The sequence below is a fragment of the Anguilla rostrata genome, chromosome 4 (genome assembly GCF_018555375.3).
Source record: "Anguilla rostrata isolate EN2019 chromosome 4, ASM1855537v3, whole genome shotgun sequence".
Taxonomy (NCBI): Eukaryota; Metazoa; Chordata; class Actinopteri; order Anguilliformes; family Anguillidae; genus Anguilla; species Anguilla rostrata.
The window spans coordinates 25,775,346-25,827,705 of NC_057936.1; the positions used below are offsets into that span (position 1 = coordinate 25,775,346).

General features: G+C 43.8%; 2 protein-coding genes across 6 annotated transcripts; both read right to left on the reverse strand.

Annotated features, from left to right (window-relative positions):
* Positions 1-14,294: 14,294 nt before the first annotated feature.
* On the reverse strand, positions 14,295-21,747 carry LOC135253028 (cold-inducible RNA-binding protein B-like). Of its 3 annotated transcripts, none has more exons than XM_064331787.1 (7): positions 21,592-21,747; positions 19,573-19,687; positions 19,174-19,280; positions 18,666-18,771; positions 17,555-17,630; positions 17,306-17,340; positions 14,295-15,219 (listed from the first exon to the last, which is right to left on the reverse strand). In XM_064331787.1, the coding sequence occupies exons 1-7, from the start codon at positions 21,700-21,702 to the stop codon at positions 15,200-15,202; spliced, it is 570 nt and encodes a 189-aa protein (XP_064187857.1). In that variant the 5' UTR covers positions 21,703-21,747; the 3' UTR covers positions 14,295-15,199. The 3 variants fall into 3 exon arrangements, with proteins under 3 accessions (XP_064187857.1, XP_064187856.1, XP_064187855.1); XM_064331786.1 differs by having other exon boundaries at positions 18,627-18,771; XM_064331785.1 differs by having other exon boundaries at positions 18,606-18,771.
* A 989-nt stretch (positions 21,748-22,736) lies between these two features.
* LOC135253027 (cold-inducible RNA-binding protein B-like) lies at positions 22,737-28,838 on the reverse strand. Of its 3 annotated transcripts, XR_010329519.1 has the most exons (8): positions 28,681-28,838; positions 27,569-27,678; positions 27,349-27,455; positions 27,089-27,212; positions 26,765-26,993; positions 26,619-26,680; positions 23,975-24,061; positions 22,737-23,594 (listed from the first exon to the last, which is right to left on the reverse strand). XR_010329519.1 is itself a non-coding variant. In XM_064331782.1 (7 exons), exons 2-7 carry the CDS (start codon positions 27,666-27,668, stop codon positions 26,162-26,164), a joined length of 636 nt encoding a protein of 211 aa, XP_064187852.1. In that variant the 5' UTR covers positions 27,669-27,678; positions 28,681-28,838; the 3' UTR covers positions 25,188-26,161. The 3 variants fall into 3 exon arrangements, 2 of the variants coding, with proteins under 2 accessions (XP_064187852.1, XP_064187853.1); XM_064331782.1 differs by lacking the exons at positions 22,737-23,594; positions 23,975-24,061 and adding an exon at positions 25,188-26,175; XM_064331783.1 differs by lacking the exons at positions 22,737-23,594; positions 23,975-24,061 and adding an exon at positions 25,188-26,175 and having other exon boundaries at positions 27,104-27,212; positions 28,681-28,837.
* Positions 28,839-52,360: the final 23,522 nt, after the last annotated feature.

A 52,360-nucleotide genomic window follows, 5' to 3' on the forward strand; every position in this document is an offset into this window, starting at 1 on the left:
AATTATTTTCAGTGTGTCGAATGCATATCCTTTTGCATTCCTCGTTGAACACGTGGAAATATAGCCTCTGTTACTTAAACAAGGACAAAAGGTTCAGTGAAACTGTGGTTGAAGTTCTAGTCATTGCCTTCGAAACGCTATGTTCTACCACTGCCTTCCTCTCTGGGAGAAGGCCAGGTCTGTCTGGGTCTTTGTTGATGAGGTCTTTGTTGATTTATCCCTCCAGACTCCAGCAGGACCTTGGGTTGCCTGGACAGTAAAATTCTGGCCAATGTTAGTTGAGGCTTTGCTCTCTTGACCCCTTCTGTTGTTTAACTTTCTTCTGTATTAAAAAAAAAAAGTTTTTCTAAATGAACATTATGAAGAACAATGGGATATCTTTATAGCTTTTCTGTTCTACCTGAATGTATTTTTGTCCTATTTTCAAAGAGCACCAGCATGAATTAATGCAATTGTTATAACCACAATGTGCTCTAGTATATTTTTTCCTGTCTGAACAGTTACTTTGACACTCTCTCTCTCTCTCTCTCGCTCTCTCTCTCTCTCTCTGTCTGTTTGGTGTTTGGAGGAAACTATTGAAAAAGAGAATAAAAATGCATTTTTAAATCATGTTGCGGCTTTAAATAATATAGACTTGTATAGTCCATGTCTATGACTCTCTGGCAGGTAAAGACTGTAAATGATTTCAGATGATACAAATCCGATTCCTAGAAAAACGGATACGTGAACAGTATATTGAGCCTGTGTCTTAAACCATTGCAGCGTATGGAATACTGGTATTCCAAAATTGTTCAATCATTAACCTAAATCATTACTTTGTCATTTGTTGTTTTCTCATGTCAGTGCGACTCAAAGAGTAGCTTCTAGCAAAATAAACAATGCATATGATACATAGTAGTACTCCAATGAGCAAAAGGCAAAAACTAGACGTCTAGAGGTGTGGAAATCTGGGTTGAGAAATGTTTTGGCTTAAACAGACTTGGCAAATCTCAATATAGCTCAGGTTTTACCCAGATGTAGCCTGGCTACATCCTGTTGACTATAAAACTTTCTCTTTTCAACCAAATTAAGCCAAGTTTTCACCTGAATGCCTAGACAGTGCTTTGCTGCCTTTCTTGCACAAAAAAATTCACTGCGACATGGACACATTTCAGTTAGCTTGAATTCTGTTTGTTAGATTTTTGCTGTAAAAGGCCCAAAATGCTGTGTCTGAGTTTTTAAATTAGTCAGCCTTTGTAAACTCAAACTACTGTGGAAGAAATGGAGAGGTGATTCAGGAAACGATGGAATGTGGCCTTGCAGTGTCTGCTCGCTGAATGTGGCTTTCTCATTGCTATCATGGAGGCATGTATTAAGTTCTACATACCACCTTCATTTTGTGTGTTTGGCACAGGTCCAGCCACTCTCCCAGGTGCCTGCTTCAACGTTCCATCATTCGGCATTTGGGCTGTCGCCAGGGGCATCACCGGCATGCCGTTACAGAATGGAAACCTCCCCTTTCCCTGCTGCCATTTGACAGGCATCCTCGCCAGACGCTATCCCTCTTTTCTAACAGGTGGCCAGCCCATTGGATTTGACCACTTCACTTTTCTGTAGGTGTGCAGTTGCACTTTTTTCCTTCCTCTGGTTTGGTGCCTCTTGCAGTTGTTTCATAATGACTCCCCTATTATTACTGAACCCCAACAGCCCCTGCTCCTGAGCCCTTGAATGGTTTAATATAAAATTGCAGGTCTTAGTGTTTCTTTTTTTTTTTTAAATTACACCCCCCCTTTCGTTTTTTTTCCAAATTTGGCCTGCCTAACTATATATATATATATATATATATCGTTCAAGGTGTACCATGTTTAAGGACGTTCCAACCTGTTAAATGCTTCTTAAAGGAGCTAGGAAGCTATCGAAGAATTCTTGAGCAAGGAAATGTGAGTACATCCTTTGTGGAAGTATTTTTTCGGAACACGTGTCGTATAATGATTGACCTGTGGATCCACCTCTCCCCACCTCTCACATCTGTAGTTGACGTGGCTTCAAACTTCAAATACACATTTCCTTGATTCCTCGATTTGCGCGTCCTTTCCTAGCGTCCTCCAATGGGTGGAGGCATGTGCAAGGAAGGGAAGTACTGCAATAAAGCAAGTGAATGTTCACAACGCGTGATTCTAGATGTCCGTTTCACATTTTTTTGACCCATTTGTCCTTCCATACTAGGAAAGCAAGCAAGGAAAGAAAGCAAGGAGGTAAAAAAATAAGCGGTGGAAACGTACCCACAATTTTCAGCTTGACAAGGGGACTAGCAGGCAACTAATCAACCAACAGGAGTTGCTCGTGAGGCATGAGAGGCAGTTATCCCAGCCAACTGAAACTCTCCCCTTGGGTGACACTAGAGCCAGTCTAGCCTTGCCCTGTGAGATTGACGGCTACAGTCGGCACTGGTATGGTCCAGATTTGATACCTGACCTTTGGGGCCATCCATTCACTTAACAGAGGACCTCAGTGGGTTTTTAAAAGGAAAGACTCAGACATGAATCACCTCAGAAGAATAACACATACCAGAAAGATACACAAAGCAACCCTGATGAACATTACCAAGAATAACATGCAACCCTTCTCATTCTCGCAACATAGTCTCCTTGGGCCTTTTTGCAATGGGTTTACCAAAGTAGAGACTGCATTTCTCTTTTAATGATCATATAAAATAATCGATTCTCCACTTTCCCTTGAACCGACTTTGAAGGAGAGTTATGGTTTTGGTCTCGAGTTCAGGGTTCTTTGGAAACAATCCCACAAATGAGGACCCTCCTGTAGAAACAGAATATGAAAGTACTTACACATGGTGACAGTGAGTCGGACCAAGGATTAGCCACAACCTTACGTCAATGAATCCAGTTTCATTAAAACCATACCTGATCCCTGGGCTCACTTCCTCTATTCATAGTCAGTTATGCATTAATAATAGTTAATTTGTTAATCGGTTGACGTAGCAGAGTGAGGACAGAAATCTCCACTGGCTACTGTATAAACTTTGAGGTTTATTGTGCTCCACAGAATGACTTAATTGCAGCTTTGAATAAACAAAGCTTCATTCACTCCATTTACTGGTGGATTGATTCTTTGGCTTGCCATTGCGGAGAACCCATGATATGAGGCGTAACGGACATTTTTTTTTATCAATTAGACTTCTTGAAAATTCACCCAGCGAGATCTGAACTCTGTAATCTCTCTGTGATTTTTATTGTGGCACAGCCAGTCAGATGGAGAAACTGAAGACACTTTCTGAGGAATGAGTACCACACCTTCTGGGGAGAAGGCAAATCAATGCAGCGTAACAGAAACCTTCAGAAACGGAGCTTGTGCCGCATTCCTTGGTAGCATCCCCTGTTCCTTTGACACAATGTGATCCGTCCTCCGGTGTCAGGACTCCGTGTACGTGTGCGTCAGTTCTGCCACTGGTTATTATAAATTTTGCCAGCCCCAACACACATGGAACTGCCCCGCTGGCAGCCTGCCATCAACACCTCTATTAGTCTGCGAGCGTTTAGCCAGTCGCCACCACAGCGGGTCGCCAGAGAACAGGCGAGGGCGAAGCATTCGAGAGAAAGATCAGCAGTTAAAAGAATGAAAAACAACAAATGGCTCGACTTCTGGTGGACCGCTGCTCGGCCAACAGCTGGTGCTAATTGTGGAGCCAATAGGAGCTTGCTTTCTCTGTGTGGAAGGTACTGAGCAAGTGTCCTTTTGCCAGAGGAGAAAAACCTGAAATAGACTGGGAAATAATCTTTCTTCATTATCTGGTGGGACAGCTCTAGTTGTGATGTCATAAACGGGCCCCTCTCCAGCCCACAGTTCACGTGCGCTCACAATCAGAAGCAGTTAGGCCATCAACAGATGGAATCTTGACAGGCAGAAATGATTGGGAATGTATTTCTCTTGTCACGTTTGCGAGATTGAGCGAGATTAGGCCTCAAGAACTCAATATGAGCGTAAGGTATGTAACAGTACCAAAGCAGCAAACAAATGAGATTTCCTGGAAGTACACGTGTAGTTACCACTAATTGTACCAGTAAAGTACAATGTTAATGTTGGGGGGGGGGGATATCATGTGTGTATGTTTATGTGAGAGAGACACAGAGGGGGTAATGGGAAACTCCCGCACACAGTGTTCTGTGCCCCCCCCCCCCTCCCCCCACCACCACCTTGTTTTTAGAGGAACCTCAGCTGAAGACCTGTGTCTGTTTTGTCCATCCCCACTGGCCCCTCTAATGGCCAATACAGACTGTCTGCTTCTGTGGGTGCCCCGGCCAACAAGACCCTTCTGAAGATACATTCCCCCTCACTTTGTTTTTCCTGCCCTTTATTTCGTTTTCACGAAAATATCTGCCTCCCCCTTTGGCCACAGCCAAATACTCCGAATACCAGCACAGTGCGCTGGTTCCACTGCCTTCCTATGCAATCAGATCACCGTTTCCGTGGCTGCCAGGAAGGGAAGCCCTGGGGAATATGTTTCTGAGAAATGTGGTCATATTGATGACTATTTATTTATTTGTTTATTCATTCATCATCATCACAACACTTCCACTATGTGTGAAAGCCTGTAAAACTTAAATATGTATGTGTATACATATACATACATGTACGTATGTATGTATGTATGTATATACTGTATATCTGTGTGTGTGTGTGTGCGTGTGCGTGTGCGTGTGCATGTGCGCATGCGGATGTCTACAAACTCAACTTTTTTTACTAAGTTGGGTGAATTTTTCTAAACAAATTACTTGGGGCACACATTGGTACATTGTGTAATTCAGGTGGTAAAAACAATGTTCTGTGAAAAAAAAAATTCCAGAAAATCTAGTGCAGAAAATCTGCTGTGGGGTGTGAGTTTAGCAAGAAGATACTAACACCAGGAATTTAGGCTCAAATTTTATCTTACCATCTACAAAATCACCAGGCCTCTGGAGGTTCACTTCTGTTTGGATTTATTTCTAATGTCATTGTATATATAATCAATGTTGAAGTGTACACACAGAGACTCTATGGTTTCTGACAGGCTGTTGCAGGGCATCATTTCAGCCCCTGAAACGATAAAAACGCCTTGCTACAGCACATTGCCTGTCATACCCAATTGAGACTCAAACAAAAACCTGGTGTTTTACCTTTTGTCCCACTGCGCCCTGTGAGGCATGAGCAGCCTTATTCTGTATTGTGTTTGGTCTCTCCCCAAAAATGTCAGAAATCAATCCCTAATTGTGTCCTCTCATTGTAATGCGTGTGCCCCCGTAAAGAACCACAGTCCTACGTTCTCTGGATATGAGATCATCCCAGCACATCCTAACAGTTATGTGTGTGAACATGGATATTGCCTTACAACTCTGGGTCCTTTCAAGTGACCCATTTTTTAACAGAAAGTTTTATTTTTAATGTATTCATCCTTTACTTACCGAAGAGAGAGCCCCCATTGAGATTGTCAACTTTTTTTTTGAGGGGGAACAGGCCAAGAAATAACAGAAATGGGACATTTGAGACTCTTGTTAGCAGGTTTAAACATATACAGTGTACTGTAGGAAGAGTGAACCTCTTAACATCCCTGAATATATACAGGACCCCCACACCATAATGCATTCTTTTCCACACCAGCTGACAGTCATATCCCTGTATCAAGACACTGTCTGCAGAGCGTTCAGTGGAAAGGTCTGCTGGAGCCTGTGCTTCTCAGCCAGACCGATTTACAGGGCATTCTACCTCTGGCACTTATTTTTTCGGTCTGACTAATGAGTCTGGAGTTACAGGGGCCTTCTGGGGCCATCAGTGTCTTGTGGCTAATGATGAATCTCTTTAAACGAAGGACGTTCGTTCTATCATGTTAATCCAAAACATCAGTGGGGAGCTTGACTGCTTGGTAGCTGAAGCCCTTATCTCATCCATGTTCTTTTTTCATCTTCTTCCAAAACCTTCTTATTTCTTAAACCTCTTGCTACAGTGCATTTGCAAATTTACCAAATTTACCTGTTTTCAAATTAGTTGTTTTTTCCATTTTGGCTTCTGAGCGGATTATTGAAAAAAATTATTATTAAAAGAAAAGAAATAAAAGACATGCTAAGGTCATTCTCATTTAGCCAAATAAGCATTTTAATTAGACCTAACATAATGTCTTTTTCCTGATTTTCTCCTTTACTTTTTTCGGCTGTACACTTGATACATTTAAATACATATCCCACATTTAGAGTCAATGGCCACCACATGTTTCGTGGACGAAAATGATTCAAGCAGAAGGCCAAAGCATGCAGAAGAGCGACTTAATTTATGTCCTTCCTGACTCACAAGTCAGTGACCTCTCTGTCCTCTCGAAACCTCATTATGAGACTTCCAAATAAATGAATTGTGTCATACAGTCCTTGTAATCAGAGGTGGGTAACCCGGCTTCAAAGAGTAAAAAGACTGACCATGTATTTGCGCCACCAACATGCACTAAACCAGCTGGTTACAATAATTAGTTCTCCTTCCATGGTGAAGAGTTATGCTAATTAGAATCAGCTGGTTTAGTGCATGGTGGTGGAGCAAATACATTTTGTCAGTCTTTTTACTCTTTGAAGCCGGGTTACCCACCTCTGCTTGTAATGCTTTTAATATTACATTGATCACACTGATAATTCACTGTTTGATCATAGTTTGACTGTAAAATTCTATCAGGAACGGCGTAGTGAAGACCCAGAGGAAACAGTGCTTCTATCATTGGCAACACAAAATTCTGTTCACACTTGCATGGTATAGATACACAGTGGTAGGGTACACAGTGGTGTGTACTTTAAGTTGTATACTAGCTTTTTAAAATATTAAAATTCATGCAAAAGAAATCGAACCCTGTCAATGTATGGGGAAAGTCTACTAAAGAATGTAAGGTACTGAGAAACTTTGCTTGGCTTGTGCAAAAAGAAAAAAAAAAGAGTTCCACACATTTTCCCACACAATTTTCTCCATCGGCGACCATGAGCCACTTGAAAGACAATTACACAAAACCATCTGCCAGAGGTCTGGAGTAATATAGCAAAAATAACTGATCTCCAATCACAGTTAACAGTCTTGTCCAGAAAATAGCAAGTATGGCAGACCCATTGGAAGAAATGCCAAGACTGACATCAGAAGTCCATTAAAGTGAGATGAGGTCTTTGGACCAGTCTGGGATGCTGTAGCGTTGTGCGTTCTGACTGATACACAAACATTTTTTTTTAAATTCTGTTTTCCTTCATCTGAAACAGGGACATGTTTTTGGCAAATAACAGGAAATAAAGACTGGAAAAGAGCTTTCTCTTGACCGAAACTCAAGACAGTGATCTGTGCGTGCTTTGTTTTTTTGGCGTGGTTGGGACATTCATCCAGTGAAATACAACATTTGAGCCCGTGTGGACTCTAGCTCTATCTGGAAACACTCTGGTCACATGACAGGTAAACCCTCATGAATTTCTTCATACAAACAACAACATAAAGGAAGCCTTAAGGCTGAATACATTTAAAAGGGGGCTAAATGACTCGCCAGCACATTAAAAACTTCCTAATGAGGAAAAATGGCAATAAATAATGGCTCTCTATGTGGATCCCAAGACACAGAATAGATAAATGGCGGTTTGTGCTTTTACACAAACTCAAAGTCTTCATTACATTGTATCAGTTGTTCCTAAACCTCTTCTCAGGTACCCCCAGCCAGATGCAGGTATTTGATGTGTTCTATCTCAAGCGCACCTGACGCGACTAATCAAGGGCTTGAGTAGTGCTATCAGGTGTGCTTGAGGTGGAACACATCAAATACCTGAATCCAGCTGAGGGTACCTGAGGAGAGGTTTGGAAACCGCTGCATTACCCTTAGGAAATTTCACAGATGCTCTCATGCAGAAAGATTTACATTAACTTAAATTAAACTCACACAGCTGAACATGAACTGAAGAAATTCAGGTTAAGTACCTTGCATGACAGTACAATGGGAGAGCCCTGCCAGGGAACTGGCCCTGCAACTTCTGTGTTACACTCTCACGTTCTCATACTATCGGTGCATGTAGGTGCACTTGCTATCCGTTTTGATTTCTTGAACTGTCAATCACAACTATGGCAAACATGGACAGGCAGGAAAAATTATGATTGAATGAACAATTTACTGAAAGGAAGAAAGTCATATATGCTTTCCATGAAATATTAAATATATATATATATACATAATGGAATGTAGCATAAATGCAATGTTACATTACATCATTATATTCAGAATGTAATATTTTTGGTTATGGACTATTCTCCACTGGCATGAAGGAGGCTTTCTTGGATTAGCCATACTCTTCTGATCCACTGATAAGTTTTCTATGGGTGGCACAAGCTATTTTATTTACTGAAAAGGTCAGGGTGTTTCCCATGACCCTGAGGGTCATTAATTCCATTCTTGGTTGGGATTAAGTAGTTGCACCTTGCTGCTCTAGCTTTAGGAGAGCTTGCCTTACCTGGATTACCATAGCATGCGTAAGCTCAGTGTATAGAAGTCCAATGTTTGTGTGTAGCCCACCTTTAGTTGCTTGGCCAGTCTGAATGAAACAGAAAGACAAGAATGTTAGCATTAACAGTGTATTGCTTGCCTAGACTTAAAATATATTGAATATAGGGTTAGGGTTATAAATAGAAAATATTGAATATAATGGATATAGATGTGTAAGGAATTTAAATAAAGGGTGCTACCAAATTGTACTGTTGTTGTTCTTGCTGTTATTGTTGTAACACTATAATGATAATCTATAAAAACATTCAATTTAATGTCATTTTATTCAGTATATTAAAAGGTAATTGACAGAAGACAGCCCTGTTGTCAATAAACAAGAGCACGAGAAATGACTGTACAATTAATGAACTTAACGCCCCAGTGATTTCCATAAAGCCAATTATGTAAAGGGGTGGCGCTTCTCCACCTATCTTTCAATGATGAGCATATTTGCCTGAATCTCAGAATGTACTTCCTACTCAACCAAGCACATGCAGGCTACAATTCCTGGGATTGGAGACCTGGTTCTCTGGGATGTTTCCTCCCTTTCCAACACCTCTCATTTCTCTACCGTTTTCCTTCCCTTTGTCTTCACCTTGTGTTGGCCTACAGCGCTCCTGTTTGGCAGTTGCAGGTGCCAAAACTCAACAGAATACCAGCAATGTGCCGCATTCCGGTCCAGCACTTAGAAAGGAAGAGGGAATGCAGGTGCGGGCCCTGAATTTATCTTCCTAAGCAAACACACACATGCACACACACACACACACGCATAAACATACACACATAAACATACACATACACATACACATACACACACACACACACACACACACACACACACACACACACATACACACACGCATAAACATACACACATAAACATACACATACACACACACACACACACATATACATGCACATACGCACACGCACGCACGCACACACACACATACATTTATGCACATGCACACATACGGGCACACACATACACATAAACACACTTTCCAATGATGAACAAACTACAAATGTGATTATGAAATCAGTAAATTATTACACAGCAAACTGGAGAAGGTATTTGTGAGTATAATTATTTGAAATTCACTCTGGCCTCCTTGTCTAACAGGCAGTTTTATCAAAAGCATCGGAGCTGTTATGGAGAGATGGACATCTTGGATACATGACTTATAAACCGGAAAAGTTTGCGTTTTATGGCCTGTTTCAAATTAAGGAATACTGTTCCCATAAACCATCCCTTTCCTGTCTATCGCTGGCCATTCAGACCGATCTTCTAGGGAACATAGTGTGAGGCACACTTGATTGGGTTTTACTTTAGCCAAGAGGTAATTGCATTTGCTTGAAGGATTGGATTCTATTAGAGGCTGAGGGCTTAAAAACCTGCAGTTTTCATAGAAGCCACTCAAAATGGCGGCGTTGCCTTTTTGGAATGTGTGAATAGATCAGGAATGTGTGGATGCGGTGTGCTATGACACACATCACACCAGGACATATCCTTCCTCAGGCCCTGCCAGTCCACGAACCCCAGGCACATGCTAAACCAATTGAGGATAGTTGGATGGTCCGTGGAAAGCATCAGGTTGCTATAAGACTGTCCAGTTTTTCGCTCTCATATCTGTCATTTTTCTTTTCTTAATAAATGTCATTTGCACCGTGATTGACGGACCATCATCATACCTCGACCCCCCACCTTGCTTCTGATACAATGCCCAATAATAGAGCTTGTCTCTGCTCAAGTCTCCTTCCCCCGGTCCCTGTGTAACTATATTGCTCCTCTCTTTCCATTTTCCCTAAACCACCTCCTGCAATTTCTATTACCGTATTAGCTCCAGTTTTCCCCTCAAACTTTCCCATTCAGGTCTCTTTTCTTTGCTAAAACCCACTGTTACTTTCAACCCAATAATAATTATAATACAAGCTTGTGGCTCAGGTATGAAAAGAACATATTTTAGTCTAGACTCTGAAAGGTATTAAATGCCTGTAGTTCTTGGTCAGTTTATAAGAGTAGTACTCTGAGCCAAAAGAAATATATTAGAGCATGGCTATTTTTAATCCTTTTGTGGTTGTAGAACTTTTTTTAAAGATATCTTGTAAAGACATCTTGAACAAAAAAAATTGGGGCACATTACATATTAATGGTTGTTCAAGAACATTTGGATTTAAATTGGATTAACTGTACACCTCTGCCAAATTAGCCATCTTTTGCCAGCACAACTCGCTCAACACAAAGACCAAATCTGTAAAGTATTCATATAGTTTCAGGATTTTTTTCCCCCCACTAATGAACTCCCAAACAATTTGAGCGGGCATCTTTGTGCATGAATGGGGTAGCCTCCAAATAATCTGAAATTTCCCTGAGCAGTCAGAAATGCAATCGCTGAAAATCAAGTGAGCGCAGACTGTTAGGCTCATGCCTCTGCATCAGCATCTTTGTGAGAGGGCTCTCCAGGTAATTTAAGGACACCACCAGCAAAAAAGGAGACATTGATTAAACACATTGCTTTTCACAGAAAAAAACACAAGTTTGTATATATTAGCAACATCAAGGAATGGATTAACTGAAACTGTACCTTTAAAACAAGTCACAGAAAGTGGTTTCCATGTGTACGTAGGTACCAAAGAATACATGGAGAGGGCAAAGGCATCACAAAGAAGAGGAACATTCCCAAAAAGTTAGAAAGAAGAAATGCTTCGAAAATGCTGGGATGTGTAGGTAAATCCTGGAAATATACAATATAATACATAAGTTGTGCTCAAGTGCAAAAGTGCAAGATGAGAAAATAAAAGGGTAAAAAAGATCTAAATATGAATAACAGAAATATTAATTGAAAATATATACCCGCATGTATATGTGTTCTGCATGGTCGTTTGGTGGTTCTTAACATTTTGGCGTGATCATGTGACTCTTGCTCTCCAACCAAACACTAATCGTAGGCTTCAGTTCCAACTTCAGATTCAAAAACCTTTCCAAGTGTAGACGATGTATTATTCTATTTGAAGATAATAAAGAGGTAAAGCACTGACATTTTTCATTTAAAAAAATACAGCACCTTGTAACTTTTTCCTTTCTCTTTGCCAAACCTAAATTACCCCAAAGAAATGCCACAAGCTACCTAAATACATACTCTGTCTCAAATTTTTCATTGCAACAGCATAATTACATTTAGTCATAATATCACTTCATTTTCAAGTGGGCAATAAATGATATAAACTGCCGTTGGCTGCTGTCTGTACTAGGTTCAAAAGACCCCCCCCCCCGTTAGAATTTAAGCGGAAATGCTGCTTCCATTATTCTTCCAACATATTTCACTCGACTAATGAGCACCATGCACTCTGCCATTTAAAACAAAGACTGTTTATGTACGTTTCTCTCGACTAGCTTGCGTGAAGCACTCTTACCTTTGGGGCCAGCTGAGTGTACCTTTCTTGAATAATTTCCACAAATTTCTGACCGCAGGAGCCAGGAGTCCTGGGAAAGTCGGTTCACCTGACCGTCTTGCTGGGGAACACACGGCTTTACTTACCTAATCTGCATACATCTATTAACAGACAGATTGGTGTATTTTTGTAATACTCAGGGTGATATTTCAGCTTTTTTTTAACGGTCTCCCTACCCTTTCCAGAGACGCCGGCAGACCCTTAGTGTGTGACTGTTTGGCTGATGAAGTGATGTACAGCAGGCTTACCCACAATAAGCACATATATATGCACACACATCGACTATCATGGTTGGATCAATGCACACAAATAAACAGAGGCAATGGAAAGCAATGCATTTAACATTCCAGTCCCATCTGCAGGGGGCCAGGGGCTGCACCTGAGGCTTGATGTAGGCACGTAGGCAGGACAGCCGCCGTGGGCTATGCGTGGCAAATTGCGGTCACTCACGTTTAGTCAGACGCATGCGCAGATGGTGCTTCGTTTAGTAGGACGCATGCGCAGGTGGTGCCTCGTTTAGTAGGACGCATGCGCAGGTGGACGGTTCCGTGCTTGTTTACAGTTTATCCATCAAATTTATTTAAACAAAGAAAGCTTTAAATGCATTTCCTACATGACTGTCGACTAAAAAAAAAGACACGCTTGAAGTCTATTTCCAGTTGGTCTTTTCATTTTGTGTGGGTATATATTTATACAAACAACATCCCGCTCCTAATAGAATTATACACTGCACCTTTTCTTGCAACAGGATAGCAATGCCCCCTGGTGGACAACGGTCACAGCCAAGGAAAATAAATTAACACACACCCTAAAACCCAAGTGATGCAAATGACATTACTCAACAATACAAGGGTGAAGCAGTCCCATCCTTAACAATATGGTGCCAAAACTGCAGTGAACAGGGTTAGTGGTCTAAACAAACCAGCCACCCGAATGACACTTAAATAGGGCTATAGCGCCCTCTACAGGAGAGAAAATCTCTACAAGGAAATTCTGCTCATTTATGCTGTACCACTACTAATTTAAATTTTCATGCAAGTCCGAGTTTTCGTTCTGTTCTTGTCATTTTGCGATTAGCCTATATGGAATTGACGATGAGAAAGTAATCAAACAGCAAATTGTTTACGTGTGCATGTTTTCTGCTGTTGTTGCCAGTTATATTGGAAATGTGAATGCATTCTGTCGCTTCGGATGTCAAGACATGAAAGCGAATGTTCGCATAAAAACATGTGTATGAGAGGATATATAAAACAGTTACAATCTGACTATTGGCCTGTTATATACTATTTGTTGCATAACAACGGTCCAAGTTCAACTACCAAAAGACATTTTTGCTTGACAACGGTAAAATATTCCCAAACGCCTGCAGAAGAATATTTCAATTCCAGGTGATTAAATCGATAAAAATCAATAAATACAAATGTAACCATATACAGTCATTGTTGGTAGCCCGTTGTATAGAAGTAGAATAAACCCCTCCGGGCTGTCCCGGTTATTAGAAAATAATGTAGACTACTTCGGTGGTAGTATGGGGTTACAGAAGAAATCATAGGACAGATGGACCGACGACAACGTCGCTTTTTCATACGTCAGTGGGCTAATTCGCCTAATCTTCGCGGGACTTTAGACCGCGGTGGAAACGCAGACAACCATGGGCTGAAGGAACCTTTTAGTTCCTTGAAAAGTAGTTCCTGGGACTAAAAGTTCCGGGTAATTTTGGTGGAAACGCGGCTATAGTATGCCTTCACCACCGCAGCCAACTAACATTAATGTACCACCCATTTAATGGTCACTTTGGTGCTTTAGAAAAAGACTTAAAGGGAACCAGCAACCAGACAGAAAACGCATTGCCAACCGCCAATTATAACCCTTCGAAGAGGCTGGTTTTTTGGGAATGCTTCATCAAAATTCTAAATCAGTGTTCTAGAACTCCATGGCTTTCCAGTATCAGTAGTGATTGTTACTATCAGCATTAGAATGTTAAGTTTAAAACACTAACTAATCCCATTAAAGGGTAAAACAGACAAGGGCGGAATGTATTCCCGGCATTATAAGACCTACATGCTCATGTCAATTGTACCCATTGCCTTATGGGAGCATTGCGCATAAAGCGATGCTGGCGAAGACTGCATCTGATTAAAAGCAGGCAAGCAAACAGGTATGAATCATGGACATCGCGTGAAGTCACTGCTTCCAAAAAATTTGACCCCTCATTGAAATCAATCCTGAAAGGATTCTTTTTTTTTTTTTTTTAAATTCCCTTTATAAAACATACCTTCCCAACATCTCAAATTAAAGGGAAAAAGATGACAATTCAGGACAATTCACAACATATTGGTAGTTTTACATTTATTTAAGAAAAGATACAACCATGATGGTACAGAACATTAAAAAAAACAAATATAAAACAAATCTGACAAACTGGTCGAATCGGTTTCCACACAATACCACTGATAAAGTTTTGAAACACTTTGTTTTGAACAGATCTGCCTTGCAAAAAAAACCGTTGCACTTGCAATTGCATGTTGTACAAGTTTACCCTTTAAACTAGAATAAAATTAAAACACCAACATACAACTGGCCAGTCAATCCTAACAGGTGGAGACTGTACTTGTAAGCAGACTCTCAAAAGAACTCCTGACCTCACCGAGTTACTTCCCTTCTTTAACAGTTCGATTTAACAGGGTAATGTTTCATTTGTGTTCGAAATGAACAGCTGTGAAACTTTGACCCCTACATACTGAGTGTCATTCACAGGGTCGCTATAAAAAGAGGATGAAGCTTTGCTTTAACATGTCATTACGAAGTGAAAAGAGCCGCAAGGAAGCATTACCCATCTCACCCCCGGCTGTGCTTCTTTTGAGATCAGCACAACTTTAACGATAGCCATCATCAAACTGACAACTACAGCTAGTGGCCCCAACCTGTAAAGAAACTTTTGAGGAAGAGAAAGAAAAAACCAAAAAAAAAAAAAAACCAAAACAAAAAAAACAAAAACTTTCAAATAACAAAACTTGGAAGAGACCGGTCTGGGCGGCTCAACGTACGAGCCAGCCTTCCCGCACTTATCCAGGACTGCTCGTATCTACATAGTCCGTTTCAGAAGAAAATATTAAAGTGTTGGGTGAGAGCAAGCTGTGGGCCGGGACCGGGCCCGGCTGTGGGGTTCAGGACCGGGTCGGCAGGGTCGGGGTGGGTGGGGCTGGGCCCAGACAGCAAGCATCCACTTCTGCCTCTCTACCAGCCTCCCTCGTCACCTGCGGAGGAAGAAGCGCCGGTTATCGCGCGAGCAAGACGCAGGAGCAACAGGCAGCTTTCCCGCTGGTGAAAGCGAGCCGCGCGCGTTCCAATGCGAGTCAGGAGACATGCCGCTAGCATCGCAACACTCCCGGACAGAGGCTCAGAGAATAAAGCCCGAGGCGGAGTCGGTCAACTTTAAAGACCCTATGCAATAACATTCAGCGTTCATTAAGCCACAAGATGCATACTTTTATATCAACATTATAAACCGGAAAATCCTTTTTTATTCACAGAATGTCATTTTGAAACATGAAAGCAGAAGGTCTGACACCATGTCTTCTGTATGGATATGGACTGTTTTTGGACTGGCAGCTCACCAAGTCAAACTTGATTGGTTAAAATGTAGATGCTATGCAACTAGAGTAACAAACACAGTTCCAAAATGACCAATACTAAATCCAGCTGCAGTGGCAAATAACTTGCATCCAGGATGAAAAAGAAATCCTTAATTAAAAAATGGAATAAAATTACCTAAATATCATTCTATTAGTTCTCTATGGTTCTTCATGCATGGGTACAAAAACTATATTGCACAGGGTCTTTAATACTACATTAAGGCAGGTCATTCCTAAAAGTATTAAACTGCTGACAAAAGCCATAAAGATCCTGAACAGGCAAAGCTCCATTTTGTAGCAGGAAGCTCAACTAAAGAATGAAGCTTTTATGAAAGATAACTGACAACTTCCTCAAAAGAGACTAGCCAAACCGACAGAAAACTGATTCAGGCAGCAGGACAAAGGGACAGGAGGAAGTCATATTTATATACATTTCCTCCCAAGGAGCGAGAAAAGGAAAAAAAGAATCTCACTTCCAGTTCAAATTATAAAGACGCGACACCCTCTACTTCCAGGCTACAGCAACTAAATGTAAAAAAGAGCTGGTTGAAAGGTTCCTAAAAGCCAGTGGTGTTCATGACTAGAAAGCCAGAAGAATTTAGCAAGCCTAAAACAAGGCCCCGTCGACAGCTAGCTCTCGTGCAGACTGTGGTCCAGCCTACCTTTCCAACAGTTCTGCAGTGCTAAACTGGACCTTATTTTCTTCAACACAATTAAACTACAGAAGGAAGAACTCAGGGGCCACCACCTCCTGTTCATAAGGAGAAAAGTCCAGCAGATTAGGGGTCAGAGTTAAAATAATTATGGTTGGGGCAGGGGAATGAGGGGGGTAAGACTGATCGCTAGGACCGTTGCCACCATACTGTGGTGTCTTCATAAAAAATTTTCTATTTCAATCCAAAGTGATGTCAGAAAGCAATTTGCTAATGTTTGAGCAAATAAAGTAAAATCACTTCGATACTTCTAGAACTTCTCATGCAGTTAGTGGACAACTGAGGCCATTATAGTTTCAACTGGACAGGAACATTTGTTTTCATTTGCTTTGGGCTAGCAGATGCATGGTGGTTGAAAAACACACTGGCTAGTGGAGTTGCACCAATATTCATACATTTGTATGGTTATACCACTGAAAGAGGCTATAGAAAAAATTGTCAGGGTTGTCAGAGGCCAATTGTGCAACTGGCTTTCCTCAGCTCTGGCCAATAACTACCAGTTGTCATTGTGGAAATGCATCTCCCTGACCACTAGGGAACAGTGTTCCCCAGAATTGCATTTTACCTCTTTTCATTGACTAAGCACAATTTGCTTCCAATCTTACCAAATATATATATTTTTAAAATTTCACCATACTCTGCCTTGGAACAAAAAGGAACCACCACTATCTGAAGAATGAATCTGAAACACAGAACATGCTTCCAATAACATGCGTGCAGCTCTACCAAGGGTGGCAAACCTGGTCAAAGAGCCACACGGCATTCTGAATGTGCACTGACCGTGCGACGGACTATCTGAACGATTCCCTCGAGTGCTCATCATATCTGAGCAGGGCGGTACCTTGACGAGCAGTTGATCGACACCTCCAAATCCACATCCACAGATCACTGCAGTGGAGTGGCTGTCCTGGTGCCAGATTGGCCACCCCTGCTCCAACTTTTTAGAGACCTGGCATAAGAAACCTCACCATAACCATCATAGTCTCTGTACGAACCTCCTGAACGATCTCCGTATCCGCCTCCTTGTGCTCTGCAGACAGGGAGAAGGGGAAAGGTTCCAATTAGTCAATCGTCATTATCCTAATGCATGGCAATTTAAAATAGTACACGTTCTGACCATTAGCAATGCCTTTGCCTACGTACACGCCCACCGAAAATGATTGTATGGAACACAGAAACCAAAGTAGCAGACAGGGTTCATAACCTGCCTCAAAACCTAAAATGGCAGCAGACCAACAACTCACCGGTCTCTGTTGTAGTATCCACCACCACCACCACTTCTGTCATAACGGCCGGCACCATATCCACGCTCACCTCCACCTGCAATTGAGAATTCTGTGAACAGACATTCTTCAGCTTGCTGTAGAACCCGACCTCAGGGTCACCATATCAGGAGAGCAAAATCCATGAACTCCAGACTAAAATCAGACTTTTGTAGGATCCCTGGGATAATGGCATACAACGCACTTATAATATTCAAACACACTGTATAGTGTACCCTACCACCAATTCTCAAGGTATTAAAATGAAGAGTTCACACCACCCCTAGTCAGGAACGGTTGACTACCATGACAGAACTGATTTACACCATGAGCCCAGCTGAATGTTATTCATTGAGCTTCAAGTAGGTGTTGTGTGGCTGAATGTTAAAGGTTCCCTTATGAAAGTCACTTTATTCTGAGGTACAAATAGCTGAGGGTACAATGCTGGTAAACGGGGGTGTTCGGGTTTGGCACTACCTCAAACCCCTATACCAGAGACTTGTAGTAAAACACGAATGCATTGTGTCATGCTATGCAGTCCAACCATGAGCACGCACAACTCAAACGCCACACTCATGTCTCTACAACAGTGGTGCTCAAGTGCCACAGAGGCCAGAATAGACAGGTTTTGATGGCAACCAATCTCTTCACCTACTGAATTCACAAACTAGTTTCCCTCTCTGGTTGAAGGAGTGTCACTTTCTGAAATTAGTGTGTAGAGACTGGTTGGAATGAAAACCTGCACCCCCCGGGACCCTCCATGGCTTATGATTGGGCACCACCGCTCTATAACTACAAGAGCACTTGCTTGCACTTTTTGCAAAAGATGCAAGAGAATGGGGTAAGGATTTAAGTGACAGACGAGTAGGGTGAGAGGTCACAGGCTCACACCGTCAGCTTCCATTAGTTCTGCATTCACAGAATTCCAGGCAGGCGGGGATGTGAAGGTGAGGTCTTGGGAGTAGGGATGGGGAATCCCAGTCAATCCAGGGCAAACAAGGAGACCCAGACACAAGAAAAACAACAAACTTGCCTCGTGAGAAGCCACGCCCACCTCTGCCACCACCCCCTCTGCCACCACGGAAGTATCCACCTCCTCCTCTACCACCTGAGGAACCACCTCTGTATCCACCCCCGGGCCTGCTCCCACCACCAGACTTCCCGGCCTGGTCAACGCGGATCTGTCTTCCATCAAGTGACTAAGGGATCAATGACAACATCAGTGAGCAGAGAATTCCCTTTGGGTCTACAACATTTTTATTTAAGCAGAAGCAAAAACTGGTTTCAATAAAATAAAAAATGCACCAACAGAATTTGTATACATCCAACACTAAAGCAGAAGTATACAAGTCAATTGGGGAGGAACTACCAATCAGAGTCTTCAATTTAAAGTAGGCACCAGAGTTCTCATGGCAGCAAATCCAAAACATGTAAAAGCAGCTGCCATGCATCACCACCTGAGGAATGTGTACTACCGCACTAAAAATATTCTACACCATTTCAAGCCTCCTGGCCTGGATGACAGACATTAAACTTTCAATTCTTTAAGTCTGGGGAAATCACACATTTTCACTAGAAAACCTTAGTCAAAGAAATCTCACCTTGCCATTCATGGCCAACATGGCATCCTTGGCATCATCTGGATTCTCAAAGGTGATGAAGCCAAAGCCTCTGGACTTCTGACTTTCTCTGTCCTTGATTACAACAACTACAAGAGAAAGTACAAGCAAAAATAAATTTAAGTTCATTTGAAATCAGTTACCCTGGAAATGTAGCAGATTTTTGGTCATTTCACAAAAGTATTAAACTTTGCACATAATATACAAGCAGTGTTCAGACTTCTCATTTCCGTGAGACTAAGTACAGAACTTTTGGTCTTACTTGGTGTCAAATTTCAATTTTGCTTTGCTTTTGATAAACATTTCTCAATGAAGTGACTTGGATAATATAAAAGTTTTACACCTGGAACCGTATTGGAATGAAAATATCCCAAGCCTAACCTTCAGTGATTTGTCCATACTTTGAAAAGACATCTTCCAGAGACTGTTCATTGGTGTCAAAGCTCAGGCCACCAACAAAAAGCTTCCCTTCGTCTGACATTCTTGCGTTGCAGGACTACAAAAAAAAAAAAGGGGGAAAAAAAAAACCACGTTAGGTTGGGCTTGCATTGTGTTTCCACAATAAATTCATATATCAAATAAGAAACTACCATTTGCATACCACAATTAGCCAAATTAATTAATGTCTAAGTTGTAGGCAGACTGCAGCATGTTGGTCGGTCGTAGAGTCTGTTATGCCATTTATTTGAAAATCGTCTTAAAGTTGTCTTTGTTCTGTTGTTCTCAGAAGCTGAACTATGCGACAATCAGGCCATCTGTCCACAGTAGCCAATCCCCTCCAAGTGATCACGCAAGCTACCATCCCCCCTTCTCCCGCACCTCATAAAAGACAGCCATCTACAGAATGGTTCACATACGAACCAGTGACGTTGACAAATGACTAGGCAGTCAACCAACTAGAGTAAGCGACCTAAAATAACCCAGCATGCAACTTGCGGAACTGCCGAGCGCCTTCCCGGTCTTCCTCCAGTGCACAACGTGCTGTCGTAAAATTAACGCAATGGCGGCTTTGTGGAAGCATGTATTTTATATAAGAACTCGTTACATCCGTATCAATCGAGCTAAACGGGTGTTACCAGATATTACCAAATCACGTTATCATTTGGCGCGGTCCAAATTGAGCGTTCACACATCTGAAACTAAACGGAACGTTTGAACAGCGCCACGTTGGGGGAAACAAATCTGCATCGTAGTACATCAAAAGTGAGGGATGATCTTACGTTCCGATGTACAACTCGAGTGAAACGATTTTTCCGCCACATTTAGAACGAGCAAAGCCTGACCTGGATTGTCTATGCGACGGACTTCCAAGTAACTGTGGCAGACGCTCAAAAGCAAACTGGTTTCACTAAACTCTTTTGTTCACGTACTCGTTCCCGTGTAGCTAGCTCGAGGTACCATGGCGTTAATACGATCCAGTAAACTACAATATTGGAGACAGTGAATGGGTCACCGATTGAGACATTTTGGGCAGTGTTCGGTTATTTCCATAAAAAAAAAAAAAACATTTAAACGACATTTGCTATGAACATTCACCACCGTACATTATTTCAGACGTTTCAAATTAGGCCAGTTGGATCGGAGCCACGTTCATTTACGCAGTGGCCTACAGGCCAGTGGTGGAAAAAGAGCATTTATCCATAACAAGCCTACGTTAGCTGGGAAATTTCAAATGGTTAAACTGCCAACTAGAGACGTTAAAGGGGATTCAAAAAAGGTGTCCATGCACCTGCTAATGTTAGCAAGCTAGAGTCACAAACGAGGAGCAATGCGTTACCCGTTTCAGCTAGCTAGCTTAGCTAGCTAAAGCCATTCTTTTTACTCCAACCCACCATTTTAAAGCTTACAGCAAGCAAGTCTCTTCTACTATGTAAATATCAGCGAGCATTAAAATGCACGTTTAAAATTTCACCTAAGCCACCACATCGTCGCTACTCTCATTTTCCTCCACCCTCACACGTGCAACCGGAATGCGGTTCTTCGCTTTGTTCCTTTCCTCCCAACTCCACACGAAACGGCGCCATTTTTGACATGCAAGTTACCGTTACATCCAGAACCTCGAGCACTGCGTCATGAAAAAGCGAGCTAGCTAGCTAGTTAGCCAGCCAGCTACAAAACGGTTTTATCCAAGCGATCGTGGATTAATGTAATCGGCTTTTTATCGCGTTATAACCCATTTATCATTTTAAATAACGTTAACGTTAAATTAATTCCACAAAAATTAATTGGAGGGAACATATCTGGGTCGTGTTTTTAAAGCTGTGAAAGGACTTAGCCTAGCCTAACCCATATAGTCTAACGACATCTAGTCTACTCGACAACGCAACTTAGTGTACAAGTATAGCAACCTTGTATAAAATGTTACATAAGACATTCATAATTGATTTATTTTACACTTACATTAAGCCTCTCGTACACTTCTCGATTTACCGGCAGTAGATGTGAGGAAGGTGATGGCGAAAAACTTGGCTTATATACGCTCGCCCCATCTGTAACGCCCCTTTTATACATATTCAAAAGGTAGGATTGTCCTTCATTACTTCCTCCCTGAGGGAAATATTTTTAATAATGCACAGGCCTAACATTTTCCACAAACTGCTTATATTAAGATTTACATATTTTCTTTAAAAAAATAAAATAAAAAGAATACTCGGGTATTATTGTAAGTTGATTAGTCCAGCTGTCAGCATTTGTACGCTGTTACTAAGCAAATATCCTGTCCCTTATCTTCCTCAAACATTCTTACACCAATCAACTGCCGTGAAACTGAGGAGTAAGGAAAAATAAACTCCCATCCAAAATATACTTGTGTATAGGCTACCTCTGTATGGCATTGCCTCAGGGAAACCCAAGTCTCCAGAGTATAAATAAAAATGAATATTTAAATCCACCAGATGGACCTTACACATGCAAGCTACTTCATTGTAATTGAGAATTTGTAGTTCTTGTCCCATGAGCAACCATTCACCTCCTCAGCCACTGTGAAAGAATCCTCTTCAACTGCCACATCTTGGCACTGCTCTATTCAGATTCAGCTGTCCAACTGACCACAAAACTAGAAACCAATGTGTAATTGTTAAGACCGTTTGTGTACTGCATAAAATAAATTATATTATTACCTTAGTCTGCATTACATACACCTTCACCTTAGCTTATCATGGGATTCTCATTTTATTAACCTAACTTCCTAATATCCTGTAGTATAAACTAAGATGGAAATGGTATGCATTGAAGCATTATAATCTTAAGGAAATAAGGAAACATACAAAGCCTCAATATATCTTGGGAGTTGTTTCCATAAAGGCAAAAAGAGGTAGTCTGTTTATCACTAGTGTTTCCCTTTGAAAACATTGGGATGCAAAAATGCATTTTGTACAGTAACTGAAATGAAACCTAAGTAACATTAAAGCCATGTTCACGTGGCTTAGGGAAGGTGTCAAGAAAGAGTCATTTTAGCCCTAAAAGGTTAAAAGGCAAATACATACATTCGGTAACTATTAAAGATTAACAAATGCAATTTTCAGTTAAGATGAGGCAAAAGACCGTTTGAATGTCTGGACAAGCTGCCTTTATTAATCGGACATGGTGCACTGCAGATGGAAATCTTTCATACCAACTGTCACCACAGGAGTACACTTTAGAGGATTTTCTGACTGGAACCTCCATGTTGAGGTTGGCTCACAGGAACTTAACTTAAGGCATCAGACCAAATAATAAAATGCATTTTAAGTAGAAATGGATTATGCATATACAGTCTTAATATAGTCAATTTCTATTTAAAATGCAATAAAAAATTTTGGATTAGCAAAAAATAAAATAAAAAAATACTCCAAAACATGCACAAACAAAGGTTGTTCCAAGGTGTTGCACATTTGCATTCCTCTACATAGACAAACATGCCCTTCATTCTTTATCTTCGTAATAAACTTACCACCATGAGATTATTTCATGGTATTTAATTTGCTGGACATGTTGGCATTTGTACTAGCATCAACTGAAGTGCTTAAAAAATATTTAACAAGGTCAACTTGGACACCATTGGATATTTACACTGTTTTTCCATGACATTTATAGAAAATTAATGTACAAAATAATATGGGTGAAATATTTGGCTCAGAAAACCCAAGTTTGCAAGCTTGTTTTAGACAAATTGTGCAAATAAAAGTAGTATGACAAAATATACATTTGAAGGAGTCACAATTTAATATTTGCCATTATTTTTTGATCTCCAATACAAGTTTGATATATAAATTACGACTTCTAAAATTCCAGTTCAGCCGTTCAGCTCGAGGCCCACGGGGAGGAGCTGTCAACATTTTGTTCTCCAGTTATGTTGCGTCAATCCAAAGAGCAGCTTCTCAGCACAGACGCAATGTGCAAGGGAAAGCCTCCAAATGATAGACCTGCAATCAAAATTATTCAGTGAAATTACACACAATTAATAATATAATAATCATAAAAAAAGACAGTCAAACCCTTTTCGATAACAACTATTCCATTTTCTCCAACATATAACAATCACCCACATCCCATGACTCAGTGATTTTTAATCATAGACAAAATAATTTCAAATTTTAAAAATGAACCATAATAGATTTCAATAAAATTAGGCGGATATTAGTCTTCATGTGTAACTCATAATTTTCACTGACAAATCTGATGCAAATTAAAATGAGTAAGTACTGTTCCTGTAGCTAGATTTAGAAGTAAAACTACCACCATCTCACAATACCCCAATGCAATTCACTAAAACAGCCAAAAGACTGCTTTTTGAAAAACTAACCTCAAGACAGACTTGAAATACTACAGCACCATGGAAAAACTCCAGGTAACATCCAACTCACAGGAAAACTTGCAGGATAATTTCAACCTAGAAAAATAGGGGAAAAAGCATTCAAATCAGTCTAAAGCATAAGCTTCACCTACACAATACCAATAGCATGCACTCCCAGTACAACAAGCAAATACAAGCCTAATTCAGACGACTTTCGGAAAGTTATTTCTGAGAAATTAAAATTTACATTAGCCATGGTCACAAGTATACACCCACTCAAGAAAATGTATCCCAGTATGTAAACCAGGTTCATAGTCTGAGATCTAAAATAAGCTTCCAGTTTTCATTGAGTTACTCCACACCCATATTTGAAAAGGAACAAGAATGCACTAGTCTTAAAAAATAGACCATGGAGAATGGCGAACAACCATTCACTTTCCTGAGCAGTGAGAGAATGGACCAAACGGAAGGAGAAGTTCCTACTTAGACTACAGACAGTAGTTTTATAGGCATCATTTTAAAAAAAATTTTTATATCAAGGCCTGGAGCTTGCATTGGCCAGAGCCATTGCACCATGTTTTGTGGACAGTGAAATATCTCCAAGGATAAGGATGGGGCACTTGACATCATGCAGCTTTAATAGCACCCACTTTTCTGGGAGAGTCACATCTGCTAGGACATTTGCAGAAGGGCAAGTCTGATGAGCAAATGTTAAGATGGTCTGAAGGATATGAACAGGAGAGCAAAAGTAGTTACCTCACATTACAGGCCTATCTCCACATTTGAACTAGCCAAGAGAGCAGCTTTCATCCCTGATGATTCACTTGTCGGTAGGCACAACACTTCATTCTCCACGGACATTGATGATTTTCCCACCAAAGCTAGCAGAGAACTCTTGGACGCAATGAACATTAAACAGAACCAGGGCCAGCTGATGTTTCTAGTGCTACATTTCAGTCTGCTGTACAGTAAATGAGTCATCTTTAAAGTAGTGCATGAGACCCAGGTGAAGCGCTCACACCATAATTCTATGTAGAATTTGCCCACAATCAATAGCCCAACTAATTTAACACTTTCATTACCCACCCAAAAGGATTCCTGTTCTATAAAAATGTTGCCCTCCCAACACCCTTTCCAAATACCCAATACTTCTTTTCAAACAATCAGCTGGCTTTGCCCAGAGTAATGACCAATTCTTTGGAGGCACAAGAAATTCAGAGCATTTTCATCCAAGTGTTTTAATAGGCTTCATGAAGCCGAAGTTTACAAAAACAAAAAAAAGTTTCTTCAAAGTTGATACACAGAACAAAAAAAGCACAATTCTTTCCCAAGAGGAACATCACTGGTAGTAACATTTAGATTGATCATGAATATTTCAGTCCACAGAGCACATTAAAAACACAGGTTGCAAAGAGCAAAATACCTCCAGTAAACAGGAGCAGGTTGCAATTAGCACCTCGTGTGAACAGCTGGCCAACTTCAGGTTAAGTTACCAGTCTGAAAGTAATTCACTCTTTGAATACTGAATATTTACAGATCTTTAGCTAGATCAAGGAGGTCTGCTGGGAACACAAGATTCCAGGTAGCATCCCTGCCTTGCTAAACTGAAGGAATGCATTACACAGTTCAAGGCACACAAAGCCTTGAACATCACAGCTCATCAAGCTTCTGGGGAGGAGACTTCAATTGGAAACTTTGGTTGTGGAAGTTTAAAAGAAAATTGGAATTTTAAAATTTCTCCAGTATCACTCGTTTAATAATTGGAATCATTTTTAGAAGCTATCAGGCTGTGCTGAACAGGATCAACGACTTGAGACTAAAACAGGACAATGAGCTTTCTTTATAAATACAGCCATAAAATGAACGACTTTCCCTACAATATTCTCAGTGCACCAGGAATGTGAACAATTTTTTTTTTTTTTTTTTAATGCAGGAACCACTGAGCAGTTTCCAATTTAATCAAATTATAAATGTTTCAGATTGACATCTCATTGAGGAAGAAATCCTACACTGAAATGCTTAAATTGACCAAGATAAAAAAAAAAAAAGCTTTATATAAAAAGATGCTGTCAGGCTGCTTTAAAGAGGCTACAACCACTTTACATCAACATTTGGGGGCAAAAACAAAAGAAGTCTTCATAGCACATCTTTATAAACGCAGCCAGCGAAGTGATGATCTTGAAATCAGGAAGATTTTTACTCGTGCGCAGCTGAGGACAAGAAGTGGCAAAAATGTAAAGACACCGCAGCATTCTACAAGATTTCACATTAACTAGCCATGGCTACCCCAAATACATTAACGCAATGAACAGGGTCTCAGATGTAGCGCACTTACTTTGTACATTTAATGAAGGATGGCAAATTAACTGCCAGGCAACAAAACTGAAAGGCTGAATGCCTCGTTCAAGCAGCAGCTGACAGTGCCTCAAAGTTGGCACGACTGCAATTGTGTCCAAACAGGATCAGCAGTGTCAAAACTGAGACGCCTCACTAGTGTGGCTCCGCTTAATCAGAAAGCTTGTCAGTAGAGCATTAAGCCTTATCTACTGTACACGAGTTCTTTATGGCCATTCCACGAATCTCAGGTAACTGTACTTCACCAATTTCTACTACCCCAAGCTGCACAAGCCCCTACAAGTTGCTCAATACTTACCATAACTGTCGTATCCGTCTCTGTAGGAACTCCCAGAGCGGTCACCATAACCTCCCTGACTCCTACAATACAAAACAGTAACAGTGAGACAATTCTTTTGCAGAATTGATAAATAGTCATGACAACATGCCTGGTGCCATCATTACCTGTTGTCTCTGTTGTAATATCCTCCACCACCACCTCCAGAGGAATATCCTCCACCCCCACTCCTGCTGGAGTAACCGCCACCGCCTCCGCCTCCGCTTCCATAGCTCCTATCGCTGCTTCCATAGCTTCGGTCCCCACCATAGCTCCTATCGCTGCTTCCATAGCTTCGATCTCCTCCATAGCTGCGGTCACCTCCATAGCTGCGGTCACCTCCATAGCCTCCACCACCTGCAAAAACATTAGTTAGTGAACCATTGCTTACTTTTGTACTTGGAAGATGATACTAAAATTACGGCAAGGAGGGCGTGACTCGTCACACCCACCCCTTCCTCGGCCACCTCTGAAGAAACCGCCTCCTCTTCCAGATGACCCGCCTCTGAAACCGCCACCAGATCTTCCTCCAGATTTGCCGGCTTCATCTACACGAATCATCCTCCCATCAACAGACTGCGCAAAAAAAAAATTAAAAAAAAGAAGAGTTGAGTTAAACCACAACTTGCAACATCACCTGCAGGTTGCATCCACAGTATTGACCCACACAGAAATCTAGAGGTCCAGGTCGATTAGTGAAGAAATCACAAACCTTGCCATTCATTGCAGTCATGGCATCCTTTGCATCCTCAGGGTTTTCGAATGTAACAAAACCAAAACCACGGGACTTGTTGGTCTCTCGGTCTCTGATAACATCCACTGAAAATGATAAAATGATAATATAATAAACCATTTCCCCCAAGCGCTTTAAATATGGCAAAGGATGGAGGCATTATTGACCATGTGTAGAATTTATAATAAAACAAACATACCCTTTGTGATGCTCCCATACTTGGAAAACGCCTGCTCCAGTGAATCTTCGTTGGTATCGAAGTTGAGGCCTCCAACAAAAAGCTTTCCTTCATCAGACATCTTGAAATATCTATAAAAAAATAATAATTTAAAAAAAAAAAGAAGTTTTAAGTAGGCCAAAGGCCACAACATATCCGCATGGGAGAAAACCATATCCAGAAAAACTACAATGTACGAAGCGATCACTATACAGAAAAAAAAGAGCATTGTGAATGGAATGGTGAGAGGAGGCAGCATAAGATTCAGGCTGCATGAGCAAGGAAGATTCGCTGAACAAACCATGTGCGCCATTTTCTCCCGCTCAGACAATTCAGGGTGCGTGGAGCGGCCATCTTTGAACCCACCGAATTCGGTTTTTAAAGGAATTAACGACAGATACAAAGCGACTATTCTATTCGCCTAGTACGCCGCTATAACGTTAGTACAGCAGAGCACGTTTCGTTGTATAGCGGTCTTTCAGCTCATACAAGTTACGACATTTCCATTCAACGCGAACACGCCACTCCTGGTTACCATAGCGGGCCAGTGCATAGACTACACGCGGTCCTTAATTTTCTTGCAACGATATCCAGAAAATAAACTGATAAAGTAACGGCTACGGCTTAAAGTAAAGTCAGCTAAACTCGAATGTCGACTTAAATCTGAATCTCAACGGTAATTTAACAACGATAAACTATTATTTCAATGATCGTTAACGTGCCGGCCATTTTGATTAGCTTACGAACATCGCTTTGTTCGCAATTCGCCATTAGTGCTGACCAGCTAACAATCACGTGGAAGCCAAATAACAGAACCGAATGTTATGCATGTACAATAGATTCATTTTCATTGATCGGGAAAATAAACTGAATGCACTGAGGCAAACAAGCAATGCTAGTGTAACTTAGTTGGCTAAATAAATAACCCACCTAACGACTTAAAATGTAAATGTTGCGTCTTTTTTTAAGTAACAGGACAAGGTAAATCTGTTATCCCTTAATTATGATCAACGCAAAGTATTCTAGCAAGCAGGTAGCTGCTTAAACTAGTAGTTAGCCAAGTAACAGATACCTTCTACGATAAAGTTACTCACCTTAGGTGACAGACCAGCACAGTATACAACCCCTCTACCGGATGCTCGACGGCGAGTGAAGAAGAACTAAAATGGAGTCTAATTTATGAAACATTCGCATGCGCCAGTTCATGAATAAGCAAGTGAGGGACTAGAGACCCTCCCACTCTGTGTAACAAAATCTATGGAGAGGCGCGCCAAGCGAAGATGACGTCAGAGAATGTGATTTTGGAGGGTTTTTTGTAGGGGTGGGAACGTTTAGTTTTGTTGCCAAAGAGAGTAGAAATCCAGACTACCTAATTTTCAATATACTCAAATCCGATATTCATCTCCTATCGTCTACTGTAGAGAAGATATGGCAAGTAACGTTTTAACAAGAGAATGTGTCAAATATAATGTTTGAGTAAATTAACTCTACATTATGTAGGCTACCCCGTAGGCCTGCTTGAATAATATTGGTTTATGCCTTAACTCGTCGATTCACAACGAGAATAGATCTGATTCGTTTCATGTTTTCATCCCCATATGTACGCTTATATTTCATTTGCTCATTTTCATGCGGGCTGAAATGCATTACAATCACTTAGCTGACGCTATTATCCAGAACGACTAACAAAACTGGGGGAAACTAATGTCAATCTTCGCAATATAAAAGTGCGATATCACCAATAAGGCACGGAAGGTAAATGTTGCTTTAAAAGAACCAAGAGAAACATTTTTTTTGTGAAAATTTTTGATGAATACATGGACTCTTCTGCCATGCAGTGATTTCCTTAAAAAATGAAATCAGTAAAAATTATGTCGTGGTTTCTCTGCAGGAGCCACTTCATACAGTATACAAAATCAGACAAACACTTTTACAGGTAGTGGCCAAAATCCCAGGTATAGCAGGACATATTCTTTGCATCATCAGCAAGCCTGGGTCCTAATTTCCACGTATTTTATAGTTTATTTTATAGGGGGTGCAAATGTCCAATAGTGAACAGTGCAGCTGCTGCATGTAATGTTCAGGTTCCAATTTCTTAGGTGAGTTTCAGTAAATGTAAATCACTTTGAATATTTGTGCTGGTTGCTTGTTGCATCTGAAATTCCCCAGGAAGTAGGGAATTTCAACCCCCAACGATGGCCTAATGCTGAACAAAGGCATACGACCACCCTCACCCCCCTCCCTTAAGGCAGAAATTCTAAAGACCAGAATGGGGCACATGGTTTGCTTTTCACTGCCGTGCTACCCCCCACTATGTGAGAGTAGAAGACAAAGGTTGGGTGAGGTGTGGCGGAAGATCATGTTCCTCTAGATATGCAGTGAGAGTCCAATTTCAATGGAAATCAGGAACAGAAGCAGCGAGCAATATATGCATCAATATAATCTGTTGTATAATATGGTATCCTGAAAATGTCATGACATTAAGACCCTCTTACTTAGGCCTATAGTAGTTGGATATTTGCTGAAACTCTTATATTTAATAATCTCACCTATCATTTAAATCTTCTCACATTCCCTGGCCAATATACTGTTTCCCCAGAGCCTGAATTAACTTGTGTTTAATAACTTGAATGTATATGATAGCTTTCAGTATTTCTGCTTTTTCTGACTTCAGTGTGGAAAATATATTTGCTACCAGTACTTAAAAATCAGCATATATCAGTCTTCTACCTGATATATTGCTGCAGCACATAGTGCCTATTTTACATGCAACTGAGTAACTGACTGAAGAACCCAAATAATACAGTTCAGAGGCAGACCTTATTTAAAGAACGTTTAAACAGGACTGATATTAAGACCATGTGTACCTAAAGAGGCTCATCACTGCCATCTCCTGGTAGGAAACCTACCCCACACCTGTCAGGAAAAGTTTCCCTCCTATGTAGCTACATTTAAATAGCTTTGTATTTCCATTCATTTACAATACCAGTGATGAACATTTAAAGTTTTCCAAAATAAAAAGTTTGAATGTGCTGAAAAAAATCAATTACTTACTTCACACTGAAAATATATGATTTATCTTCCATTTGACATTGAATTTGCTGCAACATGATGATTTTCAAATCTGGGTTATCAGGACCAATTACACTTGCCACTTACATTTGTACAGAAATGGTCCCAGTGCAAAATGAAGTAAACCAAGATAGCAATCACTAAAATGAATCCCCTACATAATTTTAAAATGAAAGCCACTACAGAAGAAAAATCACAAACTATTTTTATAAACTATTTTTAAATGTTCATCATGGTTATGTTAATTGCATGACATCAAAAGCCTTTTTCATGTGTTTTTGAGGCCGGTTTCTAAAAAATAAAATAAAAAACACGTTTGAAAAATGGCTAAATTTGATGTTATTAAAATACCATACCATGATGAGCATTAATATGCAAAGGAAGTTTAGGTGTAATGACAATGTGGTTGTAGTTTTGATGGTGATTAACCTTTTGCCAAGCATTAAATAAACAACAAAATCATAATTCCATTATCAAAAAAGTAATGAAATGACAGTAACACAATGCCAAGATGATATTTTAATATGTCTGAGACAATGTTGAATGTCAGCAATCTTGTTTGGAAAAATAATTTTCAATGAGGTTTTAGACATTACATTACATTACATTTATTTGGCAGACGCTTTTATCCAAAGCGACGTACAAAAAGTGCATTTCATGGTCATAGACAACTGCTAAACACAGGTTCAGTAAGGTACAATACTTATTTTGTACAGCTATTTCTAGCCAAGAACACAGTTTAGTTCGCACAGTGAACACTAGAACACAGTGAACACATTATATTTATTCTCTATTCTGGAGCACAGCATAATGTGTCAGAAAACATTTTTTAAAATGTATATTTTACAGTGGAAATGCAGAGTCCATTGTGGGTTTCTGCAAACCAGTGTGCAGTTACCAATTACCAAAAACTGTCCCTTTAACCCTAGTGTGTGTTTCAGGCCTTTGGTATCCAGTGAAATGTTGAGCAGGGGTACTAATGAACACACCTCTTTTTCCTATCTCTGTTTAGATTTCAGTGGGGCGCAACACCCTGTTTTTGGTGACGCAATTCATATTTCCCATGCATATTTCATATGTTGATTTGAGAAAAAAAAGGAAAGACTGAGTTTGTAGCACTGGGTTTAAAAACAACACTTTGGTAAACATTTATGGGCGAGAGGTATGATGCATATTGGCTATAGCTGCAGTCCTATCACTGTACTCTAGAATAGAGTAGTTGAATATTAGACATGGGCACACACTGGAAAACAAAAGCCAATCTCAACAAGTATTTTGGCCTTATATTTAGACTTAAAATATTATTTTTATTGCATTTTTTCTAAATAAGACAAACATTTGACAAATTTCAAGATTTGCCAGTGGCAAAGAGTGTCAAGCAAAGAGTAACTTCAAACAAGGAAATATTTCTACTTCAGAGAAAAGAAGTAGGATTTAAAATCTCAATGCAAGACACTTTTTTGCAGTGCAGTGTTCAATGTTAAGTATGTGATTAAAACTGGTTTTATATTGGCATGGCTGTGTATGATTGTTTAGGAAGAGGATGCAAAGAGACGCGCGACGCAGGCTGGCCTTGCAAGCCCTCTCTTTGCAGGCCCCAGAAATAAAAGATATTTTCTGCAGCGGTCGAGCCCGAAAAGGCTCAGTGGACCGCAGCTAGGCTGTAAATATGTAGGCCGCTGGGCCAGCGTGAACACTGTCCTCCCCCCCAAACACCTACGCACGCGTTCTGCGGCTTCCTGTGACTCGCTTCCTTTTTCCATTCAGACTTGGCTGCCTGACAGGCACGTCACGCTCACTCTCTGTGGGCTGCAGGCTAATATAGGTCACTTGAGCCCCCTGGCCTCCTTCTCTCTCTGCAGCCCGTGCACTTTCCTTTATGTAAATTGTACATACAGCGAAAAAGGCCAGAATTGGCATTGGCAAATCAATTTTTTGCATGTCACTTCTTCAAAAAAGTATCAGATAAAATCAACCCTTGTAAGAGACAAATAAGGGGATGCAAATCTGAGATTTCACTATGACCTAACTGTTCAATCGAATTTATGTCACCAATGTTTGCTGTTTGCATATATGGAAAAAAAAGTAATCAGGTGCCGCACAAGCATCAGTTTTCTATGGCTTTTAAATACATGCTCTACACATAACAGACACAAGATGGCAGTGTTAGCACACTTCCTGCTCTGAAGCTTTGCCGGTGCTACTGTACCCAGCTGTTTCACCACATGGTTAAAGCTAAACTCCCACAGTGTCTTTGACAGCAAAGAATTACTCTGTTTACAGGAAGTTGATTTCCAGCAAGATGTTGATTGTTATTGCTCTGTTGTTATTGCTTTATTCTCTAATGTCTATTGCTACTATTTTTGTGCCTCAGAATCATCTAACTGTTCAGTTACCAATCTCTCTTTTTCCATGCAACCATATCCAACCAGAGTGGTGTGGGTAAGCAGACCATCAGCGACAGAATGCTAAATCCCCAATCAGGACAGAACAAATATAATAAACACAATATGCCCAAAAAAGGGGTATGTAACCTCAAATATAAAAAAATTTCTTTTTCCCCCCACCTATTCTACAATCCACAGACATTCTGAAAAAGCCAGACACGTCATTTTAGATGTGAGACACACAAGCATAACACTGGCACCAGTGTCCCAACAAATTCTTGTCATTCTTCTCACACTACCTCCCAAGCAGTGTTCCATTGAGGGAGCTAAATGCACCCCTGTCTTCATCCCCTCCTTTTGATTCAACATGCCGGCTGCCTCGGGCCTGCACCTGTGTCTTTAAGAGGTAAAATAAGCGTACATTGTTATTCTGGGCTTGTCGACAGGGTGACTGTAGGGGTGGGTGGATATGGGGGGGGGTCGTGGCGCTGATGAGTAAGAGTCTCAAAACACGTGTCCCAGGGGCCAGTTTGGATGCAGGATGCAGTTGGAGCAGGGGGAGAGAGAGAAAGGCATGAGGGGAGGAGGAGGGGGAGGAAGAGAGTACATACACGTTTCTCTGGCCTCCTTTTCGACATCCATCCGCAGCAGCAACTGAAATCAGGGTCATTATTTATCCGGGGCTGGCTCTTCAGCGCGCACGTCAGCCTGCACTCCGTCGGCATGCGAATGCGTTCGGTGTGCGTGTGAGCCGCGGCTGACGTTACCGCCACGAGCCCGCTCACATGTCCGCTACAGGCGAGCGAGCTGAGGGGGGGGTGGGGTTTATGTCTCCTCAGAGGGGACACCTGGAGCGGTGGTGATGCGGGCTTGCACACAGACCCAGCTGCCCCGCTCCCCTCTTTCGCGTTTCGCGAGCGTCCGCTTGCTCGTGAGACGGCGGGGAAATCAAAGCAACCTCTCCTCTCGACACGACGCTGAAACCTGCCGTGACATCCTGCATTTTCCAGGCCCTTCAGATGCAGTGTGGCGGCATCTGTGCCATGAACGAGATGGAGCGCATTCAGTGCCCAGGCCCATTAAGCACCAAAAATGATTATTACCCCTTTAAAGTGTGAGATCATAAATATGTGATCAGAATGTTCTTAACTGATGATGTAACAATCACTACTGGTAACTGAAAGCAATTACGTTCTTGAACGGTGACTTAAAATTTTGAGAAAACATTCCAAAAATTCTACTCTTCAAAGGGTTATACCACAAATTTAAGGGAACATCATATAGTTGGCAGCATCTGTATAAAAAGAGGCTGTGAGACAAAGCTTGATAGTCCAATCCTATTGTTGCACCATGAAGGTTAATACAATGTCTTTCTCATCCAAGGTCATTTTGGTGGCATGCAGCTTATTTTTGTCAATGAAGTCAAAAATATCCATGAAGCTAACATTTCTGGCTGTAGAAATCACGCAGTGGATGTCCGACAATTGTATGTAATGCTGCAAAAAAAATGCATTGATTTGTGGACCTGCATTTAAAAATATCTTTACAGAACGTATAAATAAAAACTAGTAACTAGGCAGCAGGGTCCCCAACATTCTGTTTTCCGAATACAGTGCACATTGCAATCACACACGCTAAGGTGACCAGGTTCAATATTGCTGATGGTGGGGGTGGGTGATATATTTTCTAGTATTCATTTAACGCGACCAGATACTGGTTGAGAAGTAACTACACATGAAAAACAGTTCACTACAGGCGTAAGATAGAGATGTCTAACTGAAGTCCTGGAGGTCCATTGCTTCTGCTGGTTTTTGATGTGTTTCAGCACTAAGGTGCTTAATTTAAGTCAATGATAAACTGAACTGGCTGCCACTTGAAAGGAAATCACAAAAGCAAACAGAGACTGTGGCCCTCCAGGACTGAGGTTTGAGACCCCTGTGGTAAGGCATCTTAGTTTACATCGCAAGGGAATCTGAACTGACATTTGGTCACACAGGAAGAGCCTTTGTCAATTTTTGACAAAGAAGAACTTAAAGAAAATATTGACATTCAACAAAAGATTGATTGACCTACCTTGTCGCGTTGAGGCGTCAATTTGTAACTTTGCTGAAGAAAAGGAGAGATTTACAAGCTTTCATCTTTTCCTCCTTTTCGCCATTTGAATGGGAATCACTATTGATGTTTTTAGTTTTTTTTTTTTCTAAATCAGTGTGGCTGCCTGTCAACGCCCAGCCCAGTCTGTCCGTAATTATCACTATACATGTACCTCCAAGCAAGAGCCAGCCATTGTCTCGCACAACCCCCCCCCCCCCCAGTCACAACCTGGGCGGCCTGTGCCTCACTAACACTCACACAAAGATATGTGTTCTCCACTAATCTGGATCCTCAAATAAACTCTACCAGTCTGGCTGTCTGGGCGACCTTTCCCAAAACACAGAGAACAGAGAAGGAGAGGTGGGTGCTGGAGTTTCTGTCCCTCTCTGCAAAAGAGCTGTGGGACTGAACTTTACACAAAACACAACACACAGTCCCTAAAAACAGTGGAGTAATCTTTGTCAAACAGAGACCTGTATACTGTACCCAGGGGTGTAGCCCCACCCCCCCGCCGTGGGACCTTCGGTAGTCAGTTTCAATATTCAGCCCACCGTAATGCCCCTGACTGTACCTATGAAGAGTCAGGTACACACCAACCTGTCTGTGGGCACATGCTCAGCACGTGATTCATCACTGTGTCTCTCCACTGCCATATGAACACATCAAGGATTTCACAGTGGGAGGGGAAAAAAGAGAAATGAGTAAGATTTGTTTCCCCTGAAGGAAAATTGAAACTAATTAGCATTATTCAAATAATCCATCCCCGGTGCTGGAATGAATTAAAGGGTTTGCACAGTACAGAGGGATGAAAAAAAGAGAGGACTGGAAGCACTCCAGGTGGAGAGGTGGTGAGTCACTCCCCCAACATAAAAAAATCACATGGGAGGAGGGTGAGGGGTGGGGTGCGGTGTCTGGGGGTTTGCCTCACATCAAACACACCAACTGGGAGTACTCCCTCCTCACTCTTCAGTGGGAAAACACCCGGTGCTTATTAGAGAGGCGCGCGGCGGCCTGGATCACACTCAGCGCTGTTCTGTGAGGCCCAGGTGTGTCTCTGACCTCCCACGGTCTTCATCTGCACCTGCGTGCAGCTGCACAACTTGTGGGAGCATGCAGCTCCTGCGGAACTCCTGAGCAGTGCTTCTGACCTTCATGTTCTGTTCACAGAGGAGCGGGGTTGGAGCGCTGTGTTCATGTGCTTACTTGTGAGTGTCTGTGTGGGTGGGTGAGGGGGGGAGGGGGGAGGGGGGGGGGGGTGCTGGGGCAGTAGCAGCAGTGTTGTCTGAATTCTCAAGTGAGCATTTAGGAGAAGATAAAGAGAAAAACCTGGGGACAAATCACAATCCCTACAATCCTACTTTACCCAACTTTCACCATTCTACCAGTAATTCTATAGCTTGTGGCAAATCTATGCAGAGGTGCCGCTAAAATGCTTTCAGTTGGTTGGTCCCTTAGCATGTTTCTTTGTGACAATGTGTTTTTAATCTAGTACTGTCAATATGTGTAGCACAAAAATCATAAGCATGAAAGAGAATTGTAAAGCATACAAAAGGGCATTGTGGGAAATTTAGTGACGATATTTAGAGTTCAGGAAGGGGGAATGGATGGGCTTTGACCTAGGAAACTCATGGCATGGACTCATGGACTCTCATACATATACTGTAGGCCCCTGTTCCTTTCCTTTGTCTCAATGATCCCAGTATTCCTCATCAAGTCTGCGCCTTCAGCACTGTTCAGCCCTGTATAACACCGACCCAGCTTTCTGACATGCAGACAGTGTACCGGTAACACAATGAAGGACCGAGAGAAGACAGCGGAAGAAAGCTGCAGGAAAGAGATACGGAGCAGACTGCTGCTGGGAGTTTGCATTATTTGTGTGCATGTTGGTGAGTGCTGAACACACAGTTCCCCTGTTCGGAGTGTGTCTCTCCAGAATTAACACAGTTTTCTCTCCGCGCGCGGTTCCCTTTGCATGATTTCATGCGCATGGCGGTGAGCGCCGTGTCGACCAGTTCCCCCTGTTTGGAGTGTGCCTTTACGGGATTAACACCGTTTGCTCTCCGCGGGCGTTTCCTTCGGCATCGGCGCTGGAGCGCGAGCTTTGGTGAGATTCGGGCTAATGGCTGGGCTGTGTACAGAGAGGACATTCTGTTCCAGACAAAGGCAGCCTGCTTCCACCCCCGCCTGCCCACCCCAGCCCACCAGCCTGTCTCTCAGCCTAATAACACCGCCAGACCCTCTCCTCCACCAACGCCATTTAGGAAGCACAAATAAAAAGCCGTTGTCATGGAAACCCACCATGTCCTCCTCCCCCTATCCCTCTTCTCTCTACTTAAGAGGATGGAGGACATGTAGAGAAAGCACAGGGAAGAGAAAGAGCATTTTCTCAGATTGATAGGTGCACACGCACACACACACACACACATAAACCCACATGCAATCACGCACACCCACACACACACTAGGCAAGCATATAAGTCTGCTGTCAATCATTACTGAAAGCAACAATAAGTACAAGCATGTGGGTCTGTGCATGACCTTTTAGAAGTGAAGCCAAAATCATATTAGCACCATGCAGTGGAAACACACTCAGATTTATAAGCGGGATAACAGGATTCCTTGGCAGAGCAGAGGCTGAGTATCTGATTCCTTGCCAGCTAAGGGTGAGCGGCTTTAGGTCAGGGAGGAGTTTTGCTTCGGGGTGTTTTTTTTTTTTTTTGAGTCTCTTGAGTAAAAGACAGCTGACCCGCCCTGTGTCTCCGTATCCTGGGATCCGAGACACAAACAGCTGCTGTTGCCGTGGGTGTGCCCCCCGCCCCTGGGCCTATGACGCACTTCCGAGGCCCTTCCACTCAGCCTGCTGCGGCCCATGGGGAGGGCATGTGTCATACAGGTCTCCATTCAAGCAAGGTGAGCTGCGGACTGACGTGCCAAGAGGCTGCCATGGCAACCGATGGGCGCGGCAACGTGTGTGTACGCGAGTGTCTGTGTGCAAATGAAGTCGCCGCTCCCCTCTCACCTACTTCCACTGCAAGTTTATTTCACCGTCCCCGTGTTTTGATTTCGTTTCGCGCCGTTCCCGCTTTTTGCAGCCCCTTATCCGCTGAGATTCTGATTCGGTTCTCGTTTATTTTTGGCCTGACCCATTGTTGATTCCGCACTGAGGTATGAGAAGGCTGCGTTGAGCTGGCACTGGCAAGCTGCTGGTTGATGATTTCATTCCTCTCAGGTTTTTCAATGCTCTTTAAGCAGCGCTATTTGAATTAGTGCGGCTGTGCCGGTGCTGCTGTCAAGGCTGTGGTCGGTAAAAAAAAAGGATAAATCAAGAGTGAAGACTCAAATGTTGACTTGCATGTAAAATTCTTTTTAACTGAAGTTTGTTTGGGTGGATGAGGGCTGCAATTCTGCACTTCCTCCCAATGCACAAAAAACGAGTGTCACTCAAATAAGAAGAACAAAATGTTTGTGCAATTAGATGATCGTCTTCCTTGTGGCAAGTGCATTTGATATGATAAGTAATGCTTTTGTGTTAGTTTGTTTTCCTGAAACGCGTTACACTAATTACATGTTTAAAAGCCAATTATACAAAAGTTTGCGGTGATGAAACATTACTACCAAAGTCTTTTGAATTAAGGAAATAAAGCTGGAATGCCATACACTTGACTGACAATCCTCGTAATACAATGCTTTGCCAAAAAAATTACATTAATACTTTGGGCTTCCTGATAGGTGAAATGGCTCTGACTGGTAATCTCTTTTATCTCTTTTTTTTGGGGTTAAACCAACAGGATGTCCTATGTAACTTCCTGGGCTTCCCCAGGGTTTCCCAAATAAACAGCGCTTGCATCCTGTTGCATAGAGGGATAAACGCAAATATGCAAAAAAAAGAGAGAGAAATGGTAACAGCCATTAAAACCGCTGTTGTGAGATTTTATATTGATATTGCTAGTTATATGTCTTTATCCACTGGCACTGGATAGGCCAGGGAACCTCAAAAAAAATATTACAGGTTATGCTTAATTTTTCATAACTGAATCATGTTTTACAATAGGCATTTTATGCTTTGAATAACAGTAATTGTATTAACCATTGGTTAATGTTCAACTTGTATTAAGTGGAACTTACTCTTGGTTCTTTACATTTCTTTATATATTTCTCAATGGCTTGACAGACTGTTAAATTATGCGGTACACTGCCCGCATCCTGCACAGTGCAAGATCGTTCAGTACACTGTGCGAATTGTCGATAAATGCGCTGCTAATGTGCAAATGTTCTTTCGTTTATAGGGTACAGCTTCATTCCGTCTGGACCGTCCAGTGCAGTCGCCATAATTCCCGCTGCTTTAGGGGGCTTTGGAATAGAACAGATGGGCATCATTGCACATGATCTGATGCGCCGCGGCACGATCAGACTGCAGCTCCGCTCCGCGATTTGACACGCGGCAACTCGCGGTCACGCTCCTCTCCCGGCTCACTGCTGTCCCAGTCTGCGTTCTATAAATACGTATCCTGCTGACACACCGCGTGCGCCGTGGCCATTCTTCCTATCTATCTGTCCTATTAATCACATCGTTTTATATTCCACCTGACGCGACTGATGCTTTTGTAACATAACAACTGTGTTTCTTTCAGTGAACACTTTGATGGAACTTCCCATTTAAAGCCTCGCATAATTACAAAAGAAAAAAGAAAAAGAAAACTGCAGACAAGCAAATGGAAATGTTATCTTTTCTTGACCCCACTGAGCAGCAGGTATTAAGTGAAATGGAACACCAATGAATTGAGGATATCTTTCATTTCCCTGCACATGCTAGTAGGTTACAGTTATAATTTAAATGCATAGAAATGATCGATTTTATAAATTCTCGAGAAACTGTGAAACACCCCAAAGATTGAAGGAAGATGGATGTCAACCATTCTGAAATGTGGTCGTTCAGTTTTTCAGTGGCACTGAAGAGTTTGTGCTTTCTGAAATACAACTGGGCAACAAAATCCTGGAGGTCAACATGCTGGTTTTGGTTCAGATTGGAAGAGCAAACCTCCCTGTGTAATGACATGCTAATTTGTCTCCAATCAGCACTGACCATTTTGCCACAGATTTTCCTCTGTAAGACTGCATTGTGTGTACACGTTACCTGTTTATTCAAAGTATGTGCTAATCAATCTAAGCAGTCCTCAATATGATCAGCTCTATGGACAGTGCTTTAAAGAGAATGCCCATTTGCTGGATTGATTGATTGACTAATAGAAAGAGACAATCACACTGGAGTCCTAAATGCTGGAAGTGCGAACACCTGGTTCCCGTAAAAGTGCCACCTGCCTGAGGACAATTAAGACAATGGAAATGCTAATGAGCCAAACCTGCACTCAGCTGAAATCCATTTAAAAGACAAAGTCGTGGAGGAATTTAAATGCATGTTTTCAATCACCTTGATTAACAGAGAAATTGGCTGAAACAAAAGCCAGCGCAGAACAGAATCTCCAGGACCGAGCTCGGCCAGCCCAGCTTCACAGAAACACTCTCGGCAGCGTGCTTTGTGGTACTGTAGTTTACTACAGACATAAATCAGGTGGCGCCATTAAGCAAGCTTCCACTATTAATTTGTGCGGTCCGCATGATAACAATAGAGGCTCTGAAGATGCCTGAGGTAGCAGGCATCAGAGAAAAGACTCAGGGTGGTTTAGTGTTGGTAAGACAGCACGGTTAACAGCATGCTAAAGAACATAGCTAGTGCTTGTTAAAAAAAATCTTCCATTCATATGAAAGGGAGGCGTGCAGAGACAGCTCTCTGATGGTGGGGTGGAGTTGAAACACGTCAAAGAGACATTGAGGGTGGTGAGGTTCCCCTTTGACGGTACAACACCATTAAAAGCACTATACAAATGCAATCCATCCATCAAATCAATAACAATAAATAGTGCAAAACCCCCTAAAGAGTCATAATTTTGAGCTTTGGTCACTGGAGTTTTTTTGTTTTTTCATTTATTTTTTAAATGCTGGCATAATCTGTCACATTTTCTCACTTCACAGGATGTATAAAAAAAGTTTCAAATGCGAGTGAAGTGTTAAATCTCTTTAGTTCTTCTCTCACCACCAGTAGTTTTTTTATGTATGCAGCCCTCTCTGTGCTCCGGGGTTGATGTGAAGGGAGATGTGTTTTCTTTGACTGATGGTTGTATCGTTCTCAAAGCGCTGAAAGCAGTTTCCTTTCCACGGAGTAGTTTCTTGATCCTGGTAGCGTTCTTTTAAAGCCACCCTTGATGCGCAGCGGTGGCAAATTCAATTGCTCTAGAGCGTGCTTCACAGCGGTGGCTGGAGTGCTCTTCATTGCCTTCTGACCATTAATCCTCTGACATATTAGAACTCTTGCACAAAGTTATCATAAGATGCTAAAACGAAAATAGATTTTAACAAATCTGTTTGCGGTAAGACAGTCGCCTGTGTAGCACTCATGCACTCCTTGTAAGATGTGCCCTTCTATTCGGACAACTTTCCCCCCTTTATGTTACAGATGCTCTTATCCAGAGAAACTTGCGCATCGTACCCATTGATATAGCTGAATGTATACTGAAGCAGTGCCGGTTAAGTACATTGCTTAAGGGGAGAACAGCAGTGTCTGACCTATAAGGTCACAAGGCCAGTTCCTTAGCCATGCTCCCATTTATGTAATACTTCTACAGAATTCTAATCTAATGATTCATACAGTTGTATTTAATTGCCCTTATCTTTGCTAAGAAATGCAAGTTAGCTTCAGTCTGTTTAACAGTGGTTGTGTTTTTGTCACCTCACAGCCAGTGTGAGTTTGAAATGGAAAAAAGGCATGCATAGCTTTTTCTGACAAAATACCCCCTTTGCTTATGATGTAATACAGTTGATTGAATTCCCTGATACTCTGCTTTTAAACTAAGTTTATTATAATTTCAGTGACACTCATTCCTGGTCTTCAGCTTTCTGATTGACAGGTTTAATAAAGCATGAGACACATCTTGTCTCGGTTAGTCTTTCAGCATATTGCACCATATAATACCTACCTTTCTTTTGTCTCTCTCTCTCTCTCTCTCTCTCTCTCTCTCTCTCCCCTCCCCCTCCCTCCCTCCCCCTCCTTCTCTCCCTCCCTCCTTCTATGGCATCCATGGTATGTCAGAAAGTAATCAATCAAAATCACCCATCTTTATTTATATAGCACGTTTTATACATAGGCCAGTAATGCACTTCACAATAAAATAAAAGAAAATAAAAAGAAATAAGGAAAAGTAGAAGTAAAATAAATGGAGAAGGAGAATTGGTCTACAGTCGGACAGGACTGCTACATATGGCTAATAATGGAAGTAAGAGCCATTCCTACTTCTGATGGGGATGTACCAAAGCAATCAATACCAGAAACTAATATCATCTGGAAAAAAGAGGAAAGGCTTCACCAGGCTTCTGCTGTGCTGTGCTGTGAACGGACGGGAGACAGATCCTGTGCACCCCCTGCCCCTGCAGGTCATGTACAATATTCACAGCTCAAATGCAAGTGATTAACAGAAATGGTCGTGCAGGAAAACAATCAAGTTTCTTACACTTCAAAAAATAAAAAAGAAAGAAAAAGAAAAATTGAAAGCAACTTCTGCCCCCCTGGTGCGAGTATCTTGTGAGGCTCATAATTATAATGAGTGCATTCTGGGATTTATAAATAACCAAAATGATGGTTAAATGAAACACCTTTCCCTGTGCTGTATAATTGGACTGTGTGATTAACAGTGACACAGTGCCTTGGAGGAGGGCTGCGGTGCAAGAGCGTGTGTCATGCGTGTGATCGCTGGGACTTTGCGTGTAGGCTGTGCTTAAGCGTGTGAAAGGAGAGAGAGCGGGAGAGTGAGCCACACTTCTCATCCCACATTTGTTCACACTCCTGACAGCAATCAGTGAGGCAATCAGACAGCCCAGAAGAGAAAACTTTATGCACAAGACGTCAAAACAACGCTGCAGAAAATAGCACCATGACTGGGGATAATTTAATGCACTCTGCAAAGCAAGGGTTAAATGCGTTGGATTCGCTGTGATGTGAAAAGGGTCAGGTGCAGGAATAGCCAGCAGTCTGTGGAAGAGTGTGTGTGTGTGTGTTTGTGTATTCATGCATCTAACTGTCTCCAAGGTAGAAGGTTTGTTGTGTTGTTTCTCAGTCCAAGCAGAGAGAGAGAGAGAGAGAGAGAGAGAGAGAGAGAGTTAGTACGTGTGTGTGTGTGTGTGTGTGCGCGCGTGTGCGGTGTATGAGTACACGTGGGCGTATGGTGGGCTAGTCTGAGCTCCTTTAATAATTCGAGGGCAGGGAGCGGAGCGGCAGGAAGAGGAAATGCAGTCAGTTGGCCGCCCACTGCTTCCTGTCTCTCCACCCCACGCAGTCCACCGCTTGGCATTGCTTCTACAACCAGTTAGACAAGCAGAGATACTGCAAGAAAGAGAGAGAGAGAGAGAGAGAGAGAGAAAACACAGAGAGAAAGGGACGAAAATGATAGGGAGCACTTCCAAGAAGGCGAGCGTAAATGGACGCCGCTCGCTGCATTGACGGCAAACAGTGCGTCGGGGAAACAAGCTAAAGATCGGTTGCCAAAATGGAGCTGTCGCTCCAGCTTTCATGGTCCTCAGGAAGAACGTGAAATCAACCAGGCAGAAATGCTCAAAAAGAAAAGGCCTGTGTAGAATAGCACAGTCTGAGATGTGCAAAAAGCCATGAGACCACGAGGCATGGACCTGAGTGAATGTATGGGGGCCAAAGATTTGCACCGCAATGTACAACCATAGTGCTTTATTGACCCTCCATTAAAATAGTAAAATCAAAGAGATCTATGCAGTTACTCCTGCCCGAACACACAATTCATATTGAGACAAAACACTTTGAGACAGAGTGTCAATGAATCCATTGATTATGTGCGACCAGTGAGATCAATTTGTGGCGTGCATTTGTTCACACAACACAATAGCTGAATTTCCATTAGAAGGTCGGAGTGAATTTAGCTTGGAGGGCAAAAAAAAAAAAAAACAATCACTTTTTGTGTCATGTGCATAACAGTCACCAAGGCAAATATTCCCTAATAGCTTTGTCTGGAGATAAAGTGGACTTATGATCTGAGTGAGTCACACATCTTACAGTTAACGATGGCTTGAACCCATTATTCTTATGAAACAACAGCAGATTTTCTTTATGTGGTCAAAGCATGGGGTAACTTGTGTACAAATTTAAACAGTTTCCATTAGCCTTAACACAATCATTACAGTTGTTTCACATTTTTACAAATAGTTAAGTTGATCATACTACAGAATGGAATTGGAGAATATAGGTGTGAGTGTGGGTTTCCTCTGGGTATTCCAGTTTACTCCCACAGTCCAAAGACATGCAGGTAGGCTAATTGGAGACTTTAAATTGCCAATAGGCATGAGTGTGTGTGTGCCCTGCGATAGATTTGCGGCCTGTCATGGGTGTATTCCTGCTTCTTGCCCAATGCACGCTAGGATAGGCTCCAGCACCCCCTGCGACCCTGCCCAGGATAAGCGGGTATAGATAATGGATGGATGGATGGATGTCTGTCTAGAGCAGGTCTGCCCAACCCAGTTCTTGGGGATCTGGCACACCATATTCTATTAATTAGCAGCTCAACAAGATCTCTAGCTGTTGAATGAGGTGCGCTTTGTTGTGGTTGGAGTGAAAACCTACAGGATGGTAGATCTTCAGGAACAGGGTTGAGCAGCCCTGGTCTAGCATCTAAAGCCTTTCTTCAATGAGTCCCCTGTATTGTACATTTTAATGAATAGAAAATGAACTCCATTTTCTCCTTCCTTTAACTTAACATGCAACCTCCTTAGCGCAATGTTATGGACACATTCATTCAGCTAAACAGCTCTCAAGTGCTTCCCTTTGTCTTCCGTTTCAGAGGAAAAGGCCTGAGGCTGCATGGGGATAGAGAGGGATTAGGCATTCAAATCCCACCTTTGCATATTTATACCGTAACAGTGATATGATTTAATTTGTGTTTCCATGATTGGGTGTAGGGCGGCACTGTGGTGCAGTGGGTAGCACTGTTGCCTCCTTGGTTTGAGTCCTGGCTGGGGCTTTTCTGTGTGGAGTTTGCGCGTTTGCGTGGGTTTCCTCCAGACATGCCAGTTTCCTCACACAGTCCAAAGACATGCAGGTGCAGTTAACTGGAGTATATAGGTGTGAGTGAATGGTGTGTGTGCCCTGCGATGGATTGGCAAACTATCCAGCGTGTCTTCCTATGCTGCCTATGCTGCGTTATAGCAACATTCCTGCTCGAGACCTGAACCTATGACATAGATGCAGGCTGATGATACAGGGTGGAGTCAGGGTTGTTCAGGGTTGTTTTATGGCGAAAAACCAAAGATACATTGCTGATAAGACATGGTATAAAATGAAAATGATTTGAACATGTCTATGAGTTCAAAGAAAATTGGCCACGCAATATTAATTTTTTTCAGTTACATAATTAATTGGAATCACTGCTACATGCCAGGTGGGTCAGTTCGCATGTAAGTTAAAGCTGTTTCCACACCACACCTTTATGCCCAGTGGCTCTCCAGCAGGGAAAGTGACAGAGAAGGTCTGCTTGACACACACTGCTCCTTGGAGCTGCAGTGGCAGTGTGTGGCCAGCAGAGGTCCCTCACTGATTACACCAAACAGCTCTCTCTCTCTCTCTCTCTCCCTCTCTCCCCCCTCTTTCTTGCTCTCTCTCCCCCTCCCTCTCTCTCGCTCTCCCTCCCTCCCTCTTTCTCTCTCTCTCCAGGATCCCCCCCCCCCCAGGGGAAAGAGTAACTAAAGCCCCATGCTAAAACGCTGCAGATTTCTGCAGAGTAATCCCTGCAGGGAGCATTCATTCCACTCCTCTGCCACCCCATTGTCCCACCCGCAGCCTTTCCTCGCCCGATCTGAGGGAGACAGAGAAATGCAGGAAGGGAGGGAGGCTTAACCACCCTCTGTGCCTCCCCCCACATCACCCCTCCCCATCAACGGACCCTTACCCCTTTCAGGCTTAGGCGCCCCGAGTGAACCTTCCACCCACACAGTGAGGAATGTGGGGTGGGGTGGGGAGGGGGGGGGTAGTAGGGCAGCGAGCAGCGGGGGAGTGAGCGAGACAGCGAGAGGAGTTATGAAATACTTTTAAACTCAGATGAACTCAGACGCTGGTACGGCTCTGGTATGTCTCACTCATCAGCTCGCCCCCCCCCCCTCGCCCTCCCCCCCTCCGGCGTGCTGGTGGGGGTCTCACGTTATGGCGTGACCGTGACCCGCGCTCACGAGCTGGAGGTCCGACAGAGCCGTACGCGCTGGACCCTCTTTCAGGGGGTGTGTGACATCAGCCAGCGATAACCGGCGGAGCTATGCAGGCCTGGAAGTGTGGTTCAGGGGGAGGAGGATGCACAGGGAATCGCTTTGTTGACACTGACACTCGCAGCCAAAAAAGATCATTGACTCATGATATTAGTTTGTCAGCATATTAGTAAGCAGCGCTGTTTTCTTCATGGTTTCCTGTAATAGAGCTTGAGTCAGGAGGCCCTGGCTGTGCGCTTCCCTGGTTGTTCTTCCTCACATTGCTCTCTGTTTGCCTTTGTTACAGGCAACATTAGCAGTCCTCTGAAACTCAGCCTCTTCCTGCAGGCCTCCAGGCCTCCACAATCAAATGGATTTAAAAAAAAAAAAAGATTCAAAACAAACCGTGACTTCGCTGAATTTCCGTTCCCTCAATAAAAAAAAGTTTCATGTGGCAAATTGATGAGTAGCGACTGGCGGTCAAAAGTTTCAGGAAACGCTTTGCAATATTTTGGCTGGCTTTTCTTGCTTTTGAGAAAAAGAAAAAAAAAACTGAGGACGAAAGCCAGATGGACGAGCGTGTCGAGTGGAAATATTGCACGGATATCTTATGTGCTTTCCCCAGAGTTGCAGGAGATAAGAGGCCCCATTCTATAACCAAGTCTCTAAACGCCATCCCTGAGCTGCCTGCAGAACATTATATGCGTGATCGAAATTCTCATGACATCATGTGCTTTCGCCGCGGCGGCCAAAAGACGGATTCGTCTGTCCTTTTTTCGCTGCAAACATGTGATCCCGGAACTGAGAGGACGCAGAACAAGTGGGATGTTGTCTCCGAACTCTCTCAGGGCTCGCATCTCGCTCTCGGTTCGCCAGTGCGAACTGAGGGATCTTTGTCTGAGGCGCTAGCTGTCTTGTCTGAGGAACAAGTGGAGGCAGGTGTTGGTGACAGAGGGCGTTAATTACCCGGCGCGCACATTCGGGGGCCCCCTTGCCCGCGCGGCAGCGAGAGCACGTAGGAGAGACGCGTCGCCGTTCTCTAAAGAGCAGCTAAATGCCAGGATGGCAGAGCGAGGCTCTCTGGCCTACATTCATTCCCACTCACGCCGTACGCAGGTCACTTTCCCTCGTTCTTACTGAGGGAAAAAAAAGAACAGACGCATAATGCACCAGACAAGCCTGACATTTCTCTCTCTGTCCCCATGAGTCACCCCCCCCCCCCCCCCCGTCCCAAGGTTTTAACATTTAGGCGTACCTCACCAACCGCCCATCTCAACGGGATACACTGGCAGCATTAAAATGCATTCGACCTTATCTGCAGATTATCAAAAGAACCACAGGCGTCTGAGAGATTTTTTTTTTCCTCGTCTTTTTTTCTTTCTTTTTTTTTCAGGGGATGGGCATGAACGCAAACAAGGGCACTTATTTGCTTTTCTTGTGAAAATCAATCTGCCTAGACAGATGGCTGTTTGTTTCCTTGGTATTTACACTCTGGCTCCATGACAAATGTTCCCTTTTTTCGCTGCGCGCTGACACGCAATGACGCACAGGTGAGCAGCTCGCCCCTTCTCCCCGCCCAGGCGAATGACAGATGTTTCAGCAGTCAGCCGCGCCCCTCCCCCGCTCGAACGTTCCTCCCCTGCCTACTTATTGCAACACTTTTTTTGTTTTTTTGTTTGTTCTTTTTTTTTTTTTTTTTTAAAACTCAACCCTGGTGCCTTCTGTAACTGCAGCCCCAGCACGTTGAGAATCAGCACTGCTGGAGCCCAGCATGGTTGGTTGAGAGTGCTCATAGGAAGTGTGTCCTTCACTAGCGCACGCCCCGGTCTTGGACCGAGGCCTCTCCTGAGTGAGCCCGGCTGTAGCGGGTACACGCCCAAGCCCACCTGGCGAGGCCTCTCCTGAGTGAGCCCGGCTGTAGTGGGCACACGCCCAAGCCCACCTGGCGAGGCCTCTCCTGAGTGAGCCCGGCTGTAGCGGGCACACGCCCAAGCCCACCTGGCGAGGCCTCTCCTGAGTGAACCCGGCTGTAGTGGGCACACGCCCAAGCCCACCTGGCGAGGCCTCTCCTGAGTGAACCCGGTTGTAGTGGGCACACGCCCAAGCCCACCTGGCGAGGCCTCTCCTGAGTGAACCCGGCTGTAGTGGGCACACGCCCAAGCCCACCTGGCGAGGCCTCTCCTGAGTGAGCCCGGCTGTAGCGGGCACACGCCCAAGCCCACCTGGCGAGGCCTCTCCTGAGTGAACCCGCTGTAGCGGGCACACGCCCAAGCCCACCTGGCGAGGCCTCTCCTGAGTGAGCCCGGCTGTAGCGGGCACACGCCCAAGCCCACCTGGCGAGGCCTCTCCTGAGTGAACCCGGCTGTAGCGGGCACACGCCCAAGCCCACCTGGCGAGGCCTCTCCTGAGTGAGCCCGGCTGTAGCGGGCACACGCCCAAGCCCACCTGGCGAGGCCTCTCCTGAGTGAACCCGGCTGTAGTGGGCACACGCCCAAGCCCACCTGACGAGGCCTCTCCTGAGTGAACCCGGCTGTAGTGGGCACACGCCCAAGCCCACCTGGCGAGGCCTCTCCTGAGTGAACCCGGCTGTAGCGGGCACACGCCCAAGCCCACCTGGCGAGGCCTCTCCTGAGTGAGCCCGGCTGTAGCGGGCACACGCCCAAGCCCACCTGGCAAGGCCTCTCCTGAGTGAGCCCGGCTGTAGCGGGCACACGCCCAAGCCCACCTGACGAGGCCTCTCCTGAGTGAACCCGGCTGTAGTGGGCACACGCCCAAGCCCACCTGGCGAGGCCTCTCCTGAGTGAGCCCGGCTGTAGTGGGCACACGCCCAAGCCCACCTGGCGAGGCCTCTCCTGAGTGAGCCCGGCTGTAGTGGGCACACGCCCAAGCCCACCTGGCGAGGCCTCTCCTGAGTGAGCCCGGCTGTAGCGGGTACACGCCCAAGCCCACCTGGCGAGGCCTCTCCTGAGTGAACCCGGCTGTAGTGGGCACACGCCCAAGCCCACCTGGCGAGGCCTCTCCTGAGTGAACCCGGCTGTAGCGGGCACACGCCCAAGCCCACCTGGCGAGGCCTCTCCTGAGTGAACCCGGCTGTAGCGGGCACACGCCCAAGCCCACCTGGCGAGGCCTCTCCTGAGTGAGCCCGGCTGTAGCGGGTACACGCCCGCCGCAATGAGCGCGGGCACCTGAGGGCGGCGGAGATTTTAACCCTCTCTCGTGTTGCCATCCCGCACGACACGCGTACCGCCAAAAGGGAAGGGGTTCCTCATTCTCCAGAAAAAAGGAAAAGAGGGCCGTTTCAGTGGGCAGCCCTGGCACTCCGCCAAGGCATTTGTGAACGGGGTCGCGGAAAGAGCGGCGGGCGGCGGGCGGCTGGTTCTCCCGCTCGCCGCTGCTTCGGACGCTCGGCGACGGCCGCGTGTCAGGACAGAGGGGCGGCGGCTGGCTGAGTGGCGGAGCGTATCGGCACACCTGGAGCTAAGCGTGTGAATGCCTGTCCGGAGGAAGCCCGCAGGGCTCCGTGGCGAGCCTGGCCCGTGTTTGCTCAAAGCAGGAGGGACAGTGCGGGGGAGCGTCGGGCTCCGGGGCCCTTCAGCCAGCCAACGGGGGGGCCGTCTCCGTCGGCTCGAGGGCTTTGGGGGGGAGGTGTGGGCGGCGGTGCAGGGGCGGAGCAGTGCAAAGTGCGCCGCCTGTGCTCTTGTGATTCCACAGCCCTGAGCTCATGCCCCTCCCCCCTCCCGCTCACTGTACGAGCCTTTAACCCCTTCCTGGGCCCCTCCGAGAGGCAGCCTAACCGGCAGCTGTACACTGCCACCCACCAGGGGCGGGGTGTGGGGGCGATGGGCCTGTACCCGCTGTGACAGAACGGCCTGTGTTTCTCAGAACAGGGATCTGTGGAGAAGAGTCACCAGCAGAGAGGCTGCTTCGAGACTTGGGTCATGAATTCATCTGTACACAGCCACCGCAGATCACTAAGGGTCTGAGGACATTATGTGCGAGTCATTAACGGTACACACACACACACACACACTTAATGTGTTTATTGATGAGCGTTAACCAAACCGAACTTTGTCCTTGCGCTGACCTTCAGTCGAAATAAATCAACAGACTGGAAAAAAGCTAAATAACAAACATTAAAAGTCCCCTTGGCAACGGGCGTCACAAGCGCAGCCACCCAACAAACTTGGCTGCGAATAACTGGCTAAACTGGCGGAAACGTTGATAAGACTGCTGAGATATCAGGACCTGATTTTGTGACACATAGCACTTTTCTTATTTGGAGAAACGTCTAGGACAGGACAGGACAGCATCAGGCAGCCGGAGTGGAAAACAGGATGGATGAGAGCATTGCATTCTGGGCCACTATTTTCCACAGAGGGCGAAACTTATGCAACAGGCACGCTGACAATCACATCTGAATGTGCTGACTGGCTCCTGGCGGGAGGGGGGTAACGTGCAGGTGACACACACACAAAGGAAAAAGATGACCTTTTCGATAGAACTGTTAATGTATTCTCTCTCTCTCTCTCTCTCGTTCTCTTTCTCTCTCTCTCTTTTCCTCTGTGAACCCATGGTGCTGGATTGCCACATACGCATTTCTTCATTTCTATTTTTTCTACTGAGCTTCAATTACCTGCTTGATCTTTAAGTTCATGTCTGACCACATGAGAGCCATTTCAAAGACACTGATTTGTCTGGAGACAATTCAAACGATTTGACAAATGTCTTTCACACTGCAGCTATCAGATCTGTAGTTATCAGTGCTAATGTGGCAACCTTTTTTTTAGCAAACATAAGAAGGACTTGGAAAATGGTCAAGTTGTTCTTCACGTCAGTGAAAGCAACAATCCCACACTAAAGTCAGTGTGGTGTGGTGAATAATGACTCTTTATAAAGCCCTATCAACCCGTTTTTACGTTATCGTGAAAAGTCATACGCTCCAGTTAAGCTATCTTCTGAACACATTTGCCTTCCGCTTGTGCCCCGTGTGTGCTCAGTTGAAAAACAGAGACGGGGAGAGAGAGAGCGAGGGGTTTTCAGCACAAAGGGGGGGGCTTGAGTGCCGAAGAAAGGACGGCGAACGCTTTTCGGAGCGCCCGCGGAGCAGGGGGCGAGCGTCGGTCCGAGGGGGAGAGAGGACATCAGCGTAAACACGGAGAGTCAGAGGAGAAGAATGCGCCAGGCACGCACGGCCCCCTGGGAAAAAAGCCCACGCAGAGCCGGAGCGGGGGAGTGGGGGAGGACGAGACAGTGGGAGGGAGAGGGGCGGAAAGCGAGGGAGAGACAGAGACGGGCGGGGGTCAACCCAGGAAAACCTGCCTTTAGGTGAAAGGGCCGGGAGGAAATCTGAAACTCCTGAAGCCGTCGAGCTGAAATTCGGGCCCCTTGCAGTTCAGAAGCCCGTTCCTCACTCAGCACTGATGAGGATGATTTAGCTAAACGAGAATGGGCTTGTGTCAGCAGCAGGGGTCATCGCCAGAGGAGGTGTGACTGAGATGGAACAGGGCAGGACAGGAGGGAAGGTAACACACGCACATGCCCACACGCACACACACACACACACACACACACACACGCACACACACCCAGACACACCTCTGTCTTAACCGCCCATCCTGAAGCGCTTCTCCATTCACGGACTTCTGAGGTTTGGACGTCCCTTTCCAGTTGCACACCACCATCCGCAGGCCATGCTAATTGACAGCAGAATGCATTTCAAAGGAACGGCCAAGGGCGCCCATGTAGCCTGCGTGTCACCCCACATCCCCTTGGATCTACGGCTTGAAGAAGATAAAAGATTATTTGCAAAAAAGAAAAGGTGCAGGGCCGTGTGCGTGGGGAAGGGACCACCATACAACATACGACAGTAGCAGGTCGAGAGAAACGATCCCCAGCAGCGATGGGGGAGAGATTCCCA

Bases quoted from the DNA above. Each gene is read 5' to 3' on its own strand.
- LOC135253028 (XM_064331785.1), bottom strand. From the start codon at position 21,702: ATGTATAAAAGGGGCGTTACAGATGGGGCGAGCGTATATAAGCCAAGT. The intron at 19,688-21,591 runs GTAAGTGTAAAA...TTTTTTTTGTAG, and splicing joins AAGTGTACGAGAGGCTTAAT to TCCTGCAACGCAAGAATGTC. The intron at 15,220-17,305 runs GTTCGTACAGAG...CTTCCTCCGCAG, and splicing joins ATACGGAGATCGTTCAGGAG to GTGACGAGGGAGGCTGGTAG.
- LOC135253027 (XM_064331782.1), bottom strand. From the start codon at position 27,668: ATGTCTGATGAAGGAAAGCTTTTTGTTGGAGGCCTCAACTTCGATACC. The intron at 27,456-27,568 runs GTATGTTTGTTT...TATCATTTTCAG, and splicing joins GTATGGGAGCATCACAAAGG to TGGATGTTATCAGAGACCGA. The intron at 26,994-27,088 runs GTGGGTGTGACG...ATGTTTTTGCAG, and splicing joins CAGAGGTGGCCGAGGAAGGG to GTGGTGGAGGCTATGGAGGT.